At 37.5% G+C, this 72,089-nt stretch overlaps 2 protein-coding genes across 4 annotated transcripts; one reads left to right on the top strand and one right to left on the bottom strand.

Annotated features, from left to right (window-relative positions):
- Positions 1 to 19,085: 19,085 nt before the first annotated feature.
- NUP58 (nucleoporin 58) lies at positions 19,086 to 44,805 on the bottom strand. Of its 2 annotated transcripts, XM_032219399.1 has the most exons (16): positions 44,429 to 44,804; positions 41,938 to 42,071; positions 40,749 to 40,784; positions 39,417 to 39,563; positions 38,159 to 38,293; positions 37,581 to 37,691; positions 36,168 to 36,192; positions 35,591 to 35,656; positions 35,149 to 35,323; positions 32,511 to 32,590; positions 31,993 to 32,111; positions 31,584 to 31,666; positions 30,353 to 30,554; positions 25,206 to 25,304; positions 22,450 to 22,545; positions 19,086 to 21,245 (listed from the first exon to the last, which is right to left on the bottom strand). In XM_032219399.1, the coding sequence occupies exons 1-16, from the start codon at positions 44,539 to 44,541 to the stop codon at positions 21,076 to 21,078; spliced, it is 1,791 nt and encodes a 596-aa protein (XP_032075290.1). In that variant the 5' UTR covers positions 44,542 to 44,804; the 3' UTR covers positions 19,086 to 21,075. The 2 variants fall into 2 exon arrangements, with proteins under 2 accessions (XP_032075290.1, XP_032075291.1); XM_032219400.1 differs by lacking the exon at positions 35,591 to 35,656 and having other exon boundaries at positions 44,429 to 44,805.
- Positions 44,806 to 48,926: 4,121 nt separating this feature from the next.
- Positions 48,927 to 68,396, top strand: MTMR6 (myotubularin related protein 6). 2 transcript variants are annotated; one of them, XM_032219809.1, is made up of 14 exons: positions 48,927 to 49,042; positions 51,173 to 51,289; positions 52,220 to 52,382; positions 52,506 to 52,663; positions 54,084 to 54,212; positions 55,531 to 55,665; positions 57,186 to 57,318; positions 58,313 to 58,422; positions 59,773 to 59,898; positions 60,698 to 60,747; positions 61,897 to 62,097; positions 63,051 to 63,185; positions 63,263 to 63,389; positions 63,834 to 63,874. In XM_032219809.1, exons 1-14 carry the CDS (start codon positions 49,019 to 49,021, stop codon positions 63,852 to 63,854), a joined length of 1,629 nt encoding a protein of 542 aa, XP_032075700.1. In that variant the 5' UTR covers positions 48,927 to 49,018; the 3' UTR covers positions 63,855 to 63,874. The 2 variants fall into 2 exon arrangements, with proteins under 2 accessions (XP_032075700.1, XP_032075699.1); XM_032219808.1 differs by lacking the exon at positions 63,834 to 63,874 and adding an exon at positions 65,010 to 68,396 and having other exon boundaries at positions 48,928 to 49,042.
- The last annotated feature ends 3,693 nt before the right edge of the window (positions 68,397 to 72,089 follow it).

Below are 72,089 nucleotides of genomic sequence, written 5' to 3'. Positions count from 1 at the left end.
CCTTTTTCTCATACTGAAATTTACATTTTTTTTTAAAAAAGACTGCCATTAGCCTTACTTTTCAGGTCTAATTGCTACATAGTTGGGAAGAGAATAGGAAGGAAAGGAATGGAGATTTCCACCTTACTCTCTGAATTCTCCAACAAGCCATGTTTGAAGTCCATACATCTTTACTAAAGTTGAGAAATACCGCATTAGAGGCAGCGCAGGTTACGTCTTGCCAGTAGATTGAAGTGTCTCTATTTCCCAACCTAGTGAAGAAAGTTAGCACCCAGCCCTCCTAGAAGAATGAAATATTTTAGGAAATATTTAAAAGGCAGAATATTTCCCCTAAAAGAGAAAGAGAAATCTTAAGGGAGACAGAAACTCAGCTCAGTCATTTTCCTCCTAGCTGGCTGGTTTTAATTCCTGCATGATCTTGTCCAACCAGTAATCTTCTAATAAACATAAAATCATCATGAACTTTAATGATGACTAGACTGTATACCAGCAAATGTTATGACTGCAAAGTCTAATCAGATTAATTAATTAATACATTTAACTAATGTATTAAAGACACAGATTTCAACGGATAATTACAACTTCAGAAAAAACAATTGCTACCAATCTGCCTTCCACTGAGGACATATATACTGCACAAGTCAAAAAGAGGGCTGTAAAAATGTCTACAGACCCCTCACCTCCTGGACATAAATTATTTCAACTCCTACCTTCAAAATGACACTCTAGGGCACTGCACACCAGAACAACAAGTCACAAGGAGAGTTTTTCCCCAAATGCCATCACTCTGCTAAACAACTAATTCTCACAACACTGTCACATTAGAGTAATCCAATTGGAAGTGACGAGAGTATAGCTGATTGTGAGATGGGCCTCTCGTTCCAGGAATGAGCGCATAACACAGAGATTATTGGTTGTCAGTGCCTATTAGATAAAGATAAACACACTTCATATCATAAAGAAGAGATGAGCAGACTTTAGACTATTTGGACCTGTTTCCTTATTTTAATAGATCCCTTAGAAATCTCAACTAGAGCTATATGCCAAAACAAACACAAACGTAACTGAGAGTTAAAACAGGTCTGAGACCACCTCTTTGCTCTACATTAAACATCAAAATTGAACTGCTTTTCAGCCCTTCCACAGGATATCCATGCTTACTTACGGTACCTTAAATAAGCAGGAATATCCTATGCAGTGGTGGGATTCCCTTCCCTTCCCTACCAGTTCGCAAATGTGAGCTTGCGCACGTGGCATGTGCACCGCCTCCTACGCATGTGCAGTGCTCGCGCATTATGTTGGGGCAGGTGGGCCGAGCCTCCCACAGGTTTTGGTTCACCCAAAACCGGAAAGAACCGTCTGAATACGACCTCTGATCCTGTGGAAGGGAAAGTGGTTATTTTGTTGCTATTGCTAAGCAATTGAGAAGAAAAAGTTCTTGCTAACACACAGCAACTTATTCACAGCAATACTTGATGTATTGCTTTCCCCTTTTTAAATGTTTTATATAAAATTGATTTTCTCTCTCTCTTTCTCCCTGTCTAGAAGATGCTGTAGTACAGGAGGAGGGTTTGCTTGACTTTGAAATGGAAAATATATTAAACTTTAATTACAAATAACTCACCAAAACCAACTTCAGATTTGCTGTGATTATAAAAAAATATTGGACTGGATTTGGATTGGTGGTTCTCTTTTGCCAATGGAAGGCATGTTCCTTCTGTGAAAGGACGACATATTCATGCCCAAGGGAATGTTAAGAATTTGAGTAGAAGACTGGGCAAAATGTTAATTTGAGCCTGGCCTCCTGTATATTCCTCTCATAGCATTTTCTGTCCATGTAATTTTTTCTTTCTTTTCTCGTACATTGAAGTAAGTGATCCAAGGAATGAGTGTGTAAAGAAATGAAAAATACTGAAATCACTCTGGGGATTAATTTTAATTTATGGTGATTGGATGAGAAGCATCTATGTAATCATTTCAAATACGGAACCATAGATTGGAAAGGATCCTATCCATGTACTGGGCCCGCAGGAATGGATTCCATTATAACTTCCTCCCGCCCTATATGTTCTATTTTAAAAAGAAATGTAATTATTGCACAAAGTCTTACACATGGGGACTATCTGGATCAATGTATCTCAACCTTGGCAATTTTAGGATGTGTGAACTGAAACTCCCAGATTTTTCCAGGCAGCATGGCTGTTTGGGCAATTCTGGGAGTTGAAATCTGCACATCATAAAGTTGTAAATGGTGTGGGTGAAAACAAGATGCTTTCGTTATGAAATTAGTCTGCCTTGCTTCTATTTTGTGGCAAATGATGATAAGGAATTCTCCCACTTAATCTGATGATTATTTTGATATTACCTGGGGGAAAGATGAAGGAATTGTTATCATGCGTTTTGTAAAACTGACACAGTGACCTGAGGCTAAGCTAATCCAATTAATATGGGTAAGTATAATGCTACAATAATGCTTGTCCCAGCCCTGGCACATCACAGAATAAAATGGAGTAGTACAAGATGAAATACTATGCTTTCACTCAGGATACTTTTATTGTATTTGTCGCAGAATCCAAGAATTAAGTCACCAAATATAATGTTAAAAAATAAGTGTTTTTATACAAACACCCATACACACACACACGAGAGAGAGAGAGAGAGAGAGAGAGAGAGAGAGAAAGAAAGAGAGAGAAAGAGAAAGAGAGAATTATGAAGAAATACTACATACAATAATAAAAAATATCCCAGTTTCCCCAAATCATTTCAAGTACTCAATATAAGGACTATTCATATACAATAGTATATCAGTGGTACTTGAAAAGTGCAAGAGTAACATTTCACTAATAAAGCGTGTTTCACAGTTGTTCCAATGATGACATCCTGCTAGATTTAGCACTTGGGTGAAATGCACCAGACAGGAAATTTATGCTTTAAGAAAAGTGTGAAGTTTGTGTAAATGGGATAATAGTGAATTAAGCACCATAACAATCCAGGCACATTTCTACATGTATTAATAAATAAAGCGGTGTAAAACTAAAAGCTCTTTTACATTGAACCCGACACTGGAAAAAGCTTCAGATATGGTTGTGCATATTATCATAGAGATAGTGCATTTGTAGAGCTCATCAATAAGCAACACAGATATGTGTCTCACTGCAGAATCTTGATTCATTGATGAAAAGAACAAAGTGTGGGGAGGACGTATAACTTTTAAACCACAATCAGAAGCCTTTGAGATAGGAGCAGAATGTATGTGTGCATGGATGAAGGGAACTGATTTCAAGAGAACTTATATCTGTTTTTTCATAATCCGCAAATGGATTTTGTTATATAATTCATGGCAATACTTGCTTTTTAAAAATTAATTTTATATGAAAAATGTAAGTCTAGAAATCAATATAATCAGAGTCCTTTGTATTATATTTATATTAATTTTTTTCCAGTTAAACTACAGCAGGGGTGTCAAAATCAAGGGTCGGGGGTCGGATCTGGCCCACAGGGTATTTAGATCTGGCCCGTGAGGCTGCCCTGGAAACAGCAAAGGCCTGGCCCACATTGCCTCTGCCAGTTAAAATGGAACTTGGGAGGGCTGCACATGCCCCGGCCCCCAAGCTCCATTTTCACTGGCAGAGGGTTGCAGAAGGCTGTTGCATCTGAAAACGGAGCTCAGGAGCCCATTTTTGTTGACAGAGTGCTTGGGCCAGCGCAAGTGCCCCTGACATAAGTGATGTTGAGCTGGATACACCCACCCAACTCCCAAGGTCAAATACAATTCTGATGCGGCCCTCAATGAAATAGAGTTTGACACCCCTGAACTACAGATTTTGGAATAATAGGGTTTTTTTTGTCATAATGCAAAAAATAATGTAATCTATAGAACCGTGATGGCTAACCTTTTTCCCATTGTGTGCCAAAAGTGAGGGGGAGCTCGGGTGGGGGGGTTGTGAATGGGCATGCCCACACCCATAATTCTATGTCTGTGAAACCACCACCACCCCGCTTTTGGCACACGATGGACTAGTTTTTCACCATCCCCAGACTCCAGAGGCTTTCTAGGAGCCTGGGGTGGGCGAAAATGGCCTCCCTTCTCCCCCGGAGGCACTGGAGGCTTCTGGGTTTCCCGTAGGGCCGCTTTTCTCCCTCCGAAGCCTTCAGGGAAGCCTCCTGAAGCCTCTGGTGGGCGAAAAACAGCCTAAAATGCAGGCCAAAGTCAGCTGGCCAGCACGCGCATGCGCACTGGGACTGACTGGGCAATGCTTCGCATGCCCTAACTAATGGCTCCGTGTGCCATCACAGCTACAGAACTTCATAGACTGACTTTGGGGTAAAGTGTTATTTCTCAGCCTAACCTACACTACAGTTACTGTTATTTCTGGGATTGAAAAAGAATTCTACAAATGCTATTTTGAACTTCTTGAGGTGAAGAGAAATCCATCACTTCATAAATGGGTAAGCAGGCAGTTCTGGGGAGGAAACAGCAAACTAAAGATAGCAAAGTGGTGATTTTGTTGTTATTGTTCTTTTTTTATATATAACACTAACTGATAATCCGGCGTTGTCCTGACATTTATTTATAGGGGGGAAATGTCTGAACCAAACGTAATTTCTAATGTTGGATTTTCCCTCTTACCAGAGGGAGCCCCCTTGTGGAGTACTGTAAAGCCGTTACCATGGCAACTCCACTGCGCTGTACAATAGAAGCCATTTTAACGTACAACAGGCTATATCTTAACAAAACACACACACACAGATGTTCCAGAGTTATGCTGGAACATACACAAAGAGACACAGCCGTGTGTGTGTGTGTGTGTGTGTGTGTGTATAAAGCTTATTGTGAGATTCTTCTGTATTTCATTTCTTTCTATTTGAAAATGGCAAGGAAATGTGTTATTAGTTTTCAGAAGTTGTGCTCATAGGACTTCAGAAATGCTGAAGAGATTTGAGGCTCAGTTTTTCAAATCTACTGCAATTCAGGAAAGCAAGAGTTTTCAGCCCATAGCTTTTGTATATAAAAGACACAATGCAGACAGGGCAAAACATTTAATACATTTTTAAAAGGGTAGGCTTGGCAGCTTTAGGAATGAAAATGAATAAATATAAAATATTTATGTTCTAATTATTCTATTCCCCACTCATCATTTCTAGTCAGCAGTGATTACAAATAGAATTAAACAGCAAAGACTTTTTCTTTTTAAGTAATTGACATGCATCTCAGTAAATGCATATTCTTTTCCCAGTTTTAATCTCTTGCCGTTCTCTTTAGAGAGCTAAGAAAACAAAATGGGGATCCTAAAACACTTACCTGCAAAAAAAGCCACTTCAACACAATGGAATAAATTATAAATTAATCTGGTCAGGATTGAGCTGCGAAATTGCTATAGAATAACACAATTGGAAGGAACCTTGGAGGTCTTCTAGTCTAACCCCCTGCAGGAAACCCTACACCACTTCAGACAAATGTATATCCAACATTTTCTTAAAAACTTCTAGTGTTGGAGCAAGAATTTACAAATTTTGGAGGCAAGTTGTTCCACTGATTAATTGTTCTGTTAGGAAATTTCTCCTTAGTTCTAAATTGCTTCTCTCCTTAATTTGTTTCCACCCATTGCTTCTTGTTCTATCCTCAGGTGCCTTGGAGAATAGTTTGACTCCCTCTTCTTTGTGGCAACCCCTGAGATATTGGAACTCTGCTATCATGTCTCCCCTAGTCTTTCTTTTCATTAAACTAGACATACCCAGTTCCTGCAAACGTTCTTCATATGTTTTAGTCTCCAGTCCCCTAATCATCTTTGTTGCTCTTCTCTGCACTCTTTCTAGAGTCTCCACATCTTTTTTTACATCATGGCGACCAAAACTGGATGCAGTATTTCATGTGTGGCCTTACCAAGGCATTATAAAATGGTATTGATGATCTACCCTTTTCTCTTATTGCGAAAATCATCACACTGTCTTCCTTTGAATTATGTGCTTCCAACTTCTGCTATATTCAATCAAATTAGTAATCTAATGAATAGCATTCTCAGATTTTGTATATGGGGGTGGGGAGTTATGATGCTGGCAAGTGAAAAAGCCAGCGGGATGCTGATTGCTATCTGCCAGATGGGAGAATAGCAAACCCCAAACAACATTACCATGTTATTAGTAGTAAAATTAAATATAAGATGATGATTTGGTTATGATACAGTTTCTCCTTGGTTTTTCTTCACATTTTCAGTTTTCATTCATTTAATTCTATTATTTATGCTGGTTTACTATTTATTGCCCAAAATACTGTAGTGTTAATACTAAACAAAAACCTTTTAGTAATATTCAATTCATTCAGAGGTAGGGAATCTGGGATCTTCCACATTTTATTAACCATTCCTTTTTACCACTGGGATACGATGCTGGGATTTGTCATTCAATAACATCTCCAGGTATAAGTGATTTAATTAAAAGTATTGTATAAGGTATACTCAGTGAAATTATCAGGATTGACAAGATAATTCTGCATGTCAGAAATGCTACAAATAATTGGTTAGAAACTCTAACTGCAGATGGGCTACTAAATAACTTTTAAAAGATATCCTCTTACTCCAGTGTTTTTAATATCCTCACCATAACAGATTAACAGAGTTGGAAGGGACCTTATAGGTCATCTTGTCCAATCCCACCCCCCAAGCAGGAGACCCTATATCATTTCTGACAAATGGCAGTCCAATCTTTTCTTGAAAGCCTCCAGTGATGAAACTCCCACAACTTCCAAAGGCAACTTCTGTTCCATTGGTTGATTGTTCTCACTGTGAGAAAGTTCCTCCTTATTTCTAGGTTAAATCTCTCCTTGGTCAGTTTCCATCCATTATTCCTTGTCTGGCCTTCGGGTGCCTTGGAAAATAGCTTGACCCCTTCCTCTCTGTGGCAACCCCTCAGATATTGGAACACTGCTATCATGTCTCCCCTGGTTCTTCTCTTCACTAAACTAGCCATGCCCAGTTCCTGTAACCGTCCTTCATATGTTTTAGTCTCCAGTCCCCTAATCACCCTGGTTGCTCTTCTTTGCACTTTTTCCAGAGTCTTAACATCATTATTATAGTGTGTTATAGACCGTTAAACATGATTACTGTATATTGAAAAACTTCACTATTTTGTGATATTTGGTTTCTGCTGAAGAAGGCATTTTCTTGCTGTGGATTTGATATATAGTGGAATTATCTGAACTATATGAGTAACTGACAAAATACCATACTCTACTCTTTTCCAATTGAAAATGAACTTGGATGTGCATGCTGGGGAGGGGAACAGGAAGAAGATGTAATTTTCTCTTTATTAAATAGCCTCAGAGCTTATGAAAAGTGTAAAACTGAAGCTTTGAAAGATCTGTTTCCCCATAAAACAGATGAAGGATGGGCCATTAGCCAAAATAACATAAATCCAGCTGAAATGAATAAAATATCTTAACATTTGTAATTAACACCAAACAAATCTACTCTATCATAATTAGTTTTAAATATCTTCTATCTGATGCTGTTATTAAAACAGAGCATTTCTTAAAACACACAAAATCTTCAGAAGAAGAAAAAAATCCGATGCTACAACCCAATTCATTCCAGACAACAGCCACATCTGAAGGAAGACTCTGTAGCAAAATGACTAAAAAATACAGACTTTTCAAGAATCAGTGTTTGGCTCTTCAGCAACAACGCATATTTTATTTCTGTTTCTTCCTATTTCTGTAAACATTCTTCACAATTTAAATGGATGCAACTAATTTATTTCCTGGCCCTGCAGCTATCTCAGGTTCAAGACCCTGGGAAAAATATAACCATTCAATCATACGTTTGTCCTTTGTTTATCTTTGCAAAAAATATTGATAAGACCACATATTTAGATCTGCAAAGGAAAAGACATGAAACAAAGCAATAAAGCAGTGGTGGGCAAGAATAGCAATATAGCAATAGCAATAGCAGTGGACTTATATACCGCTTCATAGGCCTTTCAGGCCTCTCTAAGCGGTTTACAGAGAGTCAGCATATTGCCCCCAACAATCTGGGTCCTCATTTTACCCACCTCGGAAGGATGGAAGGCTGAGTCAACCCTGAGCCGGTGAGATTTGAACCGCTGACCTGCTGATCTAGCAGTAGCCTGCAGTGCTGCATTTAACCACTGCGCCACCTTGGAACCAGCAGTAGCCTTGGTAACAATGTCACTAGCAAAATCAAATTAACTCAGTAGTAGTGTCCGTAAAACCTTGACAAGTTTCTTCTGAAGGAAAATGCTTTGGTTTTCTTGGGATAGGAGTTTGGAAGCCTATGGCCTCCCAGTTGTATAGTAGCCTGTGTTAAGGAAAGGCAAATATGGGTATCTCTCTGATTTTTTTCCCCATGGTCTCCAAAGGATGGAAGCAGACCTTCAAAGAAGGCAGATCAATTATGGGAAACAGAACTTACATAGCTGATAGAATCATAGAGTTGGAACGGGCAATTAGATCATTAAATCTAATCCCCTGCTCAGTGGCTGCCCAGTTAACAGGCTTACTCTCTAGGCTTCCTGGAATAATTAGTTTTGGCTCCAAAGCTATTTTCTAGAACCCTTTTTTTGTTTTTAGATTCTACCACTAGCTGTAGTCCTATTTAGAGTGTGGTGCCCATAGTTTTCTATGGGTGTGGTTGAGCTCTCTATCAGAAATGCTTCTGGAGACATACTTCATTTGCATTTCAATCAATGAACATGTGAGGCTTGCATTCTGACAACTGAAAATGAATAAGCAGCCCTACCCTTTTACAATATACATACATGTATACGCAGTGGTGGGATTCAAATAATTTAACAACCAGTTCGCCCAGAGTCAGGTTGGCCGTCGTGGGCCTGTCCTGCAGCTCCACCACACATGTGGGACAAAGCTCCCCTGATGGCCAACCTGATACTGGGGGAACCAGTTGTTAAATTAAAATAAATCCCACTATCAAAGAGGATCTGGGGGGTTACACTGTGCTATGCTGCAATGGAGAAATGGGCAATGAAGTGGCTGGCGCGAGGGAAGAAGAAGGCCGTTTTCCCTCTTTCTTCTCCTTGCTCCTCCTTCTTCCCTTGCACCTGCCATGCTGTTGCCCATTTCTCCATTACAGCGCAGGGCAATGCGCAGAATGCACTTTGATAGCGGGATGTGTGTGTGTGTGTGTGTGTGTGTGTGTGTGTGTAATTTAACAACTGGTTCACTGGAACTGTTGCGAACCGGCTGAATCCCACCCCTGTTGTATATGTAGATGTAGATGTAGATGTATATCTATATCTCTATATCTCTATATCTCTATATCTCTATATCTCTATATCTCTATATCTCTATATCTCTATATCTCTATATCTCTATATCTCTATATCTCTATATCTCTATATCTCTATATCTCTATATATATCTCTCTATATCTCTATCTCTCTATCTCTTTCTCTATCTCTATCTATATCAGTGATAGGTTCCAGTTGGGAGAAGCAGTAACCATACTGGAACAGTGTTTTGGAGGACCCACCCACCTGCCCGCATTACTTACCTGTATTTAAGCCAACCGGGCCATTTGCACACTTGCGCACAGCATACAGCACCTGCGTGACCACCGCCAAGCAGCTGGAGCATTGCAAGGCAGTGAGTGTGTATGCGTGTGCAGCGCACACGCCCGAGGTGGATGCCCAGCCCCGTCGCAGCATACCGGTTGTGACGGGATCCAGAACTCACCACTGATGTGTGTGTGTGTGTGTGTGTGTGTGTATGCACATGTATGTGTTTCTATACATATTATATGCATGAGTGCATGCATGTGCCTAATCAACTCTTGAAAACCAAGCTGTTATTAAAAGCACAGAAGGGGTAAATGTGGTGTTTTCCCCCTTTTCCAGAACCATTTGTAACCATGCTAACTTTATTTAATGTTAAGTAGAATAATCCCAACTCAAATATGAAAAGAGACTGAAAATGAATAAATGCAAAAGCTGATTTTGGTGGAAACATGCAGGGTTGTTTTATCAAGTCTAGGAAGAGGAGCTTTTCCCGAAGAGGAACTGAAGCATTGGAACCATACAGTAATTAGTCAAGAGTGGAATTTGGATGGTATTTCACCGTTTTCTAGGATAGTGCTGAGCCTTACCTGTGAAGGTGACCGTCTCCTAGTAATGCCTGCCAAACAGAAAATGAAAACAGTTTAGACAAAGTACAGTACATTTTACATTAATGAATCTCTTTTGTGCTAGATTTTTTTGTCTTTCATGACTGCAAGACACTCCAATATACATTATATGCATGCATTATGCTGCTGTATGCTTTTTAGTATCTAGACAGCATGCTAAAAAGCAGAGACATCTCCCTGCCAACAAAAGTGTGTATAGTCAAGGCTATGGTTTTCCCAGTTGAAATGTATGGCTGTGAAATTTGGACCATAAGAAAAGCTGAGCACCAAAGAATTGAGGCCTTTGAACTACGGTGCTGGAGAAGACTCCTGCGAGTCCCTTGCACTGCAAGATGATCAAACCGGCCAGCCTAGAGGAGATCAGCCCTGACTGCTCTTTAGAAGGCCAGATCCTGAAGATGAAACTCAAACACTTTGGCCACCTAATGAGAAGGAAGGACTCAGTGGAGAAGAGCCTCATGCTGGGAAAGATTGAGGGCAAAAGAAGAAGGGGACGACAGAGAATGAGGTGGCTGGATGGAGTCACTGAAGCAGTCGGTGTGAGCTTAAATGGTAGAGGACAGGAAGGCCTGGAGGAACGTTGTCCATGGAGTTTTGACGGGTCAGACACAACTTTGCAACTAACAACAACATACATTATACAAGTAATCCTCAACTTACAACAGCTCATTTAGTGACTGTTCAAAGTTACAACGGCATTGAAAAAAAGTGACATGACCATTTTTCATACATGTGACCATTACAGCATTTCTCTGTCCACATGATCAAAATTCAGATGCTTGGCCACTGTCTCATATTTATGACGGTTCCAGTGTCCTGGGGTCATGTGATTTCTTTTTACAAATTTCCGACAAGCAAAGTCAATGGGGAAGCCAGATTTACCTAAGAACTATGCTACTAACTTAACACCTGCAGTGATCCACTTAACAACTATGGCAAGAAAAGTTGCAAAACCGAGCAAAACTCGCTTAACAAATGTCTCACTTAACAATATAAATGCTGGGCTCAATTGTGGTCATAAGTTGAGGACTATCTATATTATCAATGAGGGCTAGTTAATCTGTTTTGTGCTAGATTTTTTTTTTGTCTCTAATAACTGCAGGGCAGTCCAGTGGGAAAAAAAACTATGATCTTGGTAGCCATTTGATAGATGTGAAGAAACTATGATAACTTAGGTTGCTTGGTTAGATCCTGAACTTCTCAGTCCTAGTAGCTATTATGCCTCTCCCCAACTGTTAAACAGGTCTTACCATTAAAAACGTTCTCCTAATGTTTACTTCCAAAACATTAAGTGATGTATATTTCTTATTTATTAACTGAATGTATATTTTGCCTTCCCTACAAAAGTGGTCCTAATAACTAAAAACAAAATAAATATTAAAAGTAATAATAGCCAAAATAGATGAAAGGATCCCCTTGCACATATGTGCTAGTCGTTCCTGACTCTAGGGAGCAGTGCTCATCTCCATTTCAAAGCCAAAGAGCCAGCATTGTCCGAAGACGTCTCCATCGTCATGTGGCTGGCATGACTAAATGCCAAAGGCACACAGAACGCTGTTACCTTCCCACCAAAGGTGATTCCTATTTTTCTACTTCCATTATTACATGCTTTTGAACTGCTAGGTTGGCAGAAGCTAGGACAAATAACGGGAGCTCACTGCGTTACGCAGCACTAGGGATTCGAACCACCGAACTGCTGACCTTTTGATTGGCAAGCTCAGCGTCTTAGCCGCTGATCTGAAGTTATGGGGCTAGCTCTTCATAGGGGCACACTACATGTTACACAGTAGGTCTCTAGCCCGCTGTTTGGATTTGTTTCGCCTATGATCTTTGAACATGGCCTGCGATGTTGTTGAACTAGAATTCCTTGTACTATTTACCATTGATGGTGCTAAAAATGATAGGTTGGACATCTCTTGTCCAATAGCAGAAAAGAAGACTTGAATGCTTTGGCAGAGTGGAAGAAATACTTTGCCCTCTTGACTGTCATATATGCATGCCTTACATTGTGTCCAAAACAGATAACTGGGATGAAAGTTAAACATCTGTGTTGCTCCAATTCAAGATATATACATAAAGTCTATTCCCCCAAAATGGCAATTTGGCTCCAAGACAGCAGTCCAATGTTTTAGCACATGTTTAAGAGGAATAAGAGTTTCAGTGTAGCTTACAGAAATACATAGGAGCCTCTTATAGTAATGCAGCATTTTGTATGGAAATGGATAGCAAAAATCTAAGATACTATAATAGCCGTTCAAAAGTTTGATTTACAAGAAGCAAGTACATCTGCTTTAATGCATTTATATTGGCTTCAACAGGGAAATAAATAACCTGGTAACCACTGCCATCTAGTGGAAGTGTAGGTAAATGGCAACACCCAGCTATAAAGCTTGCGCTTCAAAGACAACTAATTTCTTCAGTGTTTTATTTAATATACCAGCAACATTTTAGTGAAATTTTAGGTTCATTAGTTTTGTTCTCCCTTTTGCTTAGAATTAATATATTCCTATTATTTTAGATTGCTATGACAGCTGGAACTTAATTTCCTTGGGGCCATCCAAGAAATTTCTTCCAAATATATATAGTTGACAATACACTTGAACTTTTAATTGTACTGGTTAGATTAGAACGGTTAGATTTAATGCATGAGAATTCCTTCCTGTAACAAAGAAGATCCAAAATGCTTTTCTCTTGTCTAAAAGTGTTGAGACAAGAGCCGAGGTGGCGCAGTGGGTAGAGTGCAGTACTGCAGGCCACTTCAGCTGACTGCTATCTGCAGTTCGGCGGTTCAAATCTCACCGGCTCAAGGTTGACTCAGCCTTCCATCCTTCCGAGGTGGGTAAAATGAGGATCCAGATTGTGGGGGTGATATGCTGACTCTGTAAACCGCTTAGAGAGGGCTGAAAGCCCTATGAAGCGGTATATGTCTAACTGCTATTGCTATTGCTATTGTGTATATCCACTGGAAAAAATAAAAAAGTAAATTTCAAGATGTATCTTGAACAAAGCAGTATGTTCATATCCATTTGCTGACCTGGTTTGTTTTTAGTTTGAACTCACAGGATAGGCAAACTGAATTTAAGAATTCTCCCATATTTAACAAAAAAATCTAAATACCAGATTTTATAGGTCATAACCAGCACCATGAATTGTAATCGCAAATACAGTGGAAGCCATTGCAACAGAAATGTTACTCTTCTGCTTGCTTGTCAACAGCCAGTCTCCACATTCTGAGTCCACTGCAGTTGGGCAGTCATAGGCAGCCCCAACAATAATCTAACCTTTTGTTTGTGATGGTGTGATTCGGTGTCATCAAGGCTTCTGAAACTTGCATATAGGCAGTTAGGCAAAGGGCTCCGGGCAATGACCTTCACCAGCTGATCACTCAGAAGTCGTGACTCTACGACAGTGATGGCGCACCTTTTCAGCACCAAGTGCCAAAAAGGGAGTGTGTGCGCGAGCTCGTCTTGGACACAACCTGGAAGAGGAGCTGCCCAGGGAGCATGCGCAAGCTAGAAAATGAACTTCTGGTTTCCGGCGCGCACATGCGCATCGGCCAGCTAGTCTTCTGGTTACTGGCATGCATGCATGCACGATAATCAGCTGGGCAGAGCACATGCTCACACTGGAAAACGGAAGAACAGCTCTTCCTGTTTCTGGCACTGCTCCAGGAAGGCCAGCTGATTGTCATGCGCGCCAGAACCCCGGAAGAGGAATGGGCGACGCTTCTGGCAAGCAAACTCAATGGGAAAGCAGATTCACTTAACCATGTTATTAACTTGATAACTGCTTCATTAAACAACTGCAGCAAGAAAAGTCATAAAATGGAGCAAAATTCACTTAACAAATGTTCTGCTTAGGAACAGAAATTTTGGGCTCAATTGTGGTTGAGGATTACCTATAGTAAAGGAAACCCGGGTTTATGGCCAGATTTGGATGTATGAGGTCACGGAGGACTTTGGGCCTGTCACTGTCTCTTATGTCATAGGATTGTTGTTGAAAGAACAGGTCTACTACTACACTTAAATATAAATGTATATGAAACGCAAATACTGATAAATACCACGTGAAACCTTTCACGGAGGAATAAGTGAAACAATCATCAGACAGCAGAGATTAGACCCTGGGTGGAAGTTGTCCAATATGGCTGACTCAATAGATGGCTTACTCAAGAAAAGGTGCATCATTATCATAGCAAGACTACATACTTCCTCAAAGAAGCACTAATCACTTTGATCCAATAAACCCCGCCTCCCTCGACTAGTCAAAGGAGCAAGAAGGGCCACTGATCCAAGTATGCAGTGCTCACATTGCCAAGATTGCTGTTCATTTCATTCTGCTAGGCATTTGAAACAGACCAGGTCAAGAAATAGGCAAAGCAGAGATTCCAGAAATGCTCTTTATTGTACAGTAGAAGTGAGAGAAAGACAAGAATCTTGTCTCGCACTAAACAAAATAAAGATGGAGTTGTCGTCTTTTCTCCTCATATTTTTTCTTTTTCTTTTTTAGGACAGTGTAACTTTTTGGCAAGTCCTTCTTGGTAGCTCACACATGCCTTCCCTATCCAAAGGTCATTTCTACATTTATTTCCTATTTCCTATTTCTTTGTTCCCTAAACCAGCTCTTTCATTCTGCAAGGGGCAGCTCGGATTCAGCAGACTTGCCTCTCAAGAGTTCCAGAAATTGACTAGATGTGTGCAGACTGACCCACTACATTACTGGGAAAATTTTAAAGCCTGGATGGAAATAAGTGGGATGCACAGGGCTTTGAGGCAGGTAAACTGAACCTTCACTCTTAGAGAATTTGATGGTGCCAACAAGCTGTATGCCGACTATAATAAACCCCACATTCTTCAAATGTCAAATGTCAAAAATTATCCTAGAGTCACTCCACTGTTCAACCTCCCAATACCAAGTCCCCGTTTGTCCTCTACCAAGGTTTGAATTACCAGAATCACTGTTATGCCAAGATCTTACAATGAAGGAGGGGGTGAATTCAATAAATGACAAAATATTAAACTTCTTTGATAACTTGACAGTATTTTCACATGGTCACCATGATGGAAACAAGCCCTTATTATTTCATCCTTAAAGCTGATGGTTTTTTGAATATCATTTTGGCTTTAAATCTACCCTATGCCAGGGATGTCAAACTCAAGACCTCGGGGGTGCTTAGACCCCAGAAACAGCAAAGGACTGACCCATGGTGCTTCCACCAACAAAAACGGAACTCGGGAGGGCCACATGCAGCCCTCCCAAGCTCCAGTTTTGCTGGTAGAGGATTGCAGGGGGCTGTCGCAGCTGAAAAGAGTTTGGGAGCCCGTTTTCACTGGCAGAGTGTTTGGGCCACCACAGGCACCCGCAACACGAGTGATGTTGAGCTGGTCACACTCACCCTGGCCACGTCTAGCCCCCCCCCCCCCCCCAGGTCAAACACAACCCTGATGCAGCCCTCAATAAAATCAAGTTTGACACCGCTGGACTAGGCTGAGTGTGTTTAATCCAATGAGCTTGATAGATCAGATTTTTGAAGCCAGCCTCATATCCGTTTGACAATTTATTTTTCTTTCATTCCCCACATACTGCTAGTATTTCTCAACCTCAGCCTTTTAAGATGTGTTCAACTCCAAGCTGACTGGAGAATTCTGGGAGCAGAAGCAATGTTCTTTTTTAAAAAAATAATATTTTTTATTTTCAAACCAACACAAACATACAAAACATATAACATAAAAAACTCTTCAACTACATACAGTATGTCGATTGGTTACAGGGTCTTTCTGCGTCCTTTCCATAGTCATCGCTTGAACTTTATTAAAAATCATATATTATCAATCCAATATCTTTGTATACATTGTTATTATACTTCCTTTGTTTGATTATCACTATTGTTTCTCCATTTTAAACAAGGTATTCTAGATATGTAACTATTTATATTATAATAATTCATTATATCATCTTCAATATATCCAATAATAAAGGATTTTTTATATCTTATTCTGTCATTCTATTATTTTAGCATTAATAACATTCTTTAATAATTTTCAATTCCATGTTTTTCCATTATTAGTATCATCAATCTAATGTATATGTATACAATTGTTATAATTATTAAACATCCATTAAGCATAGCTATTATTGCATCCTTTCAACATAAGGCATATTAAATTTGAAGTAAATTTATATTATGGCATTTCATTACATCATCCTAAAATCATCCAAAAATATTACATCTTTATTCTATTCTATATAGAATTATTTATCTTTTATAAAAGGGCTTCTCAGCATCTTCTCCATAATCCTCACTTACAGTTTGTACAAAATTTCATATTATCAATCTAATGTACATAAATGTTTTATTATCATTATTGATCATTTATTTAACTATAGCTATTATTACTCTGTCTTATACATAGTACTCAAAATTTAACTACATTAAACTAAGTTTTATTGTGACATTTCATTTCATCATCCTGTATCCTTCCAGGAATAGTATAGTCCAATCTCTTGCCATTTGTAAAATCTGTATTCTAGGTGTTTTCTTGATAAGTCTTATGTGGACGTCTCTCGAGAATTTATTGTTCATTGCATGTCTTGTAAGGATTTGAAACCTTCCTTCTGCTCTTTTCATCAGCTTAACTTTTGTTATCATTAGTGCTTCTGCCGAGATTACTCTCATTATTTCTGCCATATTTTCTCCCCTTTCTTCATCTGTTTTGACATCTGAGATAAAGTTCCAGTTCATCTATCTCTCCTTTCCGTATTTCGCACTTGTCATTTCCCTACACTCTGTTTGCTGTCAGTATCAACCATTTCCTGATCACTTTCATATGTCTCTGTGATTTTTTGAGCTCTGGCCTCAACCTTCATCATTATCTCCGTACTTTCTGTATTTTGCTCTATAACTTCAATTCTCTTTTCAATTCTTTGTGATTGTTAAAACTTTTTGAATTTCTAATATAATTCTTTGCAATGTTATTTCCTGCGCCATTTTTAGATTATAAACACTGCCAGAACGTCCAAGGCTTTTGCTAGGTTCCAAACAATTTCAGTGAAGTTTTTCAGACCAAAGCTTTCTCTTTCCTTCAAAGAAACATCTGTATAAACAAAACGTTTTCCACTGACCCTTTCAGTAAACAAAGCCTATAGTTTTGTACTATCAGATGTTGCCAAGCCTCTAGCCACTAGATGGCAATGTTACATCTTTTTCCTCTGTTTTTGCCTCTTCTCTGTAAGCTCCGCACTCCGGAAGAGGGAAGGAAAAAAATGTTTAAAGATTAGGATCCGACCGAGCCTTACGAAGGTAGAAACTTTTAATCCACAAATTCAAAAAATGGAAAAAGTATAGAGGAAAAAGGGGGGGGAAAAGACCAGTCCAGTTTAAAAGTCCATTTGTAAAAAGTCCGACCATAGAAAGCAAACAAAATTAAAGTGAAAAAGATAACACAATAGTTTTAAACCAAGGTTAATTCACCGCCTGCTTTCTTCTATCTTCAGTTTTATTTTAATTCCAAGTTTTTGGGTTTTTTCTTCTCTAATAATAAAAATTTTTCTCACCATTTCGACACTGTCTCTCCTGTACTACTTCTGTTTCAGGAGCTTGTCCCAACCTTCTGCAGCCATTTTGGCTGCTTCTTTGTTGTTGGCAAAAAGAGCTTTTTTCCTGGATCAATCAGGGACTTTGCGATGTCCCTGAGATCAACAGAACATGCTCTTCTCTATCACTGTTCCTTCAGAACAGTTTATGTCCAAAAGGACCGTCCAATAACAGAGATATCGAGAGCAATCTTGGAGCCCCAAGTTTGCATGTCGTGTCGTTGTGATGTCAAGCCCCGCCCTCAGAAGCAATGTTTTAATAATCTTAAGAGCTGTTTGACAACATAAAAGAAACTAACTGCTGTAATGGGTTCTTTCTAGATATATGTAAAAACTAGACAGTCTATTATGGATGTTGTAGTTACAGGATTGCTAAATTGAGTTGGCCTAAGCAACCTCTAAGATTATCTTCAGGACTAAAATTCTAATTTTATACGCTAATACTTTTTTCCTTTATCTACAATGATTTTTCAAGAACTGGTTTAGATGATTTCTTGACACTTGGTATTTCAGGTTTTTAGCTGTAGTTGCCAACACTAAATTTGGACTTCTTAATCAGGCACACAAGCATCCACATATAGTGTCTTCCTTGAAAATATGAATTGCATCGCTATATAAACTATCTACTAGCAAACAATTTTTCTTTTATCTCACTCAACAACCCTGAGAAGGCTACATGGGATTTCAAAATAATGTATGCAATCAAGAAACCTTCAGAATCTTTGAAACACTTCATGCAAAGCATGGAAAATCCAGAGCATCTGTTTCACAGAAAATGACTAACTTGGGGCATTCAGGAATGAGAAATTGTTCAGGAATGAGAAAATTCCACTGAAGTAGGAGCTGAAGAAGTGAAGCATTTTCTGGATGAACTCCATTGAAACAGAACACAAATACTTCATTTTTACAATCCAGCTTTAAATTAAAAGTTACATCACTTCAACCTACTGAATCTGACTATATAGCAAAGGAGAAAAATCATTATTTTTCTTATTATCTTAGTTGTCTATATAGATGTGTCATCTGCACGAAAGACAAAATGAATTTCAATAAAAGCAATAAGTTATGAAAGATGTATTAATTTAAGTAGCACATCCCATTCATAGAACAAAATGTCATTTTTAAAATAGATTGGATTGGCATATTATTAAAATTAATAGTATGCCAATTATTTTAAAATATTTATCAGTTAATCCATACACACGCATTCTCCCTCTGTGTGTGTGTGTGTGTGTGTGTGTGTGTGTGTGTGAGGCCAATTGTTAGTGTCCAAAGAAACCATGGAATGTGATTTTGTGCCTTAGAGAAAACAAGTAATTAAGGCAAATGTCAATGATATACTTCCTTCAAACAATTTTATTATTTGAGAACAAAAAGTTGCACACACAGACAACAGCACTGTTAAAAAATAGCTTCACAAATTATATACAGTAAAGAACTCAGTGGTTTAACATTGTAAATGTGTAAAAAGCCATAACATACATATATCAGGTCTACTAACTTTAACTGAAACGCAACACAATACAAATTTAAAATAAAATTCATTTAACCCTCCTTAATTCAACAAAAATTAAAAACCTCCTCCTTCCACAATGAAAAAAGAAAATAAAAACCTTAAAACTTTGGTGCTATTCATAACCAATATAAAAAGCCTTGTGCTAAATAGGCTCTGAATCTATCGCATTCAAAACTCACATTTGCCAGACAACTCGCTCTTGTATGACATAAAACATTCGGAACTTACAAAAATAGTACTGAACTGAAAGCAGCCAACTTCATAACCAGGATATATACATACACCTGTTTGTTTTTGAAAGGTGCCTCAGTCAAATTGCGAACATTTATTTCAGTTATATACAAAATATTCTCTGTGTAAAAAGGTTAGACTTCACCAAAATTCTGTACACACGTGCTGTAGAGATTTACAATCTGACCCTTAAAAAAAATGGCCCTAGCCTAGCACAAACCCTGTGGAACTAAATGGGGTCAGCGCTAGCAACACAGTTCAAAGACTGGGGTTCTAACCCATCATTTAAGGCAATAAATATTCCTGCTGCTTCTCTTTAAACATTCACATAGTTGGGAATACAGCTCAACATGCAACAATACTACAAACTGAACTTCAGAGTAAGAATTGTTCTGCTGAAATTGTCTGAAAACAAATTATTGATTAGGAAACATCTTTCATCCTATGATTTGCAAGCTAAAGAAACCTGCTATCTACTTAAGATAGGCAAGCATCAACTCCATATTAGAGATTTTATGCGTCTGTTTGGAATGGTGCGATTAAGGTCAGTTGGACTTCCTCATGATGGCAAAAAAATCCCTCAGCATAAATTGAGTAAATCTGGTTTACAAAGGCCATAGCCTAGGCAATTTCTACTCAGATGAATTGTATAAGATGAGAAAACAAAGTCCATGGGAAATGCTGCAGCAAATTAGATTTGCATGGAATTTATGCAGCTTTACTCTCCTGATAAATTGTCACAGTCATGTACAACAATTCTCTGTCCATGTTAAACTGTGGGCACCCACCAATCACTCACATGAACTTTTTATCCAAACTGAGGCCATTCTAAAATTCTCAAAAAGCCTTTCTCTCTAAAGATAGATCACGATAGTTCAGAAACAAATCTATATAGAATGCTTATAGTGAACACCAAATTCAGTTAATGCTTTGAATTGAAGAAAATATGAAATGAAAAGAGAACCCAAACAGACCACAATATCTTACATGCAGTAGATATCACAACTGCTCTTGCATATGCTAACAGTATTTAAGGACATGATAGAATACCCCAAACTCGTACTTAGAAATAGCCCACATAGTTTGAAATGCATTATATATAATTCATATACGTGAGTATTCATTTATACTGTATATATTTACATACATATACACAAAACCACCCTGATGTTTTTAAAAGGCCATATCACAAAACAGAAGATATGGATTTAAGATTCTGAATATTAGAATATACATTCACTTTAAAAAGAAACCAAATATGCATACCTACGTATGATGTAAATCATATTGACAAAATAGTTTGTTACTAACATTACATTAAATAGATGGTTTTATAAGTTTCCTTAATAATTACATATATAGAAGACAAAGAAGCTTTGAGTCACAAAAAATAGATAGCATTTGTAACAATTACAGTTTTTTAGCCCAGAATGGGAAGAAGTAGCAAAATGTTATAAATCTCCAAGGACACAGAGCACCTACTATATCAGTTTAAAAAAATATATATTTTCAGGATGAACTAAATGAAAGCATTGTTCTTTTTTTTCACCTTACCCTATCCCACCCATCCTTTTTTCATATTTATCTTTTCCCCCTTTTGTTTCCAGCTGGGGGTTTCTTCAGCTGGAGAAGTTGTCCTCCTGTGCCAAAGCTTGCAGAGGCTGGATTGGACACCCCAAATGTCAGGCCAGCAGATGCTGTGATGCCAGGATTGCTGAAGTTAAACCCAGATGTGGTCGAATTGCCAAAGCCTTGTAAAGGAGGGGAAAACATTTCAAAATGAACAGATGTGATCACATAAAGGACAAAGGATTTTGAGTTCTTTAAGCGTGAAGTGCAATTTGAAAAATGCTGGGAATCTCTTGCTGCCTGATAAGTTACATAGCATGGGAAGCTCAACTACTAAAAAGAATGCTAATCTATATAATATGGACAATATTATTAGGAGGCTGAAAGAAGCTAGTGTTATGTGTACTCAATTTTACCATGAGCGGAACATAGGTTTATAGGATTTGAATTTTTAATTTAGAGACGTTAAAACTTTTCAAATTAACTTTAACCTTTAGTTGAAAAGCAATGTAACTCTCAGAAACTTATAACCTTATCACAAGGCAAGATAACACAGTCAATCTTTTCTACCTGAAAGCCTCTATATAGGCTGGAATCACAAATCCCATAATTCCCAGTGAGCCTGACTAATCCAAATTTTTGGGAATTGCAATCCTAACGCACCCAAAATGTTCTAGGAAAGTTATTAAGTTTATGTGGGCGGGATGTCTGGACAGTGATTTGGAAAAAATGCTTCAAACACTGAGCAAGCAGAGCACCTCTCTTCCAATCAATAAAACTGCCCAAATATTTTTCAACCTTTTGTGCAAATCTGGAAAAGGTGCTATTATTTTAACAGTCACATTAACATTAAAGCCAGAAATGAAACCCAGTATTTTGAGAACATTCATTACAAGTGGCCCACGTGGAAACCTGAAAAAAACCAGACTGTTATTGAAAAGGAAAATCAAATGTACAAGATCCAGAGCACTTCTTTTGAATCATTTTCAAAGTGTGCACGGAATAAGTATCAGGATAGACATCTTAAATATATTTAAAGGCCTTTTTTTATTCATGGGGAAATTGGTCAAACACAAAGAGGCAGTGCCATTTAGATGTATAGCGGGAAAGCCCAATAAAATTATTTTTTTCCTTAAAGCAGAAAAGTACAAGGATGAATATTCTAACACCAAAACATCCCCTCTTCCATTTTGAGTTTGGAACATCGGGATGAGCAGCTGAATGTTTCTGATATATTTTAGGGTCAACATTCTTCATAGGACCCTATTTGTAAAAGTGATTGTAAATTCCTACATAGAAAATATCAGTAACTGAAAATATTGTGTGACCAAAATACTTTGTACAGAAAACTTAACTGCCCCATAAAACATTCAGAACAGAACAAACCTGCACTAAGGCTTCCTGATGGCTTATTTGCTGCTCCAAATCCAAACGATGGCGCACCCGGAGCACTGCTTCCAAAACCAGCGCTACCTGCAAATCCTAGAAGAAACAATAGCAAAGAAAGGAAACACAAGTTGAAGTGCACAGGTTGAATTGCTTTTAACCACAATGTGTTGAGTGAAGTTTATCACACAATATTTTATCAGTGAGGCTCTAAAGCCTAGCTAAAAGGAAATCAACATCCCTTTGGTACTCTGCGCATATCTGTATTAAGAACCCACTGATTCATTGCATACTTTGCAAATCTGACAGTGGTCGACCATCTTAGTTTGTATTACTTACTTATATTGTGATTTTAATTCTAGACTTCACACCTTTTCATTCTTTTTATGAATAAGGAAATACCTTAAATCTTTCCACGAGACATCCACTGGCAGCCATCGGTTTGCAATTTTTTAAAAAATGACATGAACCTATAGATACTTTTGTTGTAGGTAACCTGTTTTATTTATTCTGCTTTTGCTCAACCACTGTTTGCAAAAACCAATAGATAAAATTGAATTTCCCATGACTAATGACCCCAAAAGCTATAAAACATATTACAGCAATTAATTTTCACTAGATGCAATATCTTTGGTAGGTATGTATAATGTTTATAATAAAAGTTGCATGTTGGAAATAATACCTTTACACAGAAAATCTTCTTTAATAGTGAATGTGGCAGAGGCAGAAATCCCCTCATAATCATTTATAATCTCAGAAACTTTGCAGTGGATCCAGATTTAGTCCTACTTGCTAATCCCTTTGTACTTTTTATGTGCAACCAAGGAAGAATCTGTTTGCACAAGTCAAGTTGCTACACATGCTTCAGAGAACATTTTGAAGGCACATGGAAGAAAGGAAGTATTTTTCTGACTTCACGCAAGGCAGAACCTACGGTGGAATTTCTGCTAAAACTGCTCAAACTTTAAGCATTATAGGTTTTTAAAAGTGTTTCGTAAGCCTACTATGCTTTATTATTGTTAATTTTTTTCTCATAAATTTCAGGTTAAACATAGATACTACAGACAAATTGTATTTCCTAATTAAATCCCAATATGTAATATTATGTAATATTATTATTCACATAATAATTGAAAACTGTAAGAACCAGATTTCTTCCATGTTATAAATGTGAAGACAATTGAGAGCTGATTAAATACGGGTGGTTGCATGACTATCTTAAATAAATAAAATTAGGAAGCAAAATTTTACTTCAGATATAGCAAAAACTTTCTTTTAAAAATCCTGTCATTTCAGCAGTCATACACTTAAGTACATTGCATCATTATCCCACTTATGGCCCCTTGAAAATAAATATATAGACTTGTCTTTTCCGCTAGCAGCATTGGAAGATTTGTGATAATAAATGGAGCGAGCCTTCTGCTATTCACTGCCATTGCGTTTAATGTTAAATACTGAATCTGAAAAAAGGCTTTAGGTAGTTTTTGTAATGCATTACATCCCTCTACATCAGGTCTCTACTCTATTCCCAGCCCACGGGCTGGATTCACCACGCACTGGCCACACCCATGCCTGGTTTAGCGAAGGGGGGGGGAGTCCCAATATGTCACGTGATGACGATGCAAGTTTGACACCCCTGCTCTATATTGATGTGATAGCTTGCAGAACAATTGAAAAACTAAGCAAAGTTTGTTTTACTACTTAATTTCTTGTAACTAAATAGGAAAGTGAACGAGAGTTTTAAGCCATTTGCTTTTTGATTTAAGAAACTAGTCCTCTGAAAGGGAAAATATGACTGCAACATGATACAAATAACAAGATAATTATTTGCAAAGTCTGAATGGAGTTAATCTTTTAACATTTCTTTGATGTCCATATTTGCAAGTTAACTCCTATACTTCTATTTATTCTTGATTGCATAATAATGTAATTACAGCACTGCTGAGGCTACGTTTTGCATCATTTTTAATTTATTTGGGTTTGCGAAAAGAAAAAAGATCTCCAGGCTTGTCCACAATCTTAGGAAAATTAATTCCTCTCTTGAAGTGGGATAATTAGAATTTCTGGATCTGTGTATTAACAATGGACTAATGGTTACCTTTTCCACTGAAATATCACCAGAGAAAGAGAACTGGTACATTAATATATTAACATATTTTGGGATTTTTTTAAAATCAAAAATTAAAATGCAGTTTATATGCATCTTATTCCATAAAAGTAAGGTACATAACAAACTAAATGTATTTAATATGATTTATGCAAACATGCAATTCAATAACACTTTAGGAAATAATCTTTGCCTCCCCAAATGGACATTTACTTAAATGTCCATTTAAATGTAAAAAAAAAAAAAAGTTTTAAAACCTAAATAAATTCCAGGAAAAAAAAGATGATTCCTTATTACCAAAACCTTTTTCCCAACAGAGATCTTAATGAAATAAATCAGGAATAATAATTAACAAAAAAATAACAATGCAAATAAAGCATCATATTTGTGAACTATAAAAAGCCCAAGGGGCATTTTCCCAATCTCTCAAGAAACGCTTTCAGTTGCAATGGGGCTTTTTGATGTGAGCTGCGCACTGAGATTAATCAGAGGCTTGTGGATATTTCATATCCATTAATAAGAAGTCCAGCCAGGCGGACCTATATATGTAAATATTACTAACACGAGTGAAGTGTGCTACTAATTCAATTCAGGAAGTGCTGTAGAGTAATTCAGTGAAACATTAGGAAAAAAAATTAAAGAAGGGTACCTCCAAGGCCTGAAGAGCCTAAGCCACTTGACTGCAAGCCAGTGCCAATACCTGAACCGAATGGCGTTCCAAAACTAATTCCCAGAGTCGGCTGTGGCCCTGGTATGAAAAAAATGAAAAGAAAGCTTGCCTTACTGTTTCACAACAGAGACCCACGATGCAAACCCTTCATTAAAACTAAATCATAGCTTAACAAATGCTTTTTAGAGCACCCAAGCTTTTAGTGTCTTCAATGGCTAAATTTTAGATTTGGAATGCAATACAAAATGAAGCTACTGGTAAAACGTTTATGTTATGTCAAAGCAATGGACCATGTTTTTTATGGACAACTCAGCATGTCATTTTAAAATTAAACTGTCAGCTCCTTGATGGGAGTATATGTGAGCAGCACTTCTTTAAAAATCAAGGTTTATATTAACACAAATAAAATCATCATGTTACCAATGTCTGGTATTAAAATACTCAGCTGAGTATTTTATCCAGGTTTTTTTTAAAAAACAAACGAAACAAATGGATAAAACACAACACAATAATTTTATTTTATTGAATTTATTTTTCATTTTTGAGCAAGTCAATTACACAGTAACATGACAATTCAAGCTGGTTCACACAAAAAATGATAGTTACTGAGTTGTTAGAACTTTGCTACATTTACAACAATTTTTGTCTGCTTATTTAAACATTTACAGAAAAGGCACAATTGTGTACCTTGCCCAATACATTCAAAAAAATTTCAGATTCAGAAGCTTGTAGACAGTGGTTTCCCTACATAAGCAAACTGTCAAAATAGGCTTTATATCATTGTTAAAATGTCTAGCATCAGTCCAGGGTAGGAGTGATAAATCTCCTTAGTAGCCCCAGGTATAAATAATGTGAAACAAAAGTTCTAGTTTTTTTCCTACTAATTTATACAAACTACTTGACAGTATTCACAGTAAACTGTTTAAATTCAGCAATTAGTGCATTAATTAAACTTGATGAGTTTGTCAAGTTCAAATACTGTGCCTGCCTTTTTATTATATCATGCTGAAGGCCAACAGTAAAATCTAGAAAATACTGTTCTAAGACAATTCAGAACAGCACTTACTGGATTCCCTTCTAATAATGAATGTCCTATTGTACTTATAAATCCAATGGTGCAATCATCAAAGTGGAAGGTTTAATCAATATGATAGTGTTTGCCAGCAAGTGTTTTATTTAAAACACTCCAAGATTTTTTACATTTCATTTTTCCTGAATATTTATATTTTCTATTTAAAATACAACCCCACCCCCCAAATTCTACCTCATTATTGCATTATAATACATTCATCTACCATGATTTCAATTTAAAATAACATTAATACTGATGACAATTGCAGACTTTGATGTACAGTAGACAGTATGCATGGTCCCTTTCTGGTTTTGCAAAGTTATAAATACTTGAACTTCAAGTTCTCACAACCATTACTTAAAGCAAATATTAAGCAAAAGGCACTTTTTAAAAATCTTTTGCCAAGGAACGCCTCATTCTAGATGACCCAATGCAAAAAAGAGGTTGTAATATTCATGGTAGCATAAGTTAAAGGGCAAGTGGTGTTGTGAACTTGCAATTAAATACTTATTTTGGCAAGCTGAGGTTTCATTCATATTTTAAACATATATTATACATCTTAATTGAAGACTTTGGGTCAGTTGAACTTGGTTTTTATTTTAAATAAGAATGAGAAAAAAACATTGATTTCAAGGAATTAGTTAATTCTGAATCGAATATGTTAAAAGACGTTTTGCATTTAGAAATGAAACTAGATATAAACAAATTAATATATATTAGTAACCAGAAGCTCTTTAAAGAGTTCTCAATCTGAAGTTAGTTAGGTTCTAAAAACAAAAAGCATCCAGTGTTCCACTTTTAAGGAAGTGTATCAGTTTTCCATCTCAGGAGGAGGCACCATTGAAGGAAGACCTTGAAAAATAGTTAATACCACAGTCCTCCAAACCATTTTTTTCCAGGTTTTTAAAGTAGTTCAAGGCAGACTTTATATTTAAACTTTATAAGTATAAGATCTCATAATTCAAGCTGACAAAACCTTTCAACTAAATAGCAATTTCGAATTGGCACAATTCTGTATCAGAAAATCAAATAACCTCATTCAAGTTAGTTATCCACACATAATTTAAATAATACTACAGATTATCCATGCCAAAATAAACTTTGTCACCTTTGGATGACATGTTATGAATCATTTAAAATATAAGTTATTTGCTGCAAGCTATTTAAAATTTATTACCCTAAAGAGCAATTTAAGTTTAATAAATAAAGCTCACTACTACTACAGCAATTTATTTGTGCTTTTCAGTAGTAAGTATCACTATTTTCAATGGGACTTCCCTTAATAATTTTTGTTTGGGATCACAGCCTAAGACCCTGACAGAATAAATATTATGTACTAAGTTTGCCAAATGTCACTGTCCAAACTGTTTGATATCAAAAAACTAAGGTGTAAAGTATAAATTCTACATATCCAGCCAAGAATCTGATTAATACATTTCTTGTTAAAGTCAAAGTATTTTCATTTAATCTCAATACTGTAGTAAAACCTTCAATTTTATCCAACATTTGTTGAAACAGAAGGTCCAATGTAGTATTCATGCTGAATAGGTATTCATTCCAAGAAGTGTTTTAAACTGTACTCTCAGCAAGATCGAATTACAAAGTAAAGCTTTCAATGCTGAAAGGTGTTAAGACTACACAACCAGAGGGAAGCAACCTTGAGACTTGCTGAACTACAACTTCAAAGATTCCAAGTCCTTTGGCTAAGACTGCCAGAAGTTGCAATTCAGTAACATTTGCAGATAACAGTTTTTCCAACCCTGAGGTAAAATAGCCAATTCTTTAATTGCCAAAATGGAGAAACTTGATTATGCCTAACTATCTATACTAAAGCATCTTTGCCTGAATGGTTAGGGTTAGGGGTAAGATTTTAAAAAGGAATCAATAAATTATTAATTTAATTTCTAAATAGCCAAAGCTGGAGCTGGTACAGAGTTTAATTGCAAATAATGCTTTAAAATAGAGCAAACACAATTTCCTACAAATACGTAACCATTCCCTATGCATTGGCTTGTAAGTACAAAAATGCTATAGGACTTTAGAAATGCAAGCTCTTTCAATATTTCAAATGTGATTAATCAATGATTTTTCAATGGCCTTTCAAAGAAACTTATTTATCTATTATAGGAAGTCTCTTCAACACCATAAACACAAACATTTTCACATACATCTAATCTTACTAATACCAACCTACCATATATTATTTAAACACAAAATGAAAGCCTACTAAATATTATAATTTGTTTGCTGTTCTTTGATGAGGATAACAGTTTAAATATGGACTGAAGGTCACAGCATAACAGTGCAAAACAATCACTGTTCCATCAGTGACTGAGTGGCTTGCTTAGTTCACTTCAAATGTCACCCTTCCAAATGTTGCCACATTTATTCACAGTTATTCACAACTAAACATTATTGTACTGCAAGCCAAAAATCTGCAATTTCTTATTTTCATAGTCTAATAAATTTGGAACTGAAACATAAACATTAATTTCCTTCAGCACTCAGTTAAATATGAAGTATTTGATGAAAATTAAGTGCCTTTTGCCATGCACAAGCATCTACGCATAGAACTGTTCTATATTCTGAACCAAAGTGTGTGAGAAAAAATTAAACCCAATGTCATTTATATTGCACAACCACAGCTAAAGTATTACATTCCCCCCCCCCCCCATAGCAGAAAAACCTAGTGATGATGCTTACTTCACTCATGAGATGCACTCAATGAATCTTTCTTTCTAATAGAATTCTTTCAGTCAGCCACCTGGGTTCGCATAAATTACTTCTCATACCTAGAACCCCTCTGAATCTTCTCCAGAAGGTTGGAGAATACACTGGAGTAAATTTTGGGAGCAAAGTATGTGGGACTATGAAATCAATGGATTATTTTTTTTCCCCAGGTAAAGGTATTTAGGATGGTAACAGCAGTTTCTGCAGCATTACTAGTAACTTAAGGGGGAAAATCTTAATATTACAATTTTGGTACTTAAGAATCTAAGTATTTCCCCCCTCTGCATAAAACTGTAAAAGTGCTGTAACATTATCGCATATATGAATACACTTAGAACAGAAGGTTTAAATTATAACAGATTAAATACGTCGATACAGTAAAAATAAAAGGATGTATAAACCATGTCACTCTCACTAAGCTTCATTTGATTCCTCCAGCTGTCAACACCTATTATGTCAATGCTGGAAATACCCTGTAGATCCCATTATTTAACAGCTGTACCTCAGTTAAAGGCTGTCTACATAGTAAAGTATGCATACATATACTACACTACTGTTTGTCAAGTACAGAAGAAAAACCTAAGCATGTTCTTAGGTATGTCTGGAAGAGATTACTCCAGTATAAACTAGGTCCTAAACTAGTTTGAGTTGTAACTTGTAAATCCAGAACTCTTAAGCAGTCATCCACTATTTTTCAAACACATACTACATTGGAAGGCCAATAGAGTATATTTTAAAGAGAAAATCAACACCTCTCCTTAATTTCTATCCATGCTTATTTCCCAGTGGTTGTAATTTTAAAAATATTTTTTTCTATACAGAATTTCAAAACTTAGCATCTTCCTGCTGGATCTATAAAAATGGCCTTTATGTTCTTCTGTGAGGCTTATTCCAACAACAAAGTGCTATGTAAAAACAAATAATAGAAAAGCCCTGTAATCTTCCATGAGAAAAACCATTCTAAATCAGACTTCAAAACAAATTATCAGTAAAGTAGAATAATCAACATAAATTATAAAAGTTCATACAATGCCTCCTAATTTTTGAAGGGTGTTATCCTATGCATATTCTTCAGAGGTGACAGACTCACATTTGAAAGGGCTGAGTAATACAGTAAATAAAACTGTTACAAAAAAATTGCAAGATTAAATACTGGATGTGTAATTATTGCTAAGTCTAGCCTGCATTTTCTATTATCAATATTTTGATGTACTGCTATTCACAATTTTTAGATTTCGAAAACAAAAGGAAGACCTTATATAAAACATCACACCAGCTTATTATTGTTGTAACACTAAAAGCTATAACTTGAATGCACTCAGACCTGTAGCAGGCTGTTGCTGCTGTGTAAGTGTTGCAGCCATGGCAATGGCCGCTGCATTTGGTATGGTGCTGAAAGGAGTAGGTCCAGTTGTAACACGTGGGGCAGTCTGCCATTTCTTTGCTTCTACTCGCCTTGCTTCAAACACATCCACAGCATCTCCTAAAAAGATTTTTCTGTACCCAAGATACTGGTCTTTGAGCATCTGAACAGAGACAAAGAAAACTATTTTACACCGCATCCACCTTATAATTTTCCTATTCTGGAAAAAAAACCTATTATGTGTGATATTTTATTAAAATTATATGTTACCATAATACAATATTCATGTTACTAATAATTTTGAATTACATTTTTTTTACAGGCAGGAACTATAACTATGTAATCATTTTGGACATTCGAAACACAACAAATGCTATGAAGATGTCCTCGGGGTAGAATTTTCAGATTCTTTTCCACTGGTTTTTCCTTTGTGTATATTTTCAATAAAATTGTGCTAAGGATATCCGAAGTTTAATACATATATTGCATTGGTTATTTTACTTCCAAATTGCAGAAAATCTTACTCCTTTTACTCAAGACTTGTTGCCAAAGTTTGCAGTCTGTTATGGGGGCTATTACTGCTAATGCAACCCCTAAGTTTGATACTTTCACTTAAAACAATGTTATTCATAACCTTTCTTTTGTTCAATGTTCAGGTTCTTTAAAAAAAACCTCAGATTTTCTTTTCTCATGTTATATGTATAGCAACTCCAATATTATTTATTTATTATCATAATGAGGACTAATAGTACATATTTGCTGTGCTTCGAGGATGACTTTGCTCAAATTTTCATAATAAATAACCAGATTGATTTTAAGAACTTGTTATATATTAGCAGGCACGCAGAGAACATCTGACCACTATTCTCTATGGAAGCTTTATTAATCTGTCTTTTCCTAACCCTTACCACATACACACATATAGAGAACCATGAAAGTTACTACATTTCATATATTCTTCATTTAAAAGCATCTCAAGAAATTTATCCGTTCCCTATTCCTTGTTTTTTAAAAAAGGTTTATGTATTATTATAGGATCAGTTAGCACCCAAGATGATACTATAATTTTTTTCTTCCAAAGACATCAAAAACACAAGTCAAAAAGCTAAAATAGCAGCTATTAAAGAATACAAGGTATTCATTAGCTGTACATGTTATACAATATATGAATGCAACTGGAAATATATTTTACCTTGACATTTTCATGTATTGATTGAAGCTGTGCAGCTAGAGCTACAAACGTTTGATAAATTTTCTGCATAGCCATGGATAAATCTGTGAGATATGAAAAATTGAAAAAAAGCCTTGTTGCAGAATAAAATCATAATTCTTATTGCTGTCAACAGAACTAACATACTTTTCATTAATCGCAGCCCAAGGATTGGGGAACCCTGTTGTAGACCAATATCTGTTTCTATTGGTAAATGAAACCATAAAAATGGTTCATGACTATCTTCCCTTGTATCTCTGGATGTACCTGAAAATGGGTATTAACCTTCTTCAGACTTAACTTCCCACCTCCTTTTGTTTTTTTGTCCACAAATCCCTGTCTCATAAAGGTCCTGCATAATTAATTGAGATATTAAAATGTGTATTTTTACCTTGCGGAGTTATGTGTGAATTGTTTGCTTGGGTAGCAAGATGATTTTCCAGTTCTTCAATCTGCTGTCTGTACTGCTGCAGTTGTACTTCAAATTGTTCAATCAAGATCCTGAAGTAGCTAGATTAAGTATATTTCAAGTGGAATTAAGTATCACTCTAAAGAAAACCAAGACCAAGACTAGAATAATTACATTTGCTGTTTTTCTTCTCATATTTTTATTTGTAACGTACCAAATAAAATAACACATCCAACAAATAACTGGTTTGTGATTTATACAAGTGCCCTTAGAGAAAAATACAATGAAAACATTTTTTTAAAAGAAATTGTAATCACTTCCAAGCACCAGATTTGATTATTCCTAATGCATACAATCTTGCTAAGAATCCAAGGAAACACTCAAACTAAAGGAAGTGCATTTCTTGCATAATAAACTATTACGGAAATTGGCCCTCTGATGCAAAAAGAGCGTTTTTGGCACATCTCTATTAAGAACAGACCTTTCAATTTTCTACTTACTCAGCTGGTGCGGTATTTTCATGCTGAAGACCAGGAGGAGTTTTCTGTGTCCTTAGTGCTATCTCAGCATTTTTAAGTTCCTGCAGAAGGAGGAAAGGGAAAATCAGAAGTTGAAAGTCCAAATAATAAAATCTGTATATAAATGTTTTAGTCAACTATCTTTCCTGATTTAATCAATAGTCTCAACAGTAAATTTTTGCACTATTGAAATCACTGAGGCCAATGGAAAGAAAGCCAGGTAAAACCAGATTATTATTTGCACAATTACTAAATAGAACTCCAAATACCAACTATATTGCATCATCTGCCAAAAATGAGCTTAACAAAAACATTATATCCATTATAACAACCTTAAACTATAAATCTAGAATGGAATCACTAGAAGAGTGATTCACAGGCATTGCTTTTCCATCCCCAAATTTGTTGTAGCATTATTTATTTTGCCGTTTCCATTTCACTCACCTGTACCGTGTTCCCCAGAAAATAAGACAGGATCTTATTTTCTTTTGCCCCACGAATTATGGCCTTGGGCTTATTATAGAGGAGGGCTTATTATTTTCTGGGGCAGGTGAGAAGCCAGGGCGTCTTTTACCTTTCCAGCTTTGTTGCGTTCCTCGCCATTGTGTCCAGGGAAGCCGCTGGTTAAAAAAAAAACCCTTCTTGCAAGTTCAATCAAACTTCTTGAAGTCGCGAGAAGGGTTTTTTTTTTTTTTTACCAGGGGCTTCCCTGGACACAATGGCGAGGGATGTGATGGACCTGGAAAGGTAAGAGGCACGCCTCGCGGCCCAACACCGCCCACCTCGCTCCAATGGTAAAGGCAACCTGCCTGGTTCCCTTCCCCACCATCCCTTTAGTGAGGGGTGGCAGGTGGGGAGGGGAGAAGCAAGGCGCGCCTCTTACCTTTCCAGGTCCGTTGCGTTCCTCGCCCTTTCGTCCAGTGAATACCCTTGTAAAAAAAGCCTTATGAGTTCAACTCGCAAGGTTTTTTTTTACAAGAGACTTCAATGGGCAAAAGAGCGAGGAACGCAACGGACCTGGAAAGGTAAGAGGCGTGTCTCACTTCTCCCCCCACAACCTGCTACCCCTCGCTAAAGGGATGGCGGGGAAGGGAACCAGGCAGGCTGCCTTTACCATTGGGGTGAGGTGGGCGGTATTGGGCTGGGAGGTGCGCCTCTTACCTTTCCAGGTCCGTTGCGTTCCTTGCCCTTTCATCCAGTGAAGACCCTTGTAAAAACAAAACCTCACAAGTTGAACACACGAGGTTTTTTTTTTACAAGGGGATTCACTGGACAAAAGGGCGAGGAACGCAACGGACCTGGAAAGGTAAGAGGCGCACCTCACTTCTCCCCCCCACCTGCCACCCCTCGCTAAGGGGATGGCGGGGAAGGGAACCAGGCAGGCTGGCTTTACCATTGGGGTGGGCGGTATTTTTTTGCACGAGAAGGAACAGGCAGGGGGTGGAAGCACTTTGCTTCGTCTGCCACTGTTTTTGTGGCGAGCCCTCTTTTTGCCCTGCAAGCTGTACCGGTAGGTGGTATAGTGGTAATGGCGGGGACTGGTTGTACATGCGCTTAATTAGTTGGGGGCGGGCTTATTTTCAGGGGAGGGCTTATTATGGCACATGCCCTGAAAAGCCTGATTGTGCTTATTAGCAGGGCATGTCTTATTTTCGGGGAAACACGGTATCTATTTACCCCAATCACTACGAAGTCCTGAATGATGATTTATTATTATATATCAAATTGCTGACTTTTCCACAATGACCACTCCCTAACCACAATGATCACTCTCCAACCTCATCCCAATAGTTCAAACATTGCTGCTATAATCAATTCCATCCATTTCGCTACTTGTTATCATCTTACATTTCCCTCCACCTTTCCTACATTCATGGACTTTTCAAGGGAGGCTGCTCTTTGCATAATATTTTCAACATGTGATCATCTGACCTTGGTCATTTGTTTCTCAAGTGAGAATTAATACCGTGTTTCCCTGAAAATAATTTTTTTTGACCCCTCCCCCCGAAGTAAGCACTTGGCCTTATTTTTGAGGTGCAGGAGGCGGCAAGCATGGTCACCTCAGGGCTGCTGCTGTGCTGCAATATTTTTTTGGGGGGGGGCTTATGTTTGGGGGAGGGCTTATTTTAGCACTTGCTCTCAAAAGCCCGATTGGGCTTGTTATCCAGGGAGGTTTTATTTTCAGGGAAACAGAGTAACTGATAGTGGAAACAGCCTTAAAACTGACTGCAAATATGAAGATAAAAGAAAAGGACAAATAAATATACAAATATCTTGAACATACCCATCTTGCTAAATTCCATATATCAACATAAGTACACTTACATACTGCATGAGAATACTAGCACCTGGGAGGAAGGTTAGAAATACAGAAGTTTACAGAAGTTGAGTAAAAAGATTAAAACTGCCAGCTATCAAATGATCAGGAATGTCATTTCACAGGAATGACATACTAAAAATTAGAACATACACAGTAGTGCCATAACAAATGTTTCAACAGAATAAACACAAAGCAGAACTATTATACAAGCAAACCCACATTCCACTCCCACCCCCCAAATAAGCATAGTTAATGTTATTACATTAAAATTAGAATACATTAGCTCCTTTGGAACTATACCTGAGCTGTCTCCAGTTTTAGTTTATCAATATTAAGAGTGTTTCTCTGTAATCCACTTGCAGCCACTGATAATAATTGCTTCAAAGCTTTTATGTCCTCTTGCACTTTAAGCATCGCTTTGGAAGACATTCGGCTGATTTCTTCCTGAACCTGTTTTTGTTCTTTCACAAACTTCCTAAGTAAGAAAGGAGGGAGGAAATCAGAAAAAAGAAATCCCCTGCCAAAATAACCACCCAAAAGTGATTAAGTGAGTGATTAAGACCAGAAATAGCAATGACAGCAGTAGCTCAATGGCATATGAGAAAATGTATACAGATTTTTTAGTTATTCAATGTTTTGAAAATGTAAACATAATTAGATATCAAAATGAATTTTAAAGGAATTCAGAAGTTTAAAAACATATACAGGTACGAAGAATTGTAAGTATCAAGAAATTGCTTACTGGAGATTTTCTACATCTTGGCAGATTACGGGAGGTAAATTTTCATCTTTTAGTGCTTTGCTATCCCTGTTAACAGATTTGTTCCATTATCAGCAAATTAGTGCCACACAAGGATTTTTTTATATCACATTGAAGAAATAAATAAAAAATTCATCTGAGGTTGTTTTTTTCTTTTTACAGTTTCTTTAAGTTTCAGGATTATTTCATTCAATTTTTATTGACTCTTGGCATTTATTTATATTTTGTATATTTCTTAAAGCTTTAAAAAAGTAAAACAATTTAGACATGAAGAACTTTATTTCACATAAGTCAGAGTCATTGAATATCATAATCTTAAATAGGACAGTCATGTATATGTTACTTCACTTTTTCCCCAGCTCAGACAAGCAGATAATTCAGTTAAGAAATGTAAAAATTAACAAAGCATTCCCAGCTGTATCATCCTGCTTGAAATAGCATCAAACATTTTATCACCAACTTCATTATTTTAGTCTTTCCATTTAAATTTAAGTAACTTAGACAATTAGTTATTATGCTTTATAGACATGAAAGTAATTATAATATTTCATTTACTTACTCTGCTCTTGTTCCTGTTTTGTCACCTAGAAATAAACATTATAAGTTAGAAGGCCCTTCTTAGCTTTATTAACATTATCAAATAGACTTTTATCAACATTATCTTCTTTATTTCTTTAAAAAGGGCAAGAGCAGACATTCTGGGAAGAAATGGTGAACTGAAGACAGCTCCGCTAAAAGCAGATCTGTTGACTGTAGCAGAATGAAGAACTCGTTGGACAAGGAGATGATCTGAGATTGTTCACAAGTGTTCTGTACAGTTGCTCCTTGCGGGAAATCAGCAAAACAGCAGTCTCCAGAAGGGTTTTCTATTTTTTTTCTTTTCTCCCCTTTCTATTTATTTAGTTTATATTATTTTTTAATTGTGATTTTTAAATAAAATCACTATAAAAAGTAAAAAAGTTACCAACAAAATCATTAGATTAATGAGACATTCAAATAATTATCAGGTCACTTTCTATTAAACTTCTTAGAACAGAACAGAACAGAACAGAATAGAACAGGAGGAGAAATGTTATATTAGAACCAAAACCACTTATTCGGGGAATATACATTCCAGAATAGTTTAATACTTTAAAATATGTTTGAAATATATGTGGCAATATTTTATGCTACACAGCCCAAAACACATCAATAGCAAAAATACCAGTCCTATCCTGGGTGCCTCAGAAAAAATGCAGTCTTCATAATTTTGATTGAATCCCTGTAAATGTATCTGAAAATTAGTTCCTGATAGCTGTGTAGGTGATAACATTACATTGAAAAATGTTGAGGCACATTTTCTAGTTTGATTTAAGCCACTCTTAGTCTAATACTTGCCCATCTACACTACAGGAATTATGCTAACTTATGTCATATAGTTGTTTAATCTTCCTAAAGTAATGAAATAAAACCATTCCATGGCTTCTAAGTTTGAAATCTTTGTAAAACTCTAACTTGGAGAATAAATTAGCAGAAAAATGCTTCCATTAATATTTTCTAAACTGATAATTATGAATACAATTTATGAGATGCATCTCTCAATTCAGCAAGAGAGAGATTAATTTAAAATAAAGTACTTAAGTTGAGCATAGAAAATAAAGCTGGATAAATATTTGCTTTTTGTCATAAAAGCTATGGTTTATATGTCAATAAAACTATTGTTATTTAATTTCAAATGATCCAAATAAATTTATCTCTATTAATTATTAATTAGTTAATTTTCTTTGTGTTGTTCTCTTTATTAATGTATATAAGATGCAGACTTCATTTTCAATTACTTTGAAATACCTCCTTCACCTGAAAAACTAACAACCATTGGATATCATCTATAAATTATAGGGAATTCTTGGATTTTGGCTCTGCAATTTGTTTCACTAATCCCAAAATATTCCTGATTTGGTATAATTATAAAATTGTACTTAAAAAAACATACTTTTTTTATCTGAAGAGCTACTGAAATCTATGCCACCGAGACCTTCATTAACTGTGGTGACAGGTGCTGCGGCTGTCCCAAGGGTCAAACCAAAAGCATTCTGTCCAAGACCTGAAAATAATGCAAACATTTTTGGGTAAGATTCAGGATTATGTCAGGTAAGATGCATTATCCATGAAGACTGAAAGAATTTTCTTCTAATGTTATCAGCAGAAATTCTTAAACTAAGCTAACAGAAACAGAAATCTGTAATTAAAATGTATCCTTATCACTAAGCCTGCTTTCCCACCATCAACACTAACACAAAGGTCTTCCGAAGACACAAACATTCAAAGATTGCAAATAGTGAGATATAGAAGAATGGTGTTGTGCTTAAACATTATTTCTAATTTCAAAAAGGAATACAATAAGCTGAAGCTGTAACTACAAATTCAAATATTGCTTTTAAATCAGATTAATTACTACTTGTTTGAGTTTAAAGTATTAGCAGGATTGATAATCCTTTAAATTATTACATTAAATCCATGCATAAGATCCACATTCTGAACATTTTAAATAATAAATATGAGCAACATCACCTGTTGTAGCTGTGCTTGCATTTGGGAAAAGTGTTCCTCCTAAACCAGTCAAAGCTCCCCCCAGAGAAAGTCCTGTAGATACAGTGGTGGTTGGAACAGTGGTGCCTCCCAAGTTTAATGTAAAACCAGAAGAGCCTGAATTTTAAGCAGAGTGCAATTCAGATCCTGAACTTTTAACAAAACGATACATCTTGATTTTTTCCCCCCAACAACCATTTGGTTGCACACTGATACTATTTTAATGTTGTTATTAATACTACAGGCATAACTTCCATTTTGGTGTTCATAGAACAGGAGCCTCCAACCTTGCTTTGCTGGCTGAAGAATTCTGGGGGTTGAAGTCCACAAGTCTTAAAGTTGCCAATATTGGAGACCCCTATTCTACAACCCTTCCATATAGATGAAGTCATCCAGTGGTAACCTCATATACTTAAATCTTTATCAATTCCTTCATGATGTTCTAAACTTCAAATGCAAGAATTCCAAAAAATCCACAAAAAATTTAGAAAGGCACTTGGCTATGAGCTACTGATTCACTATTGAATCCGAGTCACTACTGAAATCAAGTGCTTTTAAGTGAATCACTACTTAATCTTTTTAAGTATATACAAAGAACTTGAAGCCATCTTAGACAAATAGTGTGACCTTATTGAGCCCAATATTCTTTCAGCATCACAAGTGGATTCAAATCCTGTACCCTTGGTTTTTTATTAATTAAAAGTATCCAGTTGTGTGTACTGCCCAAAGTCATTTTTGGTGACATAGGTGGTTATACAAATTTAATTAGAAAGGCAGAGTTTTCTGTGACTGTCAGATAGTCATTTCTTTTAGCTTAGCTGCAGTTATTAATACTGTAAGTAGCCATTAGGAGTATTTAATCAGCCTCATGTGATGTTGAAAAGATAGCGTCAGACAAGATTAGTATTTGAATGGGTCTCAACCAAGAAATCTCAGGACTTTAGGCTAAACTGGACAGTTGAAAGTATCTCAGAAAGTGGCAATGGTAAAACATTTTTGCTCTGTTGCCAATGACATAGATGTATAATGGAGTCTTCAGGAGTTGAGCTCAACTCAAAGATAACTTTTTATATTCTTCAATTAAATGTTAATAAGTTTTAGAATTCCTATCATCGAATTGTGACAGAATTCTTTAATACTGTACCTAAAGTATAACTAGTTTTTGTAACAATTGTAACTAGAAAATTTAGGCAACAGGAAAATGAGAAGAAACTTGAAGACAGAACTATTGTAGGCTTACCTGCTGCTGGAGCAGAAGTAAGGGCAGAAGATAATGCAAGTCCAGAAGAAGTAGAAGTGATCGGTAAAGCAAAAGGTGTGGCTGATCCAGCAGGTTTACTGAAACCCAAACTAAGGCCCGTAGTAGAAGTAGTAGAAACAGGTGCGCCTATAAAATAATTGTTTATTTATACTATTTTATGTGGTTTCTATTCTTAGGAAGTATACCCCCAACACACATATTTTAATCTTCAAGGCACACTGTGATAAAGTCTTCCAGATTTCAGTTCAATACTGATTCCACCACTATGGCTCTCAGCATCTACTCATGTTCCATTATGAGGAAAAAATAAGTAAATACACACACACACACACCTATATAAACAATTTCCATTTAAGAATCCCAATTACTATCCATAAAGAGAAGCTAATCTGAAATTCAAATGGTTCAAAATATTCTTTGCCTCACATACAATAACCAGAACCCCAAATAAGGCCATCACAATTATAATTATACACAATAAAAAACATTATAAAGTTATCTTGATATGCAAGTATAGTTTTTCATCTAGCATTTGTCTACTTTGCCATGTTTACTAATACAAGAGGAAATACTGTATTTTTTGGAGTATAAGACGCACCTAGCTTTGGGGAGGAAAACAAAGGAAAACAAATCTGCCTCTGCCTCCCAGCAATTTGCCTCCTTGCGGCAAACAGTACAAACAATATACACTGTTTGTGATGTTACATTTCAGACTATACTTGTACAGATGCTGTTAAAATTGATGTGGCTTTCTGGAAGTATATGTTATTTCTGCCATTTAAAAGAAGATACAACAGCACTGGGCTTCTTCAGACCAAGCATTTATTTTAAAAAGCTTCTTCACTTTGTTACCTAGAACAATAATAAAGCAGTCTTTAAAAAAATGTCTAATAATTTGAACATTCTATAGGCATTTAGTTATTGACTTACCTCTTTGCAACAAACAGCAAACAGCCTGTTTCAATTTAACCTGATTAGAAGAAGAAAAAAAATCTAACCTATTGCTGCTTCCGCAAGCCCCTTTTTCCCGTTTGCTGCAAGAAGGTAAATTGTTGAGAAGCAGAGGCCAAAGGGTGGGGGCTGGTGGGTGTGCGGGGCTACATTTGGTATATAAATTTTCACCCCTTTTAGGGGGGAAAAGGTACGTCTTATACTCTGAAAAATATGGTAGCTGAATTATACTCATAATAAAAAGTTACCAATCATTCTTAAGCCTCACATAATTGAAGTCCAATGTTTTTCCTTTGGGCATTTCCAGCTATCACTTCTCAAGTAAGGAAAAGATAATGTTAATGATTATATAATACTTACCTAATGTTAATCCTGCAGCAATAGTTGTAGCTGTTCCTGTGTAGGAATACAAAAGAAACAAATTTATGCCATTATTGAAGAATATGGAAAGGTACAAAATTCTAAATCTTCAGTATAGAAGCAAGCAACTTCCTATATCCAGGAATTCTGGACAATTCCCATAACCTCTACCTATTGGCCATGCTGCCCAAAAATGATTGGAATTTGCCTCCAAAACAACCAGCAGCAGTAGCTGCTTTCTACCATCAGGGAGTTGGACTAGAAGACCTCCAAGGTCCCTTCCAACTCTGCTGTTGTATTGTATTATTGTATTGTGTCAGTCAAGAGGAGTGTTGATTTATCACCAGAATATCAAGTACTTAGAAGGCGACGGCTAGAGAGCACAAGCAAATGGCAGCCAAACTATTTAAAAGCCAACCACCAACACATCCCAATGAGCATCTAAAAAGCCACATACAACAGGCACCATATAAATTACCATACACAGAACAGCACACACTCTGTTAGACCAACCCAAATTAGATCCTGCTGCATTATCCTGGGAAACATATATTTGCCTTCATCTGGAGAAGTTACCATAACTGAATTCATGTCTTTATTTGCCTATTCTGCCATTGTCAGTTTGGTCTAATGGTCAAGATATCAGACTAGAAACCGAGATTATGAGTTCTATTCCTGCCTTTGTCATGAAAGCCAGCTGGTTGATCTTGGGTTATTACTCTCTCTCAGCCCAAAACGCTTCCCAAGGTGGTTGTTGTGGGGAAAATAAGAGGAAGGTAAGTTGGAAAGGTTCATTGCCTTTGTAAAAATAATAAAGATGGGATACAAATAAATAAATGAAATAAAGCCACTTTTCATTTTTATAAAATTTATATAGTCATCTGTATTATACTGAGGGTGGCTTTAATCAACAATTAAAATACCAGTAAAACAGCATAATGCATGTCTATTAAAACCATACATATTAAAAACCTAGCACCAATGTCAAACTTCAACATGCAGTCCCTTGTTAAATCCTCTCAGCCACCTCAACCTGCCCCAGGGCTTTGGGGGGGGGGGAGCTTTTTGAAAGGTTAAGAGGGTAGAGGTCTGCCAAATTTCAAGAGGAAGGGTGTAACTAATTCAATTCATTAACTAATTCAAGCTAATCAATGCACATTTTGATAGGAATAACTGAAATATGTTTTACCTGTATTAGTCCCTCCTAAGGTAAAACCTGTGGTAGGCTTTGAGCTAAAAAGTCCAGTGCCAAAACCTACAGAAGGAGTACTTGTAGCAGTAGCTGTTGAACCCAACGTCCCAAAGTTAAGGCCTCCAGTTGAGCTAAATTAAAAAAAATATTAAGAACATATTCATTGTTCATTTTATTTCTTCACTGCTAGTTTTACAAAATAGCATGCCTTAATTTAAATGCAATTAACTGACATTTCATCTTCAACCAAGTGAGTGTTTGTAACAGCTAAAATTGTTTAACTTATTTAACATTAACAATATTAATGCTGCTATATTTGTATAGCAATAGCAGTTAAGACTTATATACCACTTCATAGGGCTTTCAGCCCTCTCTAAGCGGTTTACAGAGTCAGCATATTGCCCCCAACAACAATCCGGCTCCTCATTTTACCCACCTCGGAAGGATGGAAGGCTGAGTCAACCCTGAGCTGGTGAGATCTGAACAGCCAAACTGCAGAACTGCAGTCAGCTGAAGTAGCCTGCAGTGCTGCATTTAACCACTGCGCCACCTCGGCTCTCTAAGTATGTTATACTATCAGTTGTTTAAACCATGATGTGCAGAACCCCAACTTTGTACAAGGGAAATTAATGATCTGTTTGGCTAATTTATTATGCTGGTATCCAGAAAAAGGGACAGAGCACATAACCAAATAAGATTTCTGTGCTCAGATATAAGCCAGAGTTGAAACAAACTACAGTCTCATACTGTCATACCAGCTGTCCAGGAATGGGCTCATGTATGATGCTGATCTGTAAATAAAACATGATTTGGCACTGTGTGTGAACCCTGCCTTAACAGAAGTTTTTATTAACTTGCTACTCCTAATGTGTTCAAAGAGTTATGGAAGACTGTTGTAAGTACATCCCCTATTTTGAGGAGGGGGGATTTCATACTACTTCTCAAAAAAAATCTTTAACTTGCAGAAAGTCCTAAGGAATCACATGTTTTTTTCTTCACTGCCTGTAAATCTTGATATTCCAGAGATCGGGTTAACTTTGTCTACAAGCTAACATTAATATTTACAGAATTAAAACTGAAGTTTCAACCTAAACTTCCAAAAAGAACTGTTATTAAAATAGCAAAAAGACTACTAGATATCAATAATTTTCTTACATATCTATTCCACAAAAATATGCCCGCACAAGTTCTTCTTAGATGTTGCTGCTTTATTATAGCACATCCTTGTAGTTACTGTCATTGTCCTGGTATATTGTTAATAAACACAAACACACCAAAGTACAATGGATTATCTCATGTATTTCAGCTGTAGAAAATGAAATTAAAGCTCACACTTTGATACATAATGATTACAAAGTCAAATTTTCATCAATTAATTAACTGATACACAGAAGAGGTAGGCTTCAGCAGATTTGATGAAAACAACTGCCACTATATAAAATTCTAAAGGGGCATAAAAACCAGTCAAAATGCTCCAAATATGACAGAAGCATACTCATCATAAAATGCTAACTGACTGTGTTAATGTTGTACTGAAAGCGGACATGGAAAGTGTGCAACCTTGCCTAATTATGATGCTTTCCAGAGATCTGAAACAACTCACATCACCTCCAATCATTGATAAATTTCAGGACGAGAAAATTAGGGAAGGTTGCAATCAAGTACTTAATGTTGTGAATGAAAATAAATTTTAAATGGATCATATCCCCCATAACTGTAAATGTGCGTCTAACATGTTATAAAACAGATGTTTTGCAGCTGCCCTATAATTTATGTTCAAGAAAGAGGGAGAAGGATGAGTTCAACCACCTGAACAGATTGTTAAAACTGTTGTAAAAATGTTTGACTTTTTAAAAAACAAACCTACGATGAGGAAAAAAATAACCTTGTGCGTATGTCCCCATAGAGACTCTGCAATGCTTGTTTTGTTTTTCTTAAAGGGACATGAAAGTCAAAATCAATTGCCTAAAATCTCCTGGAAAAGCCATACAATCAGGCCATACATGTACTTCATCTTAGGTTATTTAATTTTATGTTTTTAATGAGGGATGAGCTTCTGCTTTTTCATTGTAAACGTCTAGCTGTCTCTTAGTCACTTATATGAATTGGGAGTCATATAAATACTTATTTAAATAAAATTTTCCCTAAAACAAGTCTCACTAAAAAGTAACTTATGGTCAAGGACTCTCAGTACTTTGAAGTTATATGAAATATTTGGCCTTGTTTGACACTCTCTCCAGCTTGGAAAGGCTGCGATCCTGTTTCCAATTTCTAGTTAGGATTCTTATTTATTTTTTTAGAGAGAAGCCGGCAATTTACAGCAGCTTTCCCCATCTTTGTGGCGACCCGCACGGCCTTCATCCGTGGTAAAATAAGGAAAAACCAGCACACGTGAGGCGCCAGTTCCCTGCTGTTCGGGGGGGGGGGGGGGCGCTGAGGCTTCCTGTGACTCCTGTGAAAACCATCCGGAATGGTTCCCTCAACTCACCTCGGAGTGCCTCCGAAAGAGAAGCCCCCGCCGCCACCTCCCCCGCCGGTGCCCGCAGCAGCCGCGGTAGCGGAAGCCAAAGTCCCGGCTCCGAAGGAGAAGCCCGCCGACATAATGATGGCGGCAGCAGCGCCGGCGGAAAGACCTCAGCCGCAGGGTCTTGCGCTTCGCCCAAGGGAGAAGGCCCGAGGGGTTCTCCCCACAGCCAGGGCTTCCGCGCGCCCCCTCCCAGCGCGCGCGCGGGAGGGACGTCAACAATCCTGCTCGACCGCGCGGGAACTTCAAAGAGGGACGCTCGAGGCTGCGCAAGAAGCGCAGCAGTTAAAGGCGCGCGGATGAAACGACGTGCCAGAAAGCGCCACCGCGCCTGCGCAAGCGCTGAGACTGCTGGTCGCCAGGCCCCTCCCCTCCCGCCTGGGGGAATCCTAGTCAATCAGCGACGCCATCACATCGCGTCGCGTCGCATTGCATTGAATACAGGCAGTCTTCGACTTAACCGTTCATTTAGTGACCGCTCAAAGTTACCACAGCACTGAAAAAGAGTGGCTTGTGACTGGCAGTTAAGACCCTTCTCCCCTCCCCCGCATCCCCATGGTCACGTGATTTATAGTCACATGCTTGGCAACGGATTCACATTTATGACGGTTACAGTGTCCCGGGGGAATGTGATTCCCCTTTTGTGACCTTCTGACAAGCAAAGTCAATGGAGAAGCCAGATTCATTTAACATCCGTGTTACTAATATAACAACTGCAGTGATTTGCTTAACAAACGTGGCAAGAAAAGTCGTCAAATGGGGCAAAACTCACTCAACAAATTTCTCACTGAACAACATACATTTTGGACTCAGTTGGGGTCGTAAGTTGAGGACTACCTGTGCTTTACTTAGCCAAGTTGTGATTAGGCATACAAGGAGCTTACCTCCGGTACAGAAGCTCTCTGTGTACATGCAACACAACAGAATAATAGTAACAATATCAATAAAAGGGGAATAAAGAAAATATTAAGAAGGATAATAAGAATGAACAGATCAATTCCTACAGTACAGGTAGTCCGTGACTTACCACAGTTCATTTAGCGACCGTTACAATGGCACTGAAAAAGTGACATGACCATTTTTCACACTCATGATCTTTGTAGACTCCCCATGGTTATGTGATCAAAATCCAGATACTTGGCAATTAGTTCATACTGATGATCATTGGCATTGCAACCTTTTAGCAAGCAAATCCAATGGGGAAAAGCTTCCCCTAATAGCAAATGTGCAATGCATGGTATTCTAGCTGCATAGAGGTGGACAGCTCAGCTCTTGGTTTAAGTAGGCTCACTTCACATGGAACGGAAGAATTTGGATTTGTTCGGTATTTTGGAGGAAAAGCAATTCTGGCAATGCAAATAAAGTCTAGAGTAGACAATTTCAGTAGTTTAGGATGCCTGGACTTCAACTTCTGAGAGTTGAAGTCTACCCATCTTAAAGTGGCTAAGGTTGAGAAACAGTGACCTACGTGGTTCCACACAAAGGAAGAAGACATGATTGTTGCACACTTAAGAGATATGTTAAACAGTGGTGGGATTCAATTTTTTTTTACTTCCAGTTCTGTGAACGTGGCTTGGTGGGCATGGTGTGGCTTGGTGGGCGTGGCAGGGGAAGGATACTGTTAAATCTCCATTCCCTCCCCACTCCAGGGGAAGGTTATTGCAAAATCCCCATTTCCTCCCGATCAGCTGGGACTCAGGAGGCAGAGTATAGATGGGGGAGGGGCCAGTCAAAGATGGTATTTAGCAGTTCTCTGAACTACTCAAAATGTCCGTTACCGGTTCTCCAGAACTGGTCAGAAGCTGCTGAATACCACCTCTGATGTTAAACTGGTGCAAAACTATGTTAGAATCAAAACCTCACAAAATTGTGGGTAAAATAGGCAGGAGTGTTAAGTATGTTTGCTGCCTTATGCTGACCAAATATACATACATGCATACATACATGCATGCATCCATACATACAGAAAGGGAAATAATAGCAATGATATTTTTAGAGATGATTTATTGGAGGACACATAGCAGGCAAGGCATGGGGGTAGCCTTCTGATTCCCCCCCACCCCCCCAGCTTTTGACATTGCCTAGTTGTGAGACAGGAAGAAATGGCTCTTACCAAATGTTTGCACTTGTCTCTTGCAGAGAGGTTTGAATCCGATCCAGGCCCACAGGTAATCCATTCCTGATGCAAAAAAAGTTTATCACCTGCTAAAAAATCCCTGTTTTGTATAGGTGTTAAAGAGGTTCAAGAATGTCACAGTCAATTATGATTTTGTTAAAAATGATACTTATTGGCAGTTTTTACTTCCTCATTTACTATTCCTTCATCTTACACCGAAGGAAAGATATATGTATGTAGTACATAATATTCCTTCTCATTTTTAATTTATTTAATAGATATTTAAAAGCAATCCAGAAAAACACACCTTTTCAAGATAATTCTTAACTCATCTCATGGGCTATACCACAATCAGTATTTTAGTCCTTGAGATGTCCTAAGACTATTCATAAGTTTCAGCTCTCGCAATAATTACAATCTAATGTAGGAAGTTATCACCCAGCCCTCTCCCAGAAAAACGAAATAGCCTAGGAAATATTGAAAAGGCAGAATATTTCTCTGGATATGAAAAGGAAGAAACATGTTTTAAAAGACAGAATAGCTGCCTGCAGCTTCCTGCCCATCCCCCTTTGTCAATGAGCCATTAAAGCCTGAGCTAGTCCACTTTACATAATAAAGAGTTCTCCCCTTCAGCTCCAGAGTGATGGGATTAAGGCATGATAATATTGGCCCTTTACCCACATGGCATCTGAGAACTCAATCAAGCCTGGATTCAAAATGCAGCCTAGAGAGTTGCCCCTGCATGGGCCCATGGGAGTCTGACAACCAATCAGAATACAAGCTCAAGATCAAAGGCCAGAGAGGGCATAAAACCAGGGACTCAGCTTCTCTTCCACCCTTCTCTTCTTCTTCACCCAACACATGGAAGCATGTGGTCACCTTTTTCCCCAGGACCTCAAGCCACACGGTCCTGTCCACCATTAAAACCATCTTTCTAAGCAGCCTCCATGTTCCCAGTGTCTTTTTCCCCACTTGGAACTGAACCCAGAAGGACATTTCTTCCAACACTAATAACCATGACTTAATATTAATTTGAAGTTGTAATAACAGCATCCCAGAGTGCTACTGAAGTATCACCAAAGGACCTTTTTTGGATGCAATAAATCTTTGAATAATCTTAATAACTGTCCTGAATACTCTGACATTTTTTTTTACCTGGGTGGATTATTGGCCTTGGGACCTCCTCGCCAGAGAAGCCCCAGGTTTGAAAGGTCTTTCTTCCTTGACATTTCTGTTGCTAACTTGAATCTTTTCCATCATCTGTAAAAATTGAAAGAAACCATTAACTTAACTCTTTCCCTGAAAATTTACAAGCCAATGTGTTCCACAAATTCCTTGGTGGTTGGAAGTTCTCTGTTTGATTGGCCAGGAGGATGATGTCACAAGCATTCCAGTTTACCAATCAGTGTCTGGGGCACTTTCAACACTGGCTTATTTGTTGTGTCATTAATTTCCTTTGACTTATAACCCATTGCCTTCAGATCAAAATATTAAAATGTAAGTGTCAAAATATATAAAGGAACAAAATAGGTGTGTTATATATTTTCATAGAGAAAGATATTCGTTGCAAATATACCATGTATCAGAGGTGGATTGCTGCTGGTTCGGCCCGGTTTGGCCGAACTGATAGTGGCGGTGGTGGGAGGCTACGCCCACCCGCCCGGATGCTTTTGCGCATGCACAGAAGCATTGTCCGTGCAAGCAAGCGCACATGCGAGCACAAGCGAAACGATAGTAAACCGGTTAGCAACCCACCACTGCCATGTATCAATACCAGTATTTGGCAATAATCAGTGAACCTAACAAGATTTAACGTGAGAGAAATATCCTGATCAGGACTTATCAGAACTGTTTTGTTCTTGCCATTTTGCTTGCTTTCTAGGACAGGCCAAAGAGAATGTTAGAAAACTGAATGCTGAGGAAGCAAAGGATCACAGAGTTCAGAAACACAGGCAGATTTGCACAATATGGGGTAACGTAATACAATGGACTTGCAGGGCCTGAGCAACGTGTAACATGTTCACGCTGATGCAATAGGACTGGGTGTTTGTTAATATGATTTATTGGGTTAGGGATTTTCTGTCTTCACTGTGAGTTGTATTGTGTTGCGGGGGAGTGTACTGGGGGAGCTCAACCAATCTCACTGTACATGTTGTGCACTACAAATAAATAATAATAATTATTAAGGTGGGTCGGTGGCACGTGGCTTTAAAGCTTTCATTAAACAAACAAATAACGGGGCCTTCCAGGCGCTAGGGGTCGCTGTAGGAGACGTCAGTCTTCTAGCTGCCATTCCTTCCTTCTTCCCTTCTACCCTCTCAGTTCAGTGATCAGGAAGTGTCTCCTGGAGACACCGGGTCTGCTTCCAGTTAGAAACAGGCGGTGGTTGCTATTGGTGGTTCCGGTGGTTGCTGTTCTGGTTTGGGCGTGGTGGCATCATGGAGCACATCCGCACCACGAAGGTAAATAACATTCTCCGTCCGCGCCGGCCCGTTTGACGGTCGTTAACTGGGAGCAGCAGAGCCTTAACTTGCGGCTTGGCTAATTCCTCCGCTTGCCCAGGTTCTACTCCGGTTCTACTCCGTGGCAGAGGGGCTCCCTTGGGATGACCAGGATCCCCTCCCTCCGGGCTCTCTTACCCAGCCTGCTCCCTTCCAGAGGTGTAGAATCCACGGCCCCCAGAATACAAAGCACATTTAGAATTCTTTATTCGTTAAAGAATTAATTCGGGGGTGCAATATGGAGTGACATTGACCTGGCTGGTGCCTAGCATTCTGTTGAGTGGGTTTGGGGTGGGTTTGGGGGGGATGGGAGGGGGAGAGATTGCTTTCTGCGAAGTACTTAGATGTTTCAAAGGAATCGTCCACCTTTTAAAGCTCTTGTGAATGCTTCCTTTCTGGAGAGTCTTAAAATAATAAAATGCCTTTGCATTTCGGTTATGGTTCCAACCTAAGGGTAGATAGAATTGGAACTCTTAGGTAGATAGAATTCCCATTTCTATTCCTACTGTCCCCATTTATTTGTATTCATTTCTTTCCTTCATATTCATGTTTATATTTATACCTATCTTGTACTTGTTTGACAAACTAATAAGTAATACAAATACAGATCTTGCAAGGGTTGTTACTCAGTAACTTCAGCCTCTTCTTGATCTGTTGAATTCTCATTTTGACAGATTTGCCTATATCAGATTCTTGTGTTTCCTGGAAGCTTATGTTAGTGGAGCCTAACTGGCAGGCTTATCAGCTGCTTTTTCATTGCATTCGATTTTTCCAGGCACCAGGATTGTTAAGGACTCTCTCCACATTTAGTTGTGATCAGCAGAGCTGAAATCCATTGTGTGCCATGCTAGGGTAAGCTGACAGTAGGTTTTTAAAAAAAAAAATCAAAGGGCACACACAGTAAGCAAAGATAGATGCTGTTTAAAAAAAACACCTTTGTTACCTTTTCCATTATTTATTGGATGTTAGCCATGTGATCTTGGAAACCCTTATCTTCCAAATTGAGCTTGTATTTTATTTTCATTCCATATACTGTTGAATTCTGGGCAACAAAATCGCATTGGTAGGTGAGATAAAAGAATACTTCAGAATTTTGAGCATTTTTTCAGCATTGTCATTTTTGCTGTGGAAATAATTTTTTCTCTAATTGTTTGGCTGCTGCTGCTGTTTTTCTGTATGTACATATTTATAAATTGCAAGTAGCAATACAACTGTACAATCTTGCAATAAATAATTCTGCTGGTCTTTTATAATTTTCTAGGTTTGCCTACTTTTTATACACTGTTTAATGTTTCCTCATTATTCCAGATGTTGTTTCAAATTTAGCAAATTAAATGAAGCTTTTTTCATTGTGTTGTGTCAACAATGTGTTGTAAGTTACTCTAGCACTGTTTAGCTTCTGTTTCCTCTGCATTCATGGTTTGAGGATAGACTTGGATTAATGTAATATTGATTTGCTTTCCTTGCATTCTTGTAAGTGACTGATAGCCTTCCTCAGCCAACAGCTCTTGCTTGATATCTCTTTTTGCATATCTAGCAATAATTATCAGTATTCTTAACCTGGTATTTCCCTGGCCATTATAAATACATTGGTCTGTATCTCTGTTCCATAGAGCTGAAGCATTGTGTGTGAACCAGATCTTGCTGTGGTCTTTGAGCATACTTTTAATTTTTGCACATCTAATACCGCATCTTAAGACATGAAGAGTTGAGCATGAATAGGACTCTCCCTTTCATAATTAGAGACATGCATGTCCTAATTTTAGTGGATTGTAGCCTAGAACAGCTATTTCATCTCAGGCTCCCCCAGGCTGCAGTATTTCACAGTGGAATCCAGAGGACGCTCGTTGTGATCTGGCTCCAAATAAAGCATAAGATCATCCTTTTCAATTCTTTCAATACTTTTGATAACTAGGAAACAATCTGCGCAGATAGTCAGGAAAGAACTATATTGCTGTGGTCTTTAGTGTAATCTGTGAGCAAACTGTATCATACAGACTGCTTTCTGTGCAATAAATAATTTGATTTCTTTTATGTTGAGCTATTGTTGAGTAGTTTCATGCGATACTTGGCTTTTTTTTAAAAATGCAGGTTGAACAGGTAAAGTTACTGGACCGATTCAGCACCAACATCAAGTCACAAACAGGAACTCTTTACCTTACTGCAACTCACTTGTTGTTTATAGATTCCAGCCAGAAAGAGACATGGGTAAGGAGAATAAGGTTTTATGTTGCATTCCTTTACTTATATATTTTTCTACATTATGTAACTTCCAAGAAACATATGGGCTGATGTACACAACTTTTCAAAAGTGCCCTGTGACATTTATGGTTAGGGCTGTCCTAACCATGGAAGTTGAGCGTGTAATAATTGTTTAGCGCATATCTCTATAAGATTCTTGTTAAAAATAATCTTCATAAGATTTTTCTGTGCTTCATTGCCACTATACTACAGTGTGTATTTGAAAAATTTTAAGCTTTAACTGCAGTCGCCTGTATGAAATCAGCGAGGTAGAATACATAGGGTGTGTTTGCCTAAACAAAATGAGAAATCTCCACTGTATATGCTTAAAGGTATTTTTCAAATGGAAAAAGAGCAACAGGCAACTTTGATGTAATATTACATTATTATTAAGAGCCGAGGTGGCACAGTGATTAGGGTGCAGTACTGCAGGCCACTTTAGCTGACTATGATCTGCAGTTCAGCGGTTCAAATCTCACCGGCTCAAGGTTAACTCAGCCTTCCATCCTTCCGAGGTGGGTGAAATGAGGACCCGGACTGTGGGGGCAAGTTGCTGACTCAATTTGCTAAAAAAATTTGTAAACCGCTTAGAGAGGGCTGAAAGCCCTATGAAGCGGTATATAAGTCTAATAAATAAATAAATAAATTATGCTCATTATAGTGAACATGTATATCCTTTTGTGTGAGCCTGATGCTCACTATATGTGTAGGTACTGCAGCTTTCAGAATGCCCACAAGCATAGCCAATTCTGGGAGAGGTAGCGTCAGTACATCTGGAGATAGCTAAAATGGGGGAAACTGATTCAGATTTTATGCATCCTCATTGGAAACTTAAGATTGTTGAAAGAGCCTTATCGGTATTGTTTATCAGTTTTTGTGGTTTCCTGTATGCTGTAGATATTACACCATCATATTGCTGCGGTGGAGAAACTGGCTTTGACTACTACTGGCTGCCCCTTAGTGATTCAGTGCAAGAACTTCAGAATAGTTCACTTCATTGTTCCCAGAGAAAGAGACTGCCATGATATTTATAACTCTTTGCTTCAGCTGTCAAAACCAGGTTAGGATTCAGCTTTCTTCATTTCAATATGTTTGGTACAGAGGGTGCTCTGATTATTATTTTTTAAAGAACTAAAAGAGCCAAGGTCAAGCTCAATTTTTTTCTTTTTCCTCCCTGTTTTAGCAAGGTACGACGAATTATATGCCTTTTCATATAATCCGAAGCAAAACGAGGAAGAGAGGGTGCGAGGCTGGCAAATCATTGACCTGACAGAAGAATATGGTCGGATGGGTGTGCCTAACTCCGAATGGCAATTATCAGATGCAAACCACGAGTATAAGGTAATAGGATGCTCATGCATTTATGATGCAGCTGTTATTTTTCTCAGTCCCCTCCTATTCTATAGAGATCGAATAGATTTTTGAATATGAGGACGGTTGCTTTCATGTCAGGGGAGGAACAGTGAGTCCTGCTTTGTGCTTTCTTTCCCTGCTAACAGAGATCAAGACTCGATTGGAGATTGTTAGACAAGATTTTTTTTTCTCAGATTTTATGCTTTAGGCAAATGTTTATGGTTTTTCATGTGCCTTGTATAATTTCTCTTTTGTTCTTGTATATCTTTATTGATATTTTCATTTTAAAAATGTTTCCTGTTTATGTTTCTCATGTCAACTTTCATTGCAACGGGTGAGCTGTACTCTTAACTTTTTCTTTGCAACTATGTGCATAGTGAAATAGACATACTGTAGAAGGGAAATTTGGAAATCCAAAGACTAGTCATGTACTAGCTAGGATTACTGGTAGAAATATTCATCAGTATATATTTTTATCCCATGATTGCCCATTTTTCCACTTGCTTTTCTTTTTAAAGAAAGTCAGATTTTAAAGTTTTAATAATACTTTGTTTTTGTTTTTGAAGAACTCAGGAAAGTTGAATGAAGAATTTTCATCTAAACACCTTCATCTTAACTCTGGCTTTTATCACAAACTTTTGGAGTACTGTATTACCTCATTTAAATATGTGGCCAGTTGCTATGGTCTCATTCTTGATCATTACATTCAGCCAGAAGGGATAGATAAGACTGAACATTACTGCATATTCTATTCTCTGTTCCCTTTCACCTCCATCCATTTTTTGATATTGAGAACCTTTCGATATCCCGACTTAGGTGTTTCTGATTAAAAATTGGAAATTGGATGTACATACCTGTTGTGGCCCAACAGCGGCCGGCTGAGCTGTTGGAGGAATCTGACAGCGATGAACACTATGGGACTGCCCTGGAGGCTGAGGAAGACTCGGGGTGGTGGTGTTCGGAGTCAGAGCAGGGACTAGAGAGGCCTGTTGGCCACCAGGTGGCGTCTGAGTCAGGGAGCAGTGAGGAAGAACAGAGGGAGACTGTCCCTGACGTACATATGCGTAGGGCTGCGAGGAGGAGGGAGCAGCTTTGGGGAAAGGATCACAGAACAGGTGGCTACTGATTGGCCCCTCCCGGAGAGCTTATACGTGGGGCGACGGGAGGGGAATTTTGCCGGAAACAACAATTTACTGATCCAGCTGTAGAGAAAGATTGGGAGAATTTCGTGAGTTCAAGTCTTGTTTCATAGAGATAGCTTTCTGGGCTCCCAGCCAAGGGGTTGCTTATCTCCCTCCTTAGTTGTGGCAGACAGCCAAGTCTGTGTCCGTATATATTGTAGAGGCTTGGGACAGAACAATACCTAACATGATTTTTGTTTGCAATTTCTTTTTTAAAACTTCCACAGATTTGTGAGACATATCCTAGAGACCTTTATGTTCCCAGGAGTGCAAGCAAGCCCATAATTGTTGGCAGTTCTAAATTCCGAAGCAAAGGAAGGTTTCCTGTGCTCTCATATTATCATAAAGCTAATGAGGTATAGTCTGATTTCTTTTCAACGCAAGTATCTAAAGGCTATTTTGCAGTACAGGAAAAGACCCAAGTGGGTAAGTATAGCAATCTAGGTCCCTAGATCTATTTAGTGCAATGAAAGCGGATGCTAATAATGCAAGTAGTCCTTGACTTACCACAGTTTGGACTGGAATTTCAAGTCACTAAACAATGTGGTCATTAAATGAGTCATCACTTGATTGTACCTGATTTTACAAACCATTGTTTAACTGCTATTGTTAAGTGAATCCTTGTGAATGTTAAGTGACTCTGGCTTCCCCAACTGACTTTGCCTATAGGAAGCTGGTTGGGAAGATTGCAGATCGCGATCTCGTGACCACAGGACACTGCTGTGGTCATAAATGTGAGCCAGCTGCTCAACTCTCAAATTGACATCACATGACCACAGGGGTGGTGCGACAGTCATAACTTTGAGGACAAGTCATAATTTGCTTTTTCCAAGGTTGTTAATAACTTTGAACTGTTGTTAACTGAGCAGGTGTAAGTCAAGGACAACCTGTAATAATAATACGACTGGGTATTTATGACCATAATAAGTTGTCAAACATAAATAAATAATATTAGTTAGTTCTCTTGGTTTTCTGTTTAATTAGTAATGTAGCAATTATCCTTGGTTAGAAAAGTCACAAGTTGATCGTCCTTTCTCTGAGGAATCCATAGCCTACAGCTAGACTAATATGCATGATCATCAGAAGCAAGTGGACATATTGGTCAATGTAGTGGTGGGTTGCAGGCGGTACGCCCTGGTACGGGCGTACTGGATCCTCCCCGGAGCACCGGGTACCGTTCCGGTACAGTGCTCCGGAGGGCCAGCCCGCCCGCACTCCTTACCTGTGTTTTAAGCTTTTGGCGCTTCCGCGCACACGCATGGCGCATGCAGCGCCTGTAATCCGCTCCGCTGAGCAGCTGGAGCGTCGCGGAGGCTTGCAGAAGTGTCATTTGACGCTACAACGCAGGTGCACACCGCGCATTTGCTTGTACGTGACGCCGGGGCCCATCACTGGGTCAATGACAGGATCAATGACACTGATGCAAATCAACTATATTTGCAAATCCACTTCTGCAGCAAACATAAGATGTATTTTTTTTAAAATCTATCATAGAAAATCTGAGCATATTCCCCTCCCCCCCCCTTTTTTCAAGTACAGATTAGAGCCTTAGTCCCCCGCTCCCCCCTTTTTTTGTTATATTGCAAGATAGCTACACACTGATTTTCTGTACCTGCCTTCACCAGTTTAAAGTGCAACCTTTTCTTTATATGTACCCCTTTTTTTTTTCACCAGGCTGCCATTTGCAGATGTAGTCAGCCTCTCTCAGGATTCAGTGCCAGATGTCTGGAGGATGAACACATGTTGCAAGCAATAAGTAAAGCTAATCCCAATAACCACTATATGTATGTCATGGACACCAGACCAAAAGTAAGTTTGTAGCTGGGTTTTTCTTTTCTCTTTGGTTTTGGCATTCTTAACTGTCTTTATTCTTGGGGTTTTGCTCTTTTTTAATATTTTAAGAGTAATTGTAAACTGACCAGAGTCGCTGGGTATCAAGCAGCATATATGTCTAATAAATTGTTATTGTTATTTTGTTCCTACTTATTGATTTGTGGTATTTTATAAATAGGGTCATGCAGTGGCTCACCTTCTGTTTGTAAAAAAAAGTGTTTTGAAATGTATTTTGCAACTGCAGCTCTGTCAGGAATGCGTTAATGCAAACATTTTCCTAGGATTATATGACAATTGCACAGTTCCAGAAATGATTAGATTCCTTTGGAATTGGAGATTAGTCCCCTAATTCTGATAAAAAGAATCTCTCTGGAACCAAGTCCAAAGTGTTGCATAGCAGTATTACCAACTTCTTAGATGGAAAGGATCAAAATTGGATTGTTGTAATCCCTACTGTCCTGGATTTCTTTTAGGATCTAGTATGAGCAATATAAAGGGATGCGGGGGCTCAGAGGCTAAAACGCTGAGCTTGTCAGAAAGGTCAGGAGTTCAGTGGTTTGAATCCCTAGCATCACATAATAGAGTGAGCTCCCATTACATATCCCAGCTTCTGCCAACCTAGCATTTTGAAAGCATGGAAAAATGCAAGTAGAAAAATAGGGACCACCTTTGTTGGGAAGGGAACAGCGCTGCGTGTGCTTCGGCATTTAGTCATGCTCGCCACATGACCATGGAGACATCTTTGGACAACACTGGCTCTTTGGCTTTGAAATGGAGATGAGCACCGTCCCCTAGAGTCAGGAACGACTAGCACATATGTGCGAGGGGAACTTTTATCTTTACCTTATGAGCAATATGATTATCATTTGTCTTTTGGGAGTTTACACATTCTTTGAAAGAGGTGCTTCAAAATGTTCATATGAAACACTCCTTTTCAAATCCTAAAGCAATCCTGATTTTTTTTCTAGGCCCATGGTTCTGTTTTTTGGATTTCTCAAACCTTTTGCATAACCATTTTCCTTCAAGAGAGATTTTGGTTTGTCAATTGTGGCTTATGTCTTCGAAGCTAGCTAATCGAAACTTATTTAATAACCAATAGTTAAATATATCATGGATTACTACTCTTTGTTGTACTCTTTGTAAGTAACAGAATAGGAAGACTCTCAATTCTGTATTGTTCAGATAGGTGGTGAAAACTATCCTATTTATTTTATTTTCCTTATTTATTTTCATTAAATGCCACTCTATTTCCAAAGGATCTGAGTGACTTACAGGAAACTAAGATATCTGAGGATATTGAATTGGGAGTCAATATGGCTAATCATTTGAGTTAGGAGAAAGAAATCATGCAAAATCACAACAGTCCTAAGCCTTGGAAGCCAAGTTATAAAAATAGTTTTCTTCTGTTTCATATTGTTCAGGATATATTATACAAATTACTATAATTGTATATTGCTTTGTTTCCTATACATGACTAAACCTTCTTTTTTTCCAAGCTGAATGCAATGGCGAATAGAGCAGCAGGTAAAGGCTATGAAAATGAAGATAATTATTCCAACATTAGATTCCAATTTGTTGGTATTGAAAATATCCATGTAATGAGATCAAGCCTGCAAAAGCTTCTGGAAGGTATGAATATATGTGCAACTTCACTAATATTAAACATTTCTCGAGTACAGCGTGCACTCTTGGAGAAAAGTGATTTTACATAAATCTAGTTCATATCAAAGGATGTACTGAAATAGTATATTTCTCATGCTATAGATATTGCTAATGTGAAATTCTACTTTCTAGTGTTACGAGAGTGTATCCTCTTAATGATATTTCTTCTATTCAATATACTTCAGTTCAATTAAAACAGCTACATTTTTAATGTAAACAAGGCAGAATCATTGGGAGTCATGCAGTATACACATTTAATCAATTATTATGGTTTCATTTATGTACTGATTACTTAAGAAATTATTAAAGCTTGCCATCCTACTATAGTAATGGGAGGTTTTATTAAATATTTATATGACTGTATAAATTACATACATATTTAATATAATGCATAATTTAGGTACTTATTTTATTATAATTTATTTATACAATTAATATGTCATTTAAACATTACTTGTGGGAAGCTACCTAACTGGAATCTCAAGAAGTTATTCCTTCATGATTCCTTCAAACTTAGCAGCTATTAGCACTATTTACAATATCTGCCCATCTGAGGAGACTCATATCATATCTAAGAAGTGCATGGCTGCATTAATGATTCCTCATAGTATTTAAGTGATAAAAGACAGGATTCTAAACAGTATCTAAACAGTAGGGACATATTGAGGATTAGTAAGATGATGGATGCGCTCTTTTAATTATGAAGACAATTATGTTACTTATAATATGAAAGAACTTTACACTGGATTGCTTCCGCAGAATTAACAATTAATAAACAAGAGTTTGAGACAGATTGGGGCATAAACAGGATATATAGAAGAAACTGGAATAGAGAAAAATACTTCATATATTTAAAAAATTCAGAAATTCAGATTTCTTCATGCAGTTGTTAAAATCCACTTTTGATTCTTGCACAGAGAGATGCTCCATTTGAATGGATCTATGTTTCATTTTATTTTAGTTTGTGGAACAAGAGGCCTCTCAGTCAATGATTTTCTCTCAGGCTTGGAGAGCTCTGGATGGCTGAGACACATCAAAGCAGTGTTGGATGCTGGTATCTTCTTAGCTAAAGTAATTTGCATTTAGTAATTTGTCAAATGTTGTTGATATTGGTGTTATTTATTTGAGAATATAGATGGCCTTCAATAAGCACCATCATATCAAGGGAATTTGGAAATTTCATTTCTAAAGTCTTCAACTTTTCAAGGATCCATAATTCAGTAGCAGAGCATATGTGTTTAAATAGAAAATCCCACATTCAGTTTGGAATTTGCCTTCTTAAAAAAGAAGTATATATTATGGTAAGGGATGCAGTGGTTCGGTGGCTAAGACGCTGAGCTTGTCGATCAGAAAAGTCGGCACTTCGCCAGTTCAAATCCCTAGCGCGGCATAATGGAGTGAGCGCCCGTAACTTCTCCCAGCTTCTGCCAACCTAGCAGTTCGAAAGCACATTAAAAATGCAAGTAGAAAAATAGGGGTCACCTTTGGTGGGAAGGTAACAGCATTCCATGTGCCTTCAGTGTTTAGTCATACTGGCCACATGACCACAGAGACATCTTCGGACAGCACTGGCTCTTTGGCTTTGAAACTGAGATGAGCACCGCCCCCTAGAGTCAGGAACAACTAGCACATATGTGCGAGGGAAATCTTTACCTTTACCTTATATATCATGGTAATCATAATTGACCACTGCCTGACTTCTTAAGTAGTTTAAGTCAGTTATTATTATTTATTACATTTATATGCTATTAATGTCACATACATTAACTAAATATTTAGTTGGTGAGCATTCAAATCTGCCATAAGGCAATCCATTGTGTTCCTAAAGTAAAGGAGCCAAAACTGATAGTTTAAGCAGTGATCATCATATTTTGTTATTAAGGCAAACAAAGTTCTGTGGGTTGAGTCATTATTTTACTCTTTTCCTTAAACATTCCACTATAAATAAATGTTGAACAATTAGGTGAGATCCAGGCATAAATATGCTGTCTAGGGATGATATGAAAAATTCTGGGAATTGAAGCCCATACATCTTAAAGTTGCCAAAGTTGAAAACACTGGCCTATAAATATGTTGACAGTGTATTCCCAAAATCTCTTTCAAGTGTGACAAAGATTACAGATCCTTTCAGTCTTACATCCTTCCGAGGTGGGTAAAATGAGGAGCCAAATTTTTTTTGGGGGGGGGGCACTATGCTGACTCTGTAAACTGCTTAGAGAGGGCTGTAAAGCACTGTAAAGCAGCATAGAAGTCAAAGTGCTATTGCTATTTATGTTGGCCAGAACTTCTGGGAGTTAAGAGTTCCAGCACATTTGAAGGGTTCTTGAAAGGCTGGAATGAATTAAATATTTTAATTGAGTTGAGCAGTTGAATTCATTTTCTTTGTTATACACTCATCAGTAAGTTTTGTTCTTTTCACAGGCTGTAGCTTTTGAGAGCGCAAGTGTATTAGTACATTGCTCTGATGGCTGGGACAGGACATCTCAGGTCTGTTCCTTGGGTTCTCTATTATTGGATCCCTTTTACAGAACAATTAAAGGATTCATGGTAAGCGTGCTTAAGTGAAGCTTAAGTCACATTTGTTCAATGCTAATGCTGACCAACTTTGCAGTTCGATAATTTTGTATTTTAGATTTGCTCATCTGCTTAATAATGGGGTTATTAAACATAATACTGTGCATTAAGGTTCAAATGTCATTAAATTATACAGTGGATCCCAATTCAAATAATTATTGAATCAGTAAGAATCAGGTATTAACTACATATGCATTTTAAAATAAATAATTTCAAAAATGTTTCAAGCAGATAAAGATATTAATAATAATCAGATATTATGATATTTCCTCAATAAATTGAGATTACAAGCTATTGATGCGTTTCTGATGCTAATTTTAAGTTGTGAACATGCCAGTTGAGTCTGTTGTATCCGTTAACTTGGACTAGATATCTTAAAGATCTGTTTGATCTGGGATTACCTTGGTGCCTTGTTTTTTAAATTCTGTAATTAATGAACTTTACAGTGTTATTTGAAACCCTGCCTTTTATGTTTCTTTTACTTGTGGTATTTGTATAAAAGAGCAAAAACATATGTATAATATAGTTGCTTACTGACCACAGTCGGGATTGGCATTTCCTTCGCTAAACAGTACAATTATTAAATATGATATCATGGTTGGTAAGCGAGGAGTACTTTTAGTCCTCGTTTTCCAGCTGTGAAAAATTTGTTTTGCTTTCTCCATTGAGCTAAGAAAATCCAGAATGAAAATGGTGACTTGGGAAATATGTTTTTTAATTAAAAACATAAAGCATACTACATGATTAAGAACTGATACATGGTTTCTTCTAGGTTTTGGTGGAAAAAGACTGGATTGCTTTTGGACATAAATTTTCAGATAGGTAATGTTTTTCGCTTTAAAAAGCCTGCATTTGAATTCTTCATGTAAGGTGCCTTATTGTGTTAAATTAATATGCATTCTATAAGGCTGTATATTGCAATCTTGTTCAGACATATTTAATTTAAACTGGAAATATATGTTTACCTTGTTTTACAACAATTGATTACTTTATATACTATTCAAGGTTTTATAAAGATTGAAAAAGTAAACCTGAGCAGCCTTATTTCCAATTTAACTAACTGACTTAAAACTCTCAACTAATCAGATTTTTTGGATGCTGCACAGCGCTTTTAGCAGGTTGCATTTTGTGTTCAAATGATCGCACCCTCTCGCCCTCTTTTTCTCTCGCTGGAAGAGCTATCCTTATTGCAAAGGGGTTTTTGGCCAGATGGTACAGGCAATTAACAATAAGTACCTTTACCATTATTACTTGCTTCATTTTTACCCCATTCTATTTTCTGTTATGTTTCTAATTGAACTTAAAATTATTATTTTTTTTTTAATTTGACTCACCAGGCTCCAAATGCTGCACAGTTTCCTCCCACAGATGTAATTGCTGTGGTTTATTCTATTCTAGGCCAAGCAAACCATTTCTGTATGTCCTGCTAACGGACCTAAATAGGACAGGAAATAGAGCAAACACTCTAATTTTAACAGATTGGATAGTTTTTAAAGATTTCTTTGGAGTTGGGTGACTTTGATTCTTTTAGAGGATTTGGGATTTTACGTTGAGTGTTACGGATACCTAAGTCTCTGGAAGGCTTAAGGCAATCATTGTGTCCCTTAAACCTATGCAATCTACCTGCTCCTCAAAATCAAATGCAAAATAAGACCCTATCTTATTTTCAGGGAAATACGGTATGATGGGCTGATTGTGAAAGAAGTCAGGATTCCAAAAAGCAGTTTTGCATGGAGTGCTGTGTTCTCTTGCTACAAGCCCAGTGAGCGTGCCTAGAAGTTCTTTTGTGCCTTGAGTAATAATTGCCCTGTTAACTGTGTTAAAGTGTAATACAGAAAAAGATTTTAAAAAGGATGCTTCAACAATTTTTTTACAAGTCTTATGGACTACTTAGTGAACATTCCTCATGTACTCTGGGAAAGGCATCATTTTCATCTCTCATTAACTAACTAGGAATATTATATTTTATAGATGTGGACAACTGGATGGTGACCCAAAGGAAATATCCCCAGTGTTTGCCCAATTTTTAGAATGCGCCTGGCACCTGACAGAGCAGTTTCCACAGGCCTTTGAGTACAATGAAGCTTTTCTCCTTCAGATCCATGAGCACATCCATTCATGCCAGTTTGGAAACTTCATTGGAAACTGCCAAAAAGAACGAGAAGAACTCAAGTAAGGCTCTTAGGAACAATATAGTAACACAGAACTGAACTTCTCCGCTTATTCCTCCCTCCTCCCTTTGTGTCTTTCTTTCCATCATTTTTATGCTACAGTTAGAAAGCCTCCCACTGTACTTACAGATCAATATAGAAAGGAAGTCCCTGTCTTCAGGGTACTTACAGCCTGGAAAAAAAAAATCACTGTCTAAAGTATGGCAGGAACAACAGTTTAAAAATCAAATAAATTTTCAAAAAAAGAAAAAAGGGGAAGGAGAGGAGAGGTAGGGGAGATGGAATGTGGTAGCAAAAGAGAAATAAAGAGTTCCAGTACTTAGTCTTTCTTTCTGCTACAGCCTAATGGAATCGCTGCACTTTACTGCCAAAAGTAGTCAAAGAGTTTCCCCTTAGGGCTATTAAATATTAAACTATCAGATAAAATCAGTGATGGAAATCAAGCTTTGCTAGGCTGAACAGTGAGGTAGCTCTTTTAAGTGTTGATGCTTAGAATTCTTTTTCACATGGAGGAAACTCTTAATATATATTGGCGGGAGGGGGGGATCTGCTTGCTTGGATTTTAATAAGTGCAAAATTTTCCTGAGAGTAATATATTCCTTTAATATAGAAGAAAGCCACATGAACACAAGTCTTCCTTCAATATCTTTTTTTTCCTTCCCTTCGGTGGCCATTTCTCATCCTGCAATTCCTCCCAGTTGGTTTGTTGGGTAGGAGCTTTGGAAGGGAATAGATATCTGTATTGTATTCTCTTTTAAATTAGTGAATGTTAATAGGGTAGGAATTGGCAGGAAGGCAGTGTTAAAACAGTTCTTTGTAGTTCATAGTTGTAATTAAACTCTGCTCTTTATGCCTTTCTTGTCAGAAATATCCCACCTTTTGTGTATGTTGATATAGTGTAGATCTTCCTCGGCCACTGACCAATGATTAACTCTAGGCTCTCCTTATTTTAAGATTGAAAGAGAAGGCTTTTTCCCTGTGGCCTTTTCTTTTGGATGACCGCAGGAAATACCTAAATCCAATCTACAATGAACATTTTTCACAGTCACTTTCAGTTCTGGAGCCGGATACAGCCGCCTTTAATTTTAAGTAAGTTTCAATTGTGCATTTTATAAACCCATCACCTGGGTTGGAGTATTAAGGTAGCATTATGTTGATATGTACAGGTTTTGGAGAAACATGTATCATCAGTTTGATCACACAATGCATCCCCGGCAATCTATACTGAGCCATGTGATGAGCCTGAGTGAGCAAAATAAACAACTGGAGAAAGATATTAAAGAATTGGAAAATGTGAGTATTGACAACTAATTTTATTCTTGACTCTAAAATAGGACCACTTTCCCCTTTCAAAAATCATTTCTTTATTCCAAAATTATGAGTGGTGTTAATCTCCATTGATTGTTTCATATAGTTTTTGTAGTTTGGGAGAGGGTTGCTTTTGTTTTCTTGTCAATTGGATATAGAATAGAATAGAATAGAATAGAATAACAGAGTTGGAAGGGACCTTAGATGTCTTCTAGTCCAACCCTCTGCCTAAGCAGGAAACCCTACACCATTTCAGACAAATGGTTATCCAACATCTTCTTAAAAACTTCCAGTGTTGGAGCATTCACAACTCTGGAGGGAAGTTGTTCCACTGATTAATTGTTCTAACTGTCAGGAAATTTCTCCTCAGTTCTAAGTTGTTTTTCTCCTTGATTAGTTTCGACTCATTGCTTCTTGTTCTGCCCTCAGGTGCTTTGGAAAATAATTTGACTCCCTCTTCTTTGTGGCAGCCCCTGAGATATTGGAACATTGCTATCATGTCTCTCCTAGTCCTTCTTTTCATTACACCAGACATACCTAGTTCCTGCAACCGTTCTTCATATGTTTTCACCTCCAGTTCCCTAATCATCTCTGCACTCTTTCTAGAGCCTCCACATTTTTTTATATCATGGTGACCAAAACCAAATGCAGTATTCCAAGTGTGGCCTTACCAAGGCATTATAAAGTGGTATTAACACTTCACGTGATCTTGATTCTATCCCTCTGTTTAAGATTCCATTAATAAGATTCCACTAATTTGATATCCAGTTGAATCTTTTGATTTCTTCTACTGTGGCCTCCACTACCAGCATTCTTATTACAATGGATAGCTGAGTATAATAGTAAACCAGTAAAATCACTTCAGTCTAGAGTTGCTGCTCATCGGGAACAAGAGGATGGATGGATGAACGATCAATACAATAAATTTGCATGTATTTATTTATCTTGTCATGTTTATGTTTATATTAGAGGTGGAGACCCCTTGAGAACTGTATGTAATGTAATTTCATTTTAATGTATGTCGATTAGTGTACATTCAGAGTGACAATAAAGTATTCTAAGTACTACAGGGAAGCAGTGTGTGAAACTGGAGACTAAAGTGAGAGGGAAACCCATAAATAGTCCCTCATCTCTTCAAGTAGAAAGGATTAAATTAGCATAACTGGGAAGTGCCTCCAGGTGAAGTTAGGAAGGCCATTACTTGTGAGAGGAGACAATACTGGGCTATATAAGAGCCGAAGTGGCACAGTGGTTAGGGTGCAGTACTGCAGGCCACTTCAGCTGACTGTTATCTGCAGTTCAGCGGTTCTAATCTCACCGGCTCAAGGTTGACTCAGCCTTCCATCCTTCCGAGGTGGGTGAAATGAGGACCCAGACTGTGGGGGTGATATGCTGACTCTGTAAACCACTTAGAGAGGGCTGAAAGCCCTATGAAGCTATATACAAGTCTAACTGCTATTGCTATTGCTATAAACAGTCACCAGACTTAACTACAAAGCAGTTTCCTATCCAGAAGACTGGAGACTAGAATAAGTATTAATAATGGGCCAGATGAAAGAAAAGGGATAAAAGCTATTAATTCTGAATTATTTTTCTTAACATTAGAAATTGGGCCACCATTTACGCAAGGATTTGGATGCTGTCTTTGCGAAGGAGTCTGTCTGTCCCGTGTCACCAGGAGTTAAAACCTCACTCTGCTTTAAGAAGGAGCAGCCTCTCTTACATGAGAATGACTGCATTCGGACAATAGAGGGCTCCAACACAGCAGACAATCGATACATGGAGTACATGGAAGAGTTCTCCAAAACAGAGCCTAGTGTTGTCAGCCTGGAATATGGAGTGGCAAGAATGACCTGTTAAATGTCACACAAAGCAGTTCTGCTTTTCTGAAAAGATTGAAGTTCAGGACAGGGCATTGTGAGTCTGATCTCTTGGAATGCAACCAAAAACTAATGTGTGCAATGGAGAGCTTCATTAACGTAGACTAGAGTGCACATTAGTTTTGAAAATGTCATCCTTGTAAGAGGTAATTGAATTTAACAATGTTGAAAAAAGGATATGAAGACCTTAGGAAACCTTTTGTGGGGAATTGGGGGAATGAAAACCGAACATCACAATAAATTATAGCTACACTAGCTTATTCCAAAGGTTCACCGGTTTTGGTCCCTATGGAGCCACAGTTAAAGTAAACCCATTGAAATTAGTGAGATTTAAACAAGCCAAGATTTCAGTGAATCAACTAACATTTGACTATGTCTAATTCACCCAGTGTGATCATTGCCAAACAGTAAATGATATTTGAATGTTTGCTTTTAGAATACAGACAATTTACTGGGATCAATGAACATCTGTATATAAATGTAAAGTGGGTGTGTATTCCTGTTTAATCTATTGCCTGTTACAGTATTTTCAGTGATATCTACATCATTAATTAGTATCAAGGTAGTAAGAACAATATTCAAATATATGTGTTCTCATGTTTTGAGAGCAGCTCATTTAGAATATCTAAAATATGCTTAGTGACTTCTTTAAATTATTCTCTTTCAAAACAATACCATGAGGTTCATGTCAACAGTTATGGAGTATTAATTTCTTGTAATCAGTTTTAACCCATTACAAAAGTAAGAAACCTTTTCTCTCTCTCTCTCTCTCTTTACTTTATGATAAAGCTCTAGTTAGAAAGGAAAGTTTTTAAAAAAGAAATATTTCCTACCTGGTTAATAAGTTAAAATGGCAGCCCCAAGGCTGTGTACCTTCCATATACTTCTGTCCAACTAATGGAAGCACAGTTCAGTTGATAAAATGGGTAAACTAGGTGTGTCACATTTATTTCAGGATTGGAGTACCCATTTCCAAGAATAGGCTATATTTCAGAGTGGTCATATTTTTAGTCTTCTTCCAATTATGTATAAAGTAACTTGAGCATCCAGTGAAATACAAAGTAAAAGAACCGTCCCTTTTTGATTGGATACATTTGCGGTTTACTCTAGGATTTTAATCTGTTTTGTAAATCTGCTTTAAAAGGTGCAGCTTAATTTGAAATAAAAAGCTTGTTTTTCAATCAGTAGGATTATCACATTAATGTATTAGGTGAATAAATGCGAATTACTAATCAAGTAGCCATTTTTGGGTAAAGGCTAAGAACAAACTAAACTTTGGTTTACAAGCTAAGATGACTGTAGAATCTCGGATGTTTTGAAAATGTGTTAATGTTGACATTTACTATCCAGGGCAGTATCCAAAGTCACAGGAAGCAGATCTCCAGTTAAGCAGAATGCTTAGATAAAAGGATACACTGTGTATTTGTGTGAGTAAATCGGTGCGTTCCCAATATCTTTGTTTTTACTTCACCAGGAAAAATAATGGATTTGCTTTAGTGGGATCCTGTCTCTGTTTGCTTTCTCCCAATTTGTTTTTATTGTTCCAATGAAGAAAAGAAAATGAATATTGAAAGCTGATATGGTAAACATTCATGCCTTGGGGATATCAAACATCCCAGGTGGTATAATAGGTAATTTGTACCTGAGGGACCAAATGCTTATTACACACACAATGAAAATTAGTTTAGCTTTGCAGTAATCACTGAAAGCTGTGTGAACAATACTGCCATCAGGCTACATAAAACCTCACACAGTTGGCTGTCTCATTCTATCTTGGTTGAGATCCAGTCACACTAATAACAGGTGAGGAGAATCTTACCTGGAACACTTCAAGGGTCACATGAAGGAGGAATAAGTGGAAAAAATATGCTTTTTGATATTGATGACAGACCTATTTAACTACAAAAATTGATTAAATGGGGAAAACGGAATCTCATTTACCTAAGATATATGGTGCATTCTCATGTATTCTGTCTATTTAGGCATTGGGCAGATTTTGTAGAGCAGTAATTTTGAAAAATATTAGGACAGAGAAATGTGGACCTCTAATTGTTTTTCTCTCTAGTTTCTTCCTATAAATTAATAATTGCTTGTTATAGGATATACTGAAAGATCAAGCATTGTATTACAAATTATTTCTTGCAACTGTCTAATTAAAAAAATACTTATGTGTAGCTACATTGCTGAACAGTTATAAAAGTGACTTCTTGAATCATCTTGAATAGTAGAAATGCAGGTCTTTGGATATTTCATGTCTCATGTAAAATTATCTGCCTATATTTGTTTTACATTCCACTTTTCCATCAGTAACTGAAGATATGCATAGTGCTCCCTATTTCCCTCCACAACAACCCTGTGAAATAGGTTGGGTTGAGAGAAAGTTTCTGAACCAAAATCACCCTTTGATAGCTGAGGTGGGTCAGAATTACCTCAGCCTAACATCTCAACATTACATCCTCCCTCCTTCGCTCCCCGTCCTACTGAGGATATAGGATGCAACATAAACCTTGTGAGGAATAAGACTAGCAAATGTAGTCCACAAAACAACGTATGCTAGGATACCTTAGAGTATGACAGGATATCCTCCACCTGAGTATTCTTAATGAATGTAAATGTGGAATGACTGATCTAGCAAAATGTGTAACTTACACATTAGATCCAGATGACTGGAACCTAGCTGTGTGACAGTTTTTTTAAAAAAGAGAATCAAAAAATTACAGGCTACTCAGCTTCATGTCTGTCAAATTATAGAAATGATTATTAAATAATGAATAAGTCTGCCCACAGCTTTACTAAGAGAAAATCAGTATAAATGGCAGTGATTACATAAATTCTGTACTTGGCTTTTCAGGAGTCTAACAAGGTTCCTTACCTAAAACTGTGAAGAAGAGTTAGTGGCAGGCTGCGAATTAGCTAAAAAGGAGAAAGTGGAGAGTAGGGATAAATATTGTTCATGTATGTAAGAAGTGGAGTCGTTTAAGGATCTGTACTGAAACTAATGCTTTTTAACTTATTCATAAATGATCTTGACTTATACCAAGTAGTACTTATGTCAAATGTGGATAACTCTGTTTATGATGGTGGTGAATAAAAAAAATCTGTTTAAATTGGATGAGTGGTCAACCAAATTGCAAGTGTGGTTCAGTTTAAATGAGGGTAAAGTCTGCCCCTTTGGGGCCAAAGCATTCTTAACTTCACCATATGAATTGATATGATTGTTATAAGTACCAGAAAAAGATCTCAGAATTCTGAAGCTGGTATTTGAGGGTGGGGGTGGGGATTCTATTCTGGGGATCATTAAGAAAAGGGTTGAAAATAAAACTGCCAACATTGCAAAGCCCTTAAACAAATCTGCTGGGTGCATGTGCATTTGCCCACGTGTACATTAATAGCCATCATTAGGACAATTTGTCAGTATGTGGCATATGAGAAGGAGGGGGATTTTTAACTCACTCTTGCTGTGCTATTTTGTTGGACAATGCCCCTTTCATCGCAGAGCTACTCATGGGTCCCGATCGTTGCTAATGAACTGCTGCCTTCCATCCAATTTCCAGGTCAGGCATAAAAGGCTCTGCTAGTAAAAAAAATTAGCTAGTTGCTGCCTCAACACATCTGGAAAATGTCAGATTTAAGAAGGTGTAACATAATTTTAAAAAACCACAACCTCAGGTGCTACTTGCAGCAACATATTTTATGTGAATTAGTCTTTCAAATGTGCTCAAGTAATTAGATATTTGGTTAACTTATGTATGTCTTAAGTTGATAGAGGTTTGGTAACTTGAATATTACTTTTCAGATTTAGATGCCGTTACTGCTTCATGGTAGGTATTCTGACAAGCTGTTTTTACTAAATTACTTCTCAATTAATATCTGTTTAATTAATAATTGCCAAGTTCACATTCCTCATATTTCCATCCTATTCTTCTTGGAGGCATTGTCTGAGGCACTTCTGGTTGAAAGGATTAGTTGGTGACATGATTGTTGCCCAGGGATGCTGCGTGCGGGGACTGCTTTCATGTCCTTCCATCAAGGAGCTGGAGCAAGTGATGGGAGCTCACTAGTGGTGGTTTCTGGATCCCGTTGCAACCAGTATGCTGCAATGGGGCCTGGCATCCACCATGTGAATGCACGCAACACAAGCACAGCGCACACATGCATACTTATCAGCTGCGACGCTCCAGCTGCTTGGTGGAGCGTCACACAGGCACCATACGCTCCGTGCGTGAAAACCCTGATTGGCTCAAATAGCGGTAAGGAGGGCGGGCGGGTAGGCCCTCGGGAGCACTGTAACCTGGTGCTTCCAGCAGGCACCGGTACACTTGTCCCGGGGCGTACTGGTTATATCCCACCACTGGAGCTCACCCCACCGTGAAGCAGGATTTGGGTCTCAAACGCAGCTTGCTAACCTCCAACACCAGCATCCTACCTACATGAGCCACCATGTTCCACATTCCTCATATTTTAAAACCTCAGGATACCTGTTGGATCAGGCCAAAAGTCTGAGAGGTATAGTAATCTGATCCACTGGGCCAAAGGCTTAAGAGGATCAAATGCTACATATGACCAGGTCACCTCCCTGTAAAAGTCAAATCATCAATCCCAAATCCCAGGATGGATAGTGTCCATGATAATATACCTTGAGGGATTTTCAATTGAAGAAGTGTGATAACAATATTTTAGTATTATTTTTAAATCATATCCAGTTACATTTGCAAAAAAAACCCAAAACCTGTAACTTTTCCAAGATTTCTTTCATGTGGTAATTTCCTTCAGCTGTTAAAATCCAGACCTTAAAACTTAATGTTTCTTAAAGCAGGATTTCGTGCTCTGCATTTCAGTAGGAAAAAAATGCTTAAATCTGTGTTCCTATGTAGATGTAACTTCACAAATGTATCAAGGATTTTAGATTGCCATCCCCGTTTCTTGTTTACATAATTATAGATCTCCAAACACATTGCTATCATGAGAAAACGTAGCTGATGGGGTCTCTCGCATATACTCTAGATTTTTGTTCAAACAAGAGCAGGGGTGTCAAGCTCGCGGCCCATGGGCTGGATGCATCACGCGCTGGCCACACATGACCCCTGTTTTAGCGAAGGAAAAAGTTGTGATACGTCATTTGACAACAATGTGTCATCAAAAGTTTGACACCCCTGAACTAGAGTATATCCCTTACATATTGATCTAAGAGATTTTTCTCTGTTGTGTACAGTACTATTCCAACTGACTCTTAATTTTATGTTGGAAATATGTTTTAAGTTGTACACCAATATTAGGTGAAGGATGTGTTTTCAGGATGCTATGCGGGATCAGAGCTAATCCTCAAGTGGAATTTAATCTGGCCACATTCATGTCAGACTCGGACTGTGTCTTATTGAGATGCTTGATTTTTTAAAAATATCTCTCTATGAAAATCTCATGCAAATTTTATGTGATCCCTCAGGTGTGTATAGTCATTAAAGATGCTTATAATTGAGAATTGTGTGGTAGCCTGCTTTTTCTTTAATTGGAGCTTTAAATTCCCAACCATTCAGTTTTGTAGGACAGCTGCCAAATGGGCATATGAGGAAGTACAGCAGGGCAGTACCGAGAGTCTATGCATTTTCCTTCCATATCCAATTTCTAGTGACCTGAATCTAGGAGCGTGGCAATTTAAAAGCATTTCCTCACAAAGGGGAATACAGTCATCTCTACAACAGGAGCCTTGTCTCATCCCCTCCCCCTATACTGTTTCAAATTAAAAGCCATTATCACTTTATGAGCTTCAGAAATAGGCTGAACCGGTTCAGTTATTTCAGAATATGTCAGAAAGTCCTCCCAAGAAATCCTCTTCTACATTTTCCACTGCTGCGTTATTTTTTCTTCCCAAAGTCTCTTTCACTAGACCCTTAACAGTAAAGTAGTAATTGTTTATAAATTGATTACTCTGATGACTACATCATAGAAAATAAAAGTAAAATATACAATGGAGTTCCAGGGTAAAATACATAATATAAAATAAGAATAATGTGTGACTTCTGGAAAGCATCACCCTAAAATCTATAGCATTAACACAAAATAATCCAATTTCCATTCATTCTTTGCCTAACAAAAACCCTCACAGTCGCTTTATCAAGAGAGGGAGCAAACACAGAGCCCAGATGGCCAAAATTAAGGTAACTTCTCCCTTTTTACATAGTCTCTGATAGGATTTTATGATTGTTGCCATTTATTTTCCTTCTCCACTACAACCATCATCACTGAATAAGCTGTGTTTCCTTTAATTACATTTCTCCTAACTTCCCACCATATTGTTAAATGGGGATTTGATTTTTCCAGTAATAAATAGGGTCCTTGAAATTACGGTTGGATGGTGGTCAGGAAAACTTGTTTATAAAATAATGCGTTCATTATTACCCCAGGAAAATCAATCTGATCATTTGGCCTTGTGTTCTTTTCAACTAATGATAGTTTCTCTGGGAAGTGTCTTGTTTGTTGTAGTTTTTATACCATGGAACTTCAAAGTGACCCCTGGAATTTCATATATAAAAAACATAAAATGTAAAAAAAAAAGTAAGTAAAATTGAATAAAATCCACTCCTTCCTGTTCTAGCTTTTTAGAAGTTCTGTTTAGAAAGGAGATAAATCTTCCACTATGTGAGCTTCCTTTTCTCTGTCTGTTTCCGTTTTATCTCCCCTGCTCAGTTTTCCCTAAACATAACTCAGATCAGTCCAATGACCACATAGGACACAAACTTATTTTTAAGGGTAAAGGATTTTGAACAAAGTTTATCCAATAAACCACACATGTCCTGTATTTTAAACC

This window comes from Thamnophis elegans, chromosome 6 (genome assembly GCF_009769535.1).
Source record: "Thamnophis elegans isolate rThaEle1 chromosome 6, rThaEle1.pri, whole genome shotgun sequence".
In the NCBI taxonomy this organism is placed as follows: Eukaryota; Metazoa; Chordata; class Lepidosauria; order Squamata; family Colubridae; genus Thamnophis; species Thamnophis elegans.
This window is presented reverse-complemented; position numbering and strand designations above follow the sequence as displayed.

Bases quoted from the DNA above. Each gene is read 5' to 3' on its own strand.
- NUP58 (XM_032219399.1), bottom strand. From the start codon at position 44,541: ATGTCGGCGGGCTTCTCCTTCGGAGCCGGGACTTTGGCTTCCGCTACC. The intron at 30,555-31,583 runs GTAAAATATATT...GTCTCTGTTCAG, and splicing joins CAATACATGAAAATGTCAAG to ATGCTCAAAGACCAGTATCT. The intron at 21,246-22,449 runs GTTTGTTCTGTT...CTCCTTTACAAG, and splicing joins ATCAGGAAGCCTTAGTGCAG to GCTTTGGCAATTCGACCACA.
- MTMR6 (XM_032219808.1), top strand. From the start codon at position 49,019: ATGGAGCACATCCGCACCACGAAG. The intron at 59,899-60,697 runs GTAAGCGTGCTT...GGTTTCTTCTAG, and splicing joins GAACAATTAAAGGATTCATG to GTTTTGGTGGAAAAAGACTG. The intron at 63,186-63,262 runs GTAAGTTTCAAT...TGATATGTACAG, and splicing joins ACAGCCGCCTTTAATTTTAA to GTTTTGGAGAAACATGTATC.